The sequence below is a fragment of the Callospermophilus lateralis genome, chromosome 13 (assembly GCF_048772815.1).
Source record: "Callospermophilus lateralis isolate mCalLat2 chromosome 13, mCalLat2.hap1, whole genome shotgun sequence".
Lineage (NCBI taxonomy): Eukaryota > Metazoa > Chordata > Mammalia > Rodentia > Sciuridae > Callospermophilus > Callospermophilus lateralis.
The window spans coordinates 105,747,532-105,819,620 of record NC_135317.1 but is presented as its reverse complement, the minus strand read 5'-3'; the positions used below and the strand labels follow the sequence as shown (position 1 = coordinate 105,819,620).

The 72,089-nt window shown below is 42.4% G+C and overlaps 2 protein-coding genes and 1 non-coding gene across 3 annotated transcripts; all 3 read right to left on the bottom strand.

The window, feature by feature from the left end:
- Positions 1-23,022: 23,022 nt before the first annotated feature.
- LOC143412156 (L-selectin-like) lies at positions 23,023-50,847 on the bottom strand. The gene is made up of 9 exons (XM_076872947.1): positions 50,781-50,847; positions 49,912-49,990; positions 48,709-49,092; positions 47,691-47,798; positions 32,484-32,669; positions 31,012-31,197; positions 29,423-29,554; positions 27,048-27,066; positions 23,023-23,248 (listed from the first exon to the last, which is right to left on the bottom strand). The coding sequence occupies exons 1-9, from the start codon at positions 50,781-50,783 to the stop codon at positions 23,023-23,025; spliced, it is 1,323 nt and encodes a 440-aa protein (XP_076729062.1). The 5' UTR covers positions 50,784-50,847.
- Trnar-ccu (transfer RNA arginine (anticodon CCU)) lies at positions 26,251-26,324 on the bottom strand. The gene has a single exon. It is a non-coding gene; the product is annotated as a tRNA-Arg (tRNA).
- Positions 50,848-64,140: 13,293 nt separating the features above from the next.
- Positions 64,141-70,822, bottom strand: Sele (selectin E). The gene is made up of 10 exons (XM_076831780.1): positions 70,789-70,822; positions 69,703-70,086; positions 69,094-69,201; positions 67,841-68,026; positions 67,551-67,739; positions 66,149-66,337; positions 65,770-65,946; positions 65,139-65,249; positions 64,300-64,321; positions 64,141-64,198 (listed from the first exon to the last, which is right to left on the bottom strand). Exons 1-10 carry the CDS (start codon positions 70,820-70,822, stop codon positions 64,141-64,143), a joined length of 1,458 nt encoding a protein of 485 aa, XP_076687895.1.
- Between the last annotated feature and the right edge of the window lie 1,267 nt (positions 70,823-72,089).

Genomic DNA, 72,089 nt, shown 5'->3' with positions numbered 1-72,089 from the left:
AAAGAAAAAGAAAGAAAGATAAGTATATGTACACTTAAAATACTGTTAGTCATTTAATTTTCTTCCAAATAATAGAGTATATTTGAACTCTTGCCAAAATTGTATGGAGGGGCCAAACACCAAGAAAACCAACAAAACCCTGAAGGAGAGGAACAAAGCCAGAGGACTGGTACCACCTGACTTCTAGACTCACATAAATCTCCATTTACCAAGCTTGTGGTGCTGGTGAAAGAATAGACAGGTAAAGGAAGCAGCCCTGAGAGCTGAGAAATAGACCCACAAGCACAGTCAACCTATCTCTGGCAAAAAAGTAAAAGCAGTTCCATGGAGCTAAGATAGTCTTTTTAACAAATGGTGCTGGAACAACTGGACATCCATAATTTTTTTAAAAAATTAGACACAGAGTTGAAGTGTTTTGCAAAATTTACCTCAAATGGAACCCAGACCTAAACATCAAATGCAAAACTATAAAACTCTGAGAAGATAACAGGCTAAACCCCACCTGAGGTTTGGTGTTGACTTTTTAGGTGAAATACCAAAGGCCTAACCCATAAAAGAAAAAGTTGATAAGCAAGACTTCATTAAATTTTTTAAAATTGAAACTACTCTGTGAAAGATAATGTCAAGAGAATGAGAAGCTAAGCTACAGACTGGGAGAAAATATTTGTAGACATCTGATAAACAACTATGACCCAAAATATATAAACAATTCTTCAATCTCAACAATAAGAACATAAACAAATCCATTAAAAATTGGTCCATTCAGTCCTCAGCACCACATATAAATGAATAAATAGAATAAAAGTATTTAAAAAAAATTGGTCCAGGAACTTAATATACACCTTATCAAATAAGAAAATAGAAAATAAGCACTTGAAGAGCTGCTCCACATCCCAAGTCATTGGGGAAGTGAATTTCTTACTAACTCAGTGTTTATTGAGTACCTAGTCCTGGCCAGACACTGTTCTTGGCAAGGATATGGCAATGACCAAAAAATGACATCCCAAACTGCAGGGCCTTAGAGTGGTAAGAAAAACTGTCTTAAAATAGACAGTGTTCATGTGTTATGATGATTATGTGCTGTGTGATGGTCTTTTTACAGATGATAAATTTGAAGATTAAATAATTTGCTTTATCAAAATCACAGAGTAAATATCACAGCCAATTTTTAATACAAGGTTGATAAGTGATATTATAGCCCATTTTCTTTCCATGTCACCAGGAAAAGTGCCCAGACTCCATTTGGGTAAAAGCTCAGACAGATTTTGGCCTCTCTGGACCGAAAGCACAGTTCATTTCTTGGTGTGCCTCCACAAAGCCATGGGTGTCCCTGCAACACCACAAAACACACATCACCTGGCACAAAGCTGCCCACGTCAGAGCACTGGCAGTCCCAAGTGCTGTGTGTCGGTGATGCCAACACCGCTGGGCTCTGGAGTCCAGGATGGCAGCTGTGATGTGATCAAAGGGACACTTGTCCTTTAAAGGACTCCTCCTGTGCTGTGGCAGTTTCTTCAGGCGGCAGGATTTCTGGGAAGACTGCGGAATAAGGGAAATGACAACACCCTTCTTGGCTCCAATGCATTACTTTAAATTTTAGAGATGTGGACACAAAGGCCCTACACCACCCTACAGCTAAGTAATTTGCCACCGACTAGCCTGTCTCCTAATTTAATGAACTTCTGTAAACGGATGTGTCCTGGAGAACACATTCATGCAAACTTCAGAAATGAGGCCCAAGACCTTACCCCCACCTTAGCAAACGGAACCCTGGGGACCCACCTGGCCAGGTCCCTGCTTGAAACTCCAAATGGCTTCCTCCTATGTACTTGTGGTTGTCCAAGAGGAGTGCTTAAAATTCCTTTTCAGATTTGTGAATAACAACAAGGAATAATGAGTTAAAATCCCGCAGACAAAATTGTAAAGAAAATTAATGCTTCACATCAGAGAAATACAAAGCCATGAGCTGAGAAGAGCCTTCCCCCAAGGTTTACATATGAATTGGGACAATATTTTACACAACTACCTGTTTACAATGCACAGTGAAATAATAAAGAATATGGCGCCAGAAGCAGGTATAAGCAATTGCAATTTTAATGAAATATATGATACCGCAAAGAAAGACTGTGAACCGTAAAAAGCAGAATTGTTAATGCAGAAAAGTGAATATACAATGGAATATAAGAATTTCTATATTATAATGATTGAGAACTCACAGGCAGACAGATTTGGTTCTTAGTTACAATTCTGCCACTTACCCACTGTGTGAGCTTAAGCAAATTATTAGACTTCTACGATTCATCCATGCAAAGAGAATAATAGAAAAACTAAACAAGTTAGTGCCTCTATGGTGTTTATATAGTTCCTGGCACTTAGCAAATGCTATGAAAAATAATGCCTATTATTATTTTTATTCCAACCAGTAAGCTTGATATATATTTTTTGGATGGAGGCACGTAGAATCCTCCATGACAATGCCAATATCCCTAAAAGAGGTGGATATTGCAATAGCACTGTTGAGCACATGCTTTGCGTAAGGCAAATACCAAAAAACTAAATAAAGGGAAAGACAACCAATATTCCGAAGTGAGGAAAGGTAAGCTTCCCCAAGGTGACCTTGAATACACCAGGTCAAGGGGCACACAGAAGCCCCTGGTTTCTAACTCTTCCCACTGGCATGAACATTGCAGAAGAATGACGATGGTCCCAGCAGACCCCAGTCTTTGGCATGGGATTGTATTTATCAGCTTTTCTTCACCAACATACCTGACAAGAACTACTTAGAGGAGGAAAAGTTTGTTTTGAGCTCACAGCCTCAAACTTTCAGTCAGTTGTCAGCCAACTCCATTGCTCTGGGCCTGAGGTGAGGGGGAACATCATGGGGGGAAGGAAATGGCATGGGAAAGCTGCTCAGCTCATGGCAGCCAGGAAGGGACAGAGAGGGAGGCAGGGAGGGAGAGAAGCCAAGGACAAGATAGAGTCCCCAACGACACGCCCCCTATGACCTCTTCCTCCACCATGTCCACCTGTCCACAGTTACCATGCACTAGTCCATTCAAATTATTAGTCCCTCCACTGAATCAATCTGCTGATGAAGCTACATTCCTGATCACTGCCTAAAACATCCCCCCTCTGAACTTCACTGCATTGGGGATCACGCCTTCGAAACACGAGCTTTTCAATGGACATTGTGCATCTAAACCATAACAGGATTACACATTTCATTGCCTATAAAAATTCAATTATCACTAGGATTCCCTTTATATTACTAGGTTGGTCAACTTATAGTCTTCTCCTTTGACAATATTTAGTCTCCAAATACTTCTTAAATAAAGGCACATTGCATACAAGGGGTCTGGGAAAATGGCCTCATTCATACTGACTCTGAGATGCCAACGGGGTGAGACATGACGGGGAAACACTCTCAAACCACTGAATCGAGTCACTTGTAGGTGGCGTGTCCCTACTGATGTGGAAGAGGGCCATAATCACAGGCTGGGCTCTTAAGAAGCCCTAGGAGACAGACAGCAGGTGATGGAGCTAGAGAGAGAGTGGGAGGCACTAGAGACCATTTAAACTACGCCACAGGGGGCCTGGGCCTGGCTTTGGTCTGGCCACTGAGACAGGAGCAGCCAGGCAGCAGCTCCCTTCCTGATTCAGCGCCTAGGGGACTACACGGGAAGTCAGCTGACTGACCTGGCAGACTTGGATGATGAACTGAAGAGGCCTTTCCCAGGTTTTCCATTCTGGAAAAACCTGAGCCCCAGGGCTAACGGGAACCCAGCATCTTCCTCTCTAGAGCAGAGTCCCCTTGCAGAACTTTTAGGAAACTCCATTTGGGACTGTAGGAAATTGCAAAAAGAGAGCCTTAGCCAGGCACAGTGGCACATGCCTGTAATTCCAGCAGCTCAGGAGGCTGAGGCAGGAAGATTGAGAGTTCAAAGCCAGCCTCAGCAACAGAGGTTCTAAGCATCTCATGAGACCCTGTCTCTAAATAAAATGCGCAGTAGGATTGGGGATGTGGCTCAGTGGCTGATTGCCCCTGAGGTCAATCCCCAGTACCCTCACCTCTGCAAACAGAGAGAGAGAGAGAGAGAGAGAGAGAGAGAGACTTAATCTCAGTGCATATCTATTTTAAATTATGAGTGTTGAAAATGAATATTTGATCAAAAATTACAAAAACAATATGTTACTAAACAAAGATGATGGTGAATGGTCTACATACAACAAAGATAGATGATCCCATAAACAAAATGCTAAGAAAAGATCAGGGAAGCCCCTGGGATGGGTGGGATCTGTTTCTTAACCTGGGTGCTGGTTACAGCGATGTGTTTGGATCATAAACACTTAACAGAGCTGTATGCTTTTGATATGAGCCCTTTCTCAGGTGTACTGTAGACCTCTTCACTTATATTGCAATGTTGTTATTTTTGTGTGTGGTCCCTTTTTCTGGTGGGCGGAATCAATGATAGGAAACTCAATTCAGCTACCATGCTAATGTCACCCTTATGATCATTTGAAAGGCATGAAAAACGAGGCATAGCTATATACTCATGATCTGAGTTCAGACTCAATCCTTCTAAAATTCAAGTTCACTATTCTCATACCCAGAAATACAATGAGGAAGAAGAGGGTAATTAAATTGCCCAAGTAAAATAGTTAGTGTTTCTTTTGTACCTAGACAGTGAGCATTCACTCATTACCTAGGAGACTCAGAGCCCAGGAACTGACTTCCTCCGCCCCATCTCTGTCCCCCATCCAGGGTTGGATTGTGTCCAGCAGGTACTTTCTGAGCAGAGATAGGCACATCAGGATGCAGGCATGGAGTACAAACAGAGCCTCTTCTGGTTGATGAACAATGGGTGAATCAGTGTCTAATCAGATGAACAGGAATGTTTGGTAATAACAAGTTGCTTCTAAGGAAACTGAGTTTTTTGGCGTGATGCTTGTCAGCATTATGAGGCTGACGCTAAGCTTATCTTCCATCTGTACAAGTCCACCCTGTAGCAAAAGTGCCTGTCCATTCTCCTCTATGTGGCTGCTGCCTGGTTCATGAATTAGGACCCAGGTCACAGTGTCCCCAGGGTCTCTTCCCTGAGATTTACTTACGGGCAACATCTTCATGTGTTTGTGAACAGCCCTGGTTGGTACATGAGAGGGTCAACCTGGGGAATCGCTGGGGCTTGTGCAGGGAAGCCTGGCCTGGTCACTGCATTTTCACAGAGCAGGAAGGGGAGTGGTGGCCTGTAACCTCAGGGAAGCCTGCCAGAAGGGCCCCTCCCTTCTCTCTCTGCTCTGAGGAAGTGGCACAGCCTGGAATGGCACCACGCAGGGCAGCAAAGCTACTGCCCCTGTCCCAAGGGCAGTTATTCAGCAGTAACACCAGCCTCTGTTGAAATTTTGGAAAGACTGAAACATGGTCAGAAATGAATGCTAATGGGATAACAGTCGCTAGAGCATTGGCTGCCCCTCCACAACAGTCAGCCAATCTCATCAGCCTGCAGCAGTTCTCCCAAAGAAGAGAACATACACGGATGCTACAGCAAGAGAAATTGAAGCTAGATATAGAACAACTTTCTGAATGCCAGGCTAATTACATGTTGAAACCATGTTGGGGGAGGCATTCTGTAGGGTCCTTCCTGAAGGAAGTAGGAAGCAAAAGTGATATTGCAGTTAACTGGAACTTGGAGGGGTTTGGGTCCACCTGATCCTGTGTTCTTTCTATCTTCCCTATAATGAAGGTTGCTGGGATGAGAGAAGATGTCAGCAAGTTTTATTTTCAGGGCATGAAGGGTGCGTTAGGTTTTGAACTGGAGTTATTCTAACATTCATTAAGCACATGATGTGAGCAGTTTTCAGGAGTTCATTATCTAGCTGTGACCATTCTTGAGGAATGGTATCTGGTAGTAGAATCATATAAATGAATAAGGTCTATGTGACAAGCTGTGGTCATTACTATAATCCCACAGCCTGCTGCAGAATTTTGGTAGAGGGAGTGTTGCCCCAGTTTGGATACTTAGAAGAATTTCCCGAGTACATGTAATCCTAAACTGGGTCCCACAGGATGGCCTAAACTTAGATGGAGACTGGGGAATGTGAAGGTAACAATAGCCCAAATAACGATTCAGGGGAGGGGGGATGCACCCAGTGAATTCAAGGAAAGCCAACTGTGCTGGTGCATCTAGAACTCAGGGTCGGGGATCAGAGATTGATGGGCGATGCGCTGGCAGATGTCTGGAACCTAATGCAGTGTTGGGTGGTTTGGTCCCAGGGCAATGCTGCTTAGAGTTGGGGGTTTGGGGAAATGACTGCACAGTAGGATTTCTGATTAATCTGTTGAGAGACTCATAAGATTGGATGGCAGTAGATTGATCCACTGATGAACTCATAATTGGATGGCATTTTGGGGAGGTGGTAGAAACTGTAGGAGGTGGGACTTTGTTGGCGGAAAGTGGCTTCTGGGGGATGCCATGGAAGGGTCTGCCAGGTCCCTGGCCCCTTCCTTGTGCTCACTCTCTGTCTCTCTGTCTCTGTCTCTGTCCTTCCCAGTCTCCATGAGGTGGGAGGCTTTGCTGTGCCTCATGCTCTGCCTTCTCTCAGGCCCAAGGCAATGGAACTGGATGACCTTGGGCAGCAGCCTCTGAACCATGAGCCAAAATAACTCTTCCCCCTCTAAGTAGTTTCTCAAGTATTTTGTCAGAGCTGACCAACACAGTGTGCTAGTCAGGCTCTCCAAGAAACAGAACTACGATGAGTAGGCACTCGAGAACTGTGCAGGGAGAAATGCCTGTGAAGGGCAGAAGCCATGAAGCAGGAGCCACTCTCAGAATGGCTGCCAGCATGACACCTGCCATGGGGGGAGAGGGAGGGAGGAGGGGCTTCGGAAGCCTGCAGACTGTGGTAGAGTCTGAGACAGTTTTGACCAGGCAGATGGGAAACCCTGGAGTTAAAGTTGTCCACTGGAGGAGCTCCTCACCCACAGGGAGCAGGGGCTGCACTAGTATCACAAGTGTCCCTATCACTGGCCAGGAGCAGCCTGGGGGATGTGCAGCTTCCCCTGGAAAATGGCGGTGGACCCAGAGGCCAGCTCCTGGGGCTGTGGGTCACTCTGCTCCAGTGCAGGAGATCCGACTGGTGCGTTTTCCTGGCTGCCACGGTGGGTAGCCCACCAGTCACTCCTGAGTGTAGAGATTCGAACAGACCCTGTTAAGGGTGATGTTTGCTTCAGTGTTTGGGAGGAACCCTTTCTCGGTTAAGGAAGATCCCTCTTCTGGATCGCTAAATGTTCCTTTCCTTTTAGAAATCATGAATTTTTTTTTCAATATTGAGGTAATTCTGTTTTTTCTCTTCTAATCTGTTAATACAGTTATTTATGGTCAGAGACTTTTTCAATGGTAGTTCCACTGTTATATTTCAGAAACAAATCTAAACTGAGCTTGGGTTATTTTACATTTAAGATTTTTATACATATAAGTAAGATTACACTATAATTTTTCTTTGTTGCTAGTATCTAGTCTGAATCAAGCATATTTTTTGGCTCAGAATATTTGTAGAGTATCCTTTCTGTTCTTTCTCTAGAAAATGTTAAATTTACCTGGAAGAATCTGTTTTGGTTTGAATACTGCACAGTCATCTGAGCCTATTGTTTTCTTTGTGGGAAGAGTTTGAGCTCCAGATTCTAAATATTTAATGGTTATGAGATTCTTCAGGCTTTCTATTTCTTCAGGAGTAAATCCAATAAGTAAAGTCTTTTTGGAAGATTTATTTATTTTAGCTATTTCCAAATATATTTTTTATTAAATTGTTAGTGTTGTTTAATTAAAAATTACCTACTATGAGCTGGGATTTACTCTGGTTGAGTGCCTGCCTTGCATGTGTGAGGCCCTGTGTTCTAGCCTTAGCACCACATAAAAAAATAAATAAATAAAATAAAGACATTGTGTTCATCTATAGCTAAAAGTATACATAACAAACTACCTACTATATCGTTGGATATATATTTTGTACCATAAATTTTGTATATTTACTCTTTTTTTTTTTATTCAGTCTGGCAGAGGTTTAGCTATGTTTTCATCTTTGTTGATTCTCTCTTGTATCTTGTTTGTATTTGTTAACTTTGCTCTTTATTCTTTTTATTTCTTTATGTTTATTCTATCATTTGTCTCTCTTAGAGTACTTAATTTTTAGCCTTTTTTTGTTTTTCTAATAAAAGTTAAGACTTATAAAATTCTCTTTGTTCTTTTGCTGCACAACAAATTTTTGATACCAACTATTTTTATGATTAATCAATTATAATACTTTCAATTTTTCTTTGTGATTTTAAAAGTGATTTATTTTATTTTAGAAAAATTATATGTGTTTCTCATTTATAACATGTTGTTTGGAAACACATGCACATTGTGAAATGGTTAAATCACACTAAATAATGTATATTACTTTACATATCATTTTTGTAGTGATATCTTTGTGCTTTTAAAAATTGAGTCTTTTAAATTATTAAGTATGGTGAGAATTTTTTTTTTAAATAGAGAGAGAGTTTTAATACTTATTTATTTATTTATTTATTTTTTTTTAGTTTTTGGCAGACACAACATCTTTGTTTGTATGTGGTGCTGAGGATCGAACCCGGGCTGCACGCATGCCAGGCGAGCGCACTATCGCTTGACCCACATCCCAAACCCAGTATGGTGAGAATTTAAATAACTCTTCTTATTATTAACTTATAACAAATACAGAAAGCTTTGATCTGTATGAACAGTAATGACGCTTGCTTTACAGCCTATTATATAATCAATTTTTTCGAGTTCCATGTGTAGTAGAATTGGTTAATGGTTGAGTCAAGCAGTCACTACTAAGTAATTCAGAGAAGAGGATAGGAATTTCTTGAACACATTGTCCTAATACTGTTTTACATATTGTTATATTTAATCCTCACCAAGATTGCATGAAGCAGCTATGATCCTTCACACCTTACAGATGAGGTACCTGAAAGTAAAAAATAAGCTTAAGTCTGGTATTTGCAAAGAATGGAGCAGTAATGTCTTCAACCTTGACAGCTATACCCTCATAATGACCTGGAGGAAGGGCTCCAATTTAGGAATCCCCAGTCCAAACAGTAGCACAGGGTAAGCTGATTGCCAGGCTGCAGCCCACCCAGTTTTACTTCACCCAAGGGCCCTCTACATATATAAACACCCCAGTGTACCAGTGTAGAGGGCCAAGCTCTCTCCAGATCCTGAAATGGGTACTCAGGCCGGGAGGTGCATGCACTGGGGCACAGCCTGTCCACAGAAGACCGGAGAAGAGGCCAAGACAGACTCTGAGACAAACCTGGGACAGGTTGAACATCACGATCTACAAGGGAGAACCCAGGTTACAGAAGACAGCTTTCCATGAACCTCCCACACTGTAGGAAAGGGCCCAGCCAGAGGACCAGAGCAGGGACTTGCAAAGCATGGGCTCCTGAGCAGGGACCACTCTTGCTCAAGTCAAAGGCAGTATTAGAGCAGTTGACTGATGCTCCTAAGACCACACTGCAGCTAGGAGCCAGAACCCAGATAGAATCAATTATCACAGTGATAATTATTATGGTTACAGTGGTACCTATCATACACTAAGTGCTTACTATTTCCATTTACTCTTGTATATACTTTCTGTGTACTAATTCAATTAATCCTCATAACTTCCACGTGAGGGATGTTGTAGCATTGCCTCTGTTTTAGAGGAGGAAATTGGATGAAGAGCTTAGATAATTTGCCCAAGACACACAGTACAGTGAAGCCACCATGTCACTTAATTTGCTCTTAAATCTCAAAGAGATGAGGACACTTGAAGTCACAGTCATCAAGAATTACAGCTGGAAGGAAACAAATATAATCTAGTTCTCCTCTTCCCATGACAGTTCAGGAGACAGAGGTCCTGATTTGCTTGTGGGTGTTATTGCACATGAATCTCCAGTGCATATATCATCTGCTGAAGAGGAGAAGCCTGATGTCTTCAAAACTGAGCTCTTAAGAGTACTGCAGAGTGTAGGAATGAGCAGTGGTCTCTAATCTCTGGACCTTAAATTTTCTCACAATAAGGAATCTTTTTCTTTAAGCATAAACATTTATTATTGCTCTAAGCAAGACTAAATCTCTGGAAACAATTAGCCTATGGAAGGCAGTATGGTCAGAAGCAGCACTCAGACATGCACGCTTTGCTCTGCTCTGCTGTGGAGTCTTCCTGGCTCCCGAAGGCCACCTGCCGCAAGACTTGTGCTATACAAAGGGTAGAAGAGTGAACACAGAGGTCAAACAGCACAGCCACTCACCTACTTCCTCCCTTTTCTCAGTAACTGGGTAATGACATTTTTCAACTTTAGTAAGTATTCCTCAGGGTAGATAAGCTAGGAGACCGTCGCTGTGAGTATGAGCTGTAGAAGGAAACACCGATTTCTCTACAATGTTCCCATAATGCTTTGGAAGTAATAAGCAAAACTGTGCAGGTCGTGTACATCATCTGCCATGCACTCTGCCTGTCTCCTCTAAATCCACGTAAAACCAATTGTATCCAAAGGTTATGGATTTGCTCCCTGTGAGTACAAAGCCAAAGAGCATGAGCAGAAGGCAAAAGCATGGAGAAGGACTTTCTACCCCCAGGAGTAGGAAGACATCGGATTCTCAGCAAAGCAGCGCCCTCCCTGGAGAACAGAAGCAGGGGGTTCCATTCCGGGAGCCTGTAGAGACTCACTTTAGGGGCAGGCGTGTTCCTGAGCATGCTTGGTTTAAGGTATGCATTTCTGGGCAGGCTCATCTTGTTACTGGGAGTGAAGTTACCACTACTTGGCTCTGCAAAAATTTGGGAAACACAGGCTGTGAAGGAAAACAGCTTTATTCAAAACCAGCCTTGAGGAAGATAGAGGAGGCCATTCTTTCTCCAAGATCCATCTTGCAGCAGCTGAGGTGTACAGACAGCTTTCATCAGAGGACAGGTGGATGGTGGGACAAAGGGCCGGAAATGTACATGTGCAGATTCAGTTGGGCTGTGCTAATCAGAAACATGTCACAGTTCATTTCATTAGTACCTGGGGCTAGGCGGAGGGTTCCCGTGTCCACTCTCAGCAGGAGGAAACTCCACATGCCAAAAAGCAGTTATCAGGAAGTCCTGTTTAAAGTTGCTTTTAGTTTTAAAGGGGCTCTGTTTCAGTTTGCCCCTGTTTGGGTTATCCCTCCATCCTGCGGCCTTGTGGTGTCATGTCACCTGGTGACAGTTTATTGTTGTATTGGTGTGTAGATCCCATCATAGAACTCCACTGTGTAAGGATCCAGATACTTGTTCCTAAAGGAAACAAAGCCTGAAATATTTAAAAGCTCTGAAAGACAGAGAATAATAAGAATAAAGCAAATCCAGTCAGCATAGTAGATTTGAATTGATAATCTCTTTAATTCTAATATATTTATCTAATCAAAGAAAACCAACTTGTCTCTAGAAGCAGTCTGTCAGAGATTTGTATCAAAGACTGTCTGTTAGCTAGCAACCTGATACACACTAAGGTTAATTTCATTGTGTAGAAAACTAATCCTCACATTTTCATCTTTAGAATTTAGGTACATTACATGGAATTGTAAAAGAAAAAAAAATTTAATACAGGCTATAAGAATCGATGTTTATTTACCAATTAAGAATACATACATATATGTATGCATGGGTATGTGTGTGTATATTTAAATGTTCTTTGTAAGCCAAGTTGCAATGCAAACAGTATAACTGAGAAACCCCTTTTAAAATAGCCAGTCTTGAGCATGTTTTATACCCAAACTTTTAACCTTAAATTCTTCTTGAGATAGCAGATAAATAAAGATTGCCCCTTAACTAGAGACATGGCTCATGTTATCTAAAATGACAAGAATAATACAGAAGATTATTATTACATAGAGAGCTTAACAACCTACCAAAAAGATTTAGTTGCCTTGACAGTATGTCAAGATAGCAATCATGATTTACACCATTGTATCCAGACTATGGGGTTTTTAAAGTGTTAGATATTTGTATCAATAAAACAGATCCCAGGGATCCAAGATTGCGGGCTAGAGGGAGGAGCATTGGTCACTCCATGACCTGGGACTACTGCTTCTCTGGGAGTGATAGAGGGACCCCCACAGCTGCTCCCGAGCAGGGCTCCAGTTCTAAGCATCAGAGCAGAACTCCCAACTACTCGCCCACACAGGGCTCCCGGATGCCTGAGCGAGACCACTGGAATCAGCACCCACACAGGACTCCTGGCCATCCCAGAGGCTGATCCCACGCAGAACACTCGGCTGCTACCCACACACAGGAACTCTGGCTGCCACTCCTGTGTGGACCCCCATTTACCAATGTGGGACTCCCCAGATCACCTCCACCTTGGGACTCTGCGGCCACTGCCATAGTCCCCTACGTAGGGCAGCCTGCCTGCACTGGAGACATTGCACAGGAACTGAAGACAGCCGACAGCCACAACCCTGCACGCCACAGAGCTCATCTCTGAACACGTCACCCAATGCCATTGCCTAGCCCCCACAACCCAACCCAACTCCCATTGCTGAAAGCAGCCGTCTCCATCTTGGGTCACCTTTGTTGTCATCTTTAGTTGGGGCAACTCCCAGTTTGGAACACCGGCTGGGCAGGTACCTATGATCCCCAATTCCCCCCTCTTCCCAGAAGCTGTTAACCCAGCATAGTGACTTCCCAGTACAAAATAGCTCTACATGACAGGTGCGCAGCCCCCAGAGCACAACCCACAAGATCTCTGGAAACAAAGGTCCCTGTTAGGAAGTAGAAAGGGAGAGGGTGAGTGAGATACAGTTTAGAGACCAGGAACTGTGAGGTCTACAGGCGATATAAGGAGATAAGACACAAGACCTTTATTTTATTTTTTATGTGGTGCTGAGGATTAAACCCAGCACCAAGTGCTGTGCCACTAAGCTACAACCTCAGCCCCGAACCCAGGGACTCTTTACCACTGAACTGCAATCCCAGACCTTTTTATTTTTTGAGACAGGGTCTCACTAACATGCTAATGTTGACCTTGAATTTGCAATCCTCCTGCCTCAAACCTCCTGAATCACTGAGATTATAGGTGTGCACCACCTCATCTGGCTAATACTCATTATTTTTCAAGACTCCTGTCTATGAGAGAGACATACATCAATCCTTAAAAATCTTTTAATGTAGATTTTAACAATAAACTCCCAAACTTAAGAGATTCAAGATGTTAGATTAGAGGAAGTTTGACTTTCCAGTCTCTCTGTGGCTCAGAATCCAAGCAGCAGGTGTACTAGTTCTCAGTGAGGTGGGTGAAAAAGGGAATGCATTGAAATTCCATATTGGACAGAGACTCTTAGAGACCCAGAAATTCAGATGCATTGAATAAAGGACAGGAAAGAGTACACTGGAGCCGGCAGCCCTGCCAGTCACACCAGGGGGAGGGATACCATAAACAGAAAACAACAACAAAAACAATGGGCACAGAAAAACCTGTAGAACAGAAAAGCAGCCTGAACTTAGCTGGTCTGGAGGCTGCACTCCTATTTGAAAAGTGTTCTGTTTCTCAATTGGCAGGTGGAGAGGTGAGGTAGGAGCCATCTTGAGGCCACACTGCAGCTTGCTGCCGGGGAACCAGGAAATCCTAGCAAACACTGCCATGCTGTGCTGGCAGGTGCCAGCCGTGTGGCCAGGGAGTACCTTGCAGAAAGTGAGTGAAGCAGGCCCAGAGCCTGGACCCAGGGGATTGAAGTCTGAGACTCGGAGGAGAGTATAACTCACTTTCCCTTTGAGTCCAGCTGCTGAAGAGGGTCTGAACTCATGGGTGTATGTAAACATGGGGACTGAGCCTGGGAAGGCCACACTTGTGGGTGTTGAAACATGGGAGGCCTGTTGAGGGTTGACTCCCCTGCCCTACAAGTGCAGATCTCGGGAGGGAGGCCACTGAGATCCAGATGCCCAGCAGAGACTGGCATCTGCCTGCCTAGGGCTGTGCTGATCTAATCTCTTCAGAGCAGAAAAGATAACACCAAAGTCGCAAAGGCCTGAATAACGCTAAATTCCAGCCACAGGACCTTTCAATTAGAACTCTGCAGCAACCCCACCCTGGGAGTGCTCCCATCTGGTCTGTCCAGACAACACTCCAAGTGATAGTACTTCCCATTATGTCCTACCTTATACCAGCCTCAGCTCCAGGCCTGTCCAGCTGGCAGCTTAGTGAGTAACTCAAAAAGAGGAAGGGGTTAACAACCCCCATCCCTGGTTCTTAGGGGTACATAGCTCAAAAAAAAAAAAAACAGAATAGATAATTCTGGCATCCATCCTTGCCACAGTTCTGACCACCTAAGTGGAGAAACCAATTCATGTTTGATCAAGATTGTGAGTGTGTGTTGTTGTTGTTGTTGCTGTGTTGACTTGCTTATGGAGTTATATAGCTATATAAGTTTTCTTTTTAATCATTTTTATTTGGTTTGCTGTTGTTGTTGTTTGTTTCATTGTTTTGTATTTTAGGGTTAGAGGTATTATTTATTTTTTCAGTTAATTGCTTTTCTTTCTCTTCTTTCTTATCCCTCTACTGGCCAAATGCTCTTTTTCTCTCTTTTTCTCTCTTTCTACTTACTTTGTTCCTCCTATTTATTTTTTCTCCTCTGTCTTTATAGCCATCACTTGCTACATCTCCTCTGCTTTCTCTCAGTTCACAATTTGAACATTCTGACCTTTTGTCCTGCCCTGCCATTCATGTTGTTGAGGATGGTATAGTAGACCCCCAGTGTTCACTCTAGTGCCAGATCTAATTCAAAACTATTATTGTTTCTGCTGTCAATTTCTGGTCCCACCATTCCTGGTTCTGTTATAATTAGTGTTTAGCTATTATAGGAAGCGCTAGGAATTTATATTAATATTGTAAGTTATTTGCTGCTATTATTTGTCCCTTCCCCTTCTATGAGGTGCTGGGAATCTCCTGGGACACTACAAGTTTCAAGGGTGGAGACTTTGCTGCTGAACTTCACCCAAAACCCAGCCAAGAGATAGCACCTTATTCCCCACACAAATTAACCATACTCAAATTTCAAGGACACTTGAATACAAAGAATAGGTTAGACAAAACCCCCAAACCAATGACCAGGCCCCAAGTAAGAGTGGCTCGGTGGGGCACTCAGGTCCTACTCATGGACGTTATTCGTACAGCAAAAACAGAATTAGTGTAGCCTATGGAAACCGCACCTATGAACAGTCTCAATTCAGGCTGTTACCATTCCTTTGTAGAATGTACAGAGTTGTTAACTGAAGAAGAGCAATCATGACACGTGTGCCTTGCATAGCCTGCGGTACACAACACAATTGCCAGATCAAAAAGAAAGATCCCACTCCTGTGAGACCAGCCAGGACAGTGGTATCCTCAAGCTCTGACGCAATACACACTGTATCAAAATACACTAATCATTACCAAAAAAAAAAAAAACAAGCAAAGAAACTATACTATAAAATCCACTTGGAAATACATTGAAAATTTCACAACACACACACACACACACACACACACACACACACACACAATATACCTTAACACTTTGCCAAAAGAAGGCTGCATCCCCAAAAGGTCTATACCTAAGCATAGAAGAGAAACATATTCTGACAGATGCACAAAACCCATCACAGGAATATAAGAAATATGAAAATACAAAGTAACATGACACCTCCTAAAGTTCTTCATTCACCAGCAGCTGACTCCAAGATGTTTAAGTGGAGGAAATACCTGATAAAGAATTCAAAATAATTATTATTTTAAAAAATTATCGATGAATTCCAACAGAACACATAAAAATAACTGATTCAATTAAAGATGCTAGTACAGGTTAAGAATGAGAAGTGCAATGAGATAGAAATGTTGAAAAAGCAAACAAATCTTTGAAATGAAAGGTACAATAAGTCAAATAAAATGTTCAGTTGAAAGTCTCTCTAATACAGCAGACCACACAGAAGACAAAGTAACTGACTTGGAACATTCAGACAGTATTAAAGAAAAGAAAATAAACAAACATGGCCATAATATATAAGAACACTGGGACAATATTAAGAGACTGAATTTAAGAATCACTATAACCAAGAGGGTTGAAAATGTAGGCAAATAGAATGGGTTAATTCAGGGAAACAGTAACAGAAAGTTTCCCAAACCTTGGGAATGAAATCAACATCCAAACACAGGAGGCATGCAAAACCCTAAATAGACAAGATCAAAAAGCACTCCAGCTGGGCATAATGGTGCATGCCTGTTATCCCATGGCTCTGGAGGCAGAGGCAGGAGGATCACAAGTTCAAAGCCAACCTCAGCAACTTAGCAAGGCCTTAAGTAATTCAGTGAGACCCTATCTCAAAATAAAATATAAAAAAGGGATAGGAATGTGGCTCAGTGGTTAAACTCTCCTGGAATCACTCCCCAGTAACAAAAAAATAAGGACTCATGACACAATATAATTTAAATTCCTAGCATACACAACAAAAACAGAACTTTAAGTCTCCGGAGAAAAATGTCAGGTCACATTTAGAATCTATCCAATCAAAATTACTGCTAATTTCTCAGTACAAGCTCTAAAGGATGACTCAGAATGATGTACTCCAACCTCTGAAACAAAATAACTGTGTCAAGTTTGTTATATCCAGCACACCTATCCTTTAGAATTAAAAAGGAAATAAAAAAAACCTTCCAATATAAGCAAAAGTTTAAAGAATCCAGGAATACTACTAAGTCACTACTACAGAAAATACTTAAATAAATATTATACAATGAGAAAATCAAAAACAAACTCCAGATCTTGCAAAGGGACAAATATCATTTGAAGAGCAGTAAGCAAATGAAAACTAAAACCAAATTAAACATTAGAAATAAATCAAAATGGCAGGAATTAATAAACATCTCTACATAATAACCTGACTCTAAATGATCTAAATGCTCAAATTAAAAAGACACAGGCTGGTGGAATGAATCAGGAAACAAGAACCAACCAACTTAAGTTGTTTGTAAGAGACTCACCTTAGGCAAAGGTTGAAAATGAAGGGATGGAAATTGATATATTGTGCAAACACAATTTAAAAAAAAAAACAAGCAGTAGTGGCAACTCATAGATAGCTTGATCTCAAAGATGACTTCAAGCCAAAATTAATCAGAAGAGGCATAGAAGGTCACTTTATAATGGTAAAGGGAACAATCCAACAAGAAGATATAACAATAGTACATTCTTCAAATGTTGGTGTGCCTAATTACATAAAACAGACACTACTTAAGTAGTGTCTGTTAAAGTAGGTTAACCTAAGGACTCAGATAGATCCAAGTACAATAATATTAGGTGAATTCAACATACGTTTCACCAATAGATAGTCATCCAGACATAAACCCAGTTAAGATTCTTTTCACCTAAAAAGTATTACAAATCAAATGGACTTATCAGACATCTACAGAATATTTCATCAATAACAGCTGGATTAACTTTCTTCTCAGCTACTCCTGGAATAATCTCCAAAACAGATCATATTTTTAGCCATAAAGCAACTCTTGCTAAATAAAAAAAAATAATCCCTTGCATTTTATCAAATCATAATGGAATAAAATTAAAAATCAACAACAACAAAGCTACAGAAAGTATATGAACATGTGAATTTGAACAATTCATTTTTTAAATTATGGATAGAGGAAATCAGGGGAGAAATTTTAAAACTCTTAGAATCAAACAAGAATAGTGACACAACATAATAGATGTGCTAGGATACTATGAAGGTGGTTCTAAGAATAAATTTACAACTATGAGTATTTACATTAAAAAATCAGGAAGATCCCAAATTAAAAAAAAAAAACAACTACTGATGCATCACAAGGCCCTAGAAAAACAAGAAAAAAAAATCCAAAACCACTACAAAGGAAGGTAATACTTACAATTAGAGCTAAAATCAATAAGAGAAAGAATTTAAAAACAATACAAAGAATCTATGAAATTAAAAAAGGGTATTTTTTGAAAAGAAAAAAAAACAAGACTGATAAAGCTTTAGCCAAACTAACCAAAAGAAAAAGAGAAAGACCCAAATTAATAAAATTAAAGATAAAAAAAAGGAAATATTATCACAGAAATTTTAGAGCATCATTAGGGACCATTTTGAGAAATTATACCCCAACGAATAGAAGAAATGGATAAAATTCTAGACTCATATGATCTACCAAAATTGAATCAAGAGGACATAGAAAAATTAAACACGTTGATAACTAGCAATGAGATAAACACAGTAATAAAAAAAAATTCCAAAAATAAGAACCCGGGACCAGATGGATTCTCAGCTGAATTCTACCAGACCTATAAAGAAGCATTAAGGCCAATGCTCCTCAAATTATTCCACAAAATGGAAAGGAATGGAACACTTCCAATTCATTCCATGAAGCTAGTATCATACTCATACCCAAGCTAGATAATAACATATCAAGGAAAGAAAACTACAAACCAATATCCCTGATTAATTTAGATGCAAAAATCCTTAATAAAATATTAGTAAATAGTATTCAACAACATATTAAGATTTTACTTCATGTAAAAGTTGGTTTTACCCCAGAGATGTAAGGATGTTTTAATCTATGGAAATCAATAAATGTAATTTATCTCATAAATAGAATTAAGGACCAAAAAAATCTTAGTCATCTCAATATATGCAAAGAAAGCCTTTGGCAAATTTCAGCATCCATTCACAGTAAAAAATACTGAAGAAAAACTAGGAATAGATGAACCTAGCTCTGCATCATAAAAGCTATATATGAAAAACCCAAAACCAACATCATAGTAACTGGGAAAAAAACGAAAGCATTCCCTTTAAAATCTGGACCAAGACAAGGATGCCCACTGTCACCATTCCAATTTATATATTACTAGAAATTCTAGCCAGAGCAGTTAGGCAAGAGAAAGAAATAAAAAGGATAAAAATAGGAAAAGAAAATGTCAAACATCACTATGTGTAGATGATATGGTCCTATACTTAGAAGGGTCCAAAAAGCTCCACCAAAAGACTGCAAAATAAATAAATTCATCAAAGTAGGTTACAAAATCAACATACAAAAGTAAATAGCTTTCCTATATACCTATGTGATATCTTCTGAGAAAGAAACCAGGAAAACAATCCCATTCACAATAGCCTCAAAACAATAAAATAAAATATCTACAAATAAGTCTAACCAAGGGGCTGAAAGACTTCTACAATGAAAACCATGAAACATTGAGGAAAGAAATTGAAGAAGACACAAGAAGATGGAAAGACTTCCCATGTTTATGGATATGCAGGATCAACATTGCTAAATGGACATATTACCAAAAGCAATATACAGATTCAATGCAATCCCCATCAACCTAGCAATAACAGTCTTCACAGAACTAGCAAACACCACTCTCAAATTCATTCGGAAGAATAAAAGACCCAGAATAGCTAAAGCAGTTCTAAGCACACACACACACACACACACACACACACACACACACACAGGAGCTTTATTCAGTCATTAAGAAAAATGAAATTATATCATTTGCAGGAGAATGGGTAGAACTTAAGAACATTATGTTAAGCAAAATAATTCAACTCAGAAAGTCAAGGTTTGTAGGGTTTCTCTCACATGTGGAACTAGAGAGGAAAAAGGGAAAGAAAACTGAAAGGAGTCCAGTAAAGTGGAAGAGAGGCCCCAGGGGAGAGAGGAGGAAAAGCAACAGGGCAGACCTGGGGATTCTACTGAACGATTTATATCGGTATATTGTGCACATTTACAAATATGTAACAAAGAGTCCCACTGTTATGTATAATTATAATGCACAAAAAATAAAAACATTAAAAGACATTACTATCCTATGTCTTTAGGTAGAAAATAAAAGACATTTAAAAGTAATACAAATCCTGAAGAAGTAAACAGATATGAAATCAAATTAGAAACATAGATCTATATTCACTGCCAAAAGAAATAGTCCTTTTTCTAGTGAAAAAGATTCTACAACATTTAACTGCAGCAAACTAGGCTCTGGATATCATCAGAGCACAAGAGACATTTAATCACTCTGAGGGGCATTTTATAAAAGAAAGAAGTGAAACACTTCGCTGATTAGAAAAGTAAAACACAGGTAGTTTGTACAGAAACCATAAATGGAAAGTTTCTGAGTTGTTCTACAAGCAATACCACATAAACTCATTTTCTACTCTACATTAAAAAAGGGACTGATCTTTTTTTACAGAGAATTTTTTAGAAGGAACATTAAAATCAAATGAAAACAGGCATGCAATTAGTTTTCACTGGAAGCTAATTAAAATTCATTTCATTTTTTAAGCAATGACAAACAGAGTTTTTACATTAACATGAATCTTTTTTAATAAGGGCGTTTTTGAAAATAAAACAAAATAAGCAATTTAAGTACATAGAATCAAAAAGTGTATTAAGCAAAGTAGACAAAATAGGAGCTCATACTAAAGTTATCCTGGGTATCCCAGGGAGAGAGATTTCGAGGACGCCGGGCTGTTTGCTCTGGTATGTTTTAATTAAGTTTTACTTTTTTTTTTTTTTTGAGGCTTTTCTGATGACTGAAAAAAGAGTCATGCTCATGAAATGCCAAAAGTGTTGGTCAGTTAAATATGCTGCTTTTAGGAAGTCCTTCCTAATGTTTCACTATGAGCTGGAGATTCCTTCTTTGCATCTAAGAAAGCCCAATACACCAAGGGGTATGTGTGCCAGCTCAAGGTATCCGGGAGACCAGGCCATAACTACTTGCTCCTCCTGGACAAGTAGCCGGAATGGGGAGTGGCGTATGTTCCTCTGAAGATTTATGCACATAAGTCTGTCGCTGCAGCCATCACATTTTGGCCTTTTTCAAGTCAGTTGTCAAGTAACAAACAAAACAGCTGCCTGAATCAGAGTGTGCTTTTAGATGTACAGACATGCAGTGTTACAGTGGATACTAACTCCTTTTTAATCATGGAGAAAAACAAGAAATGAAACCTAAATCAAACCACATGGTTCTCCTCAAAAAGACAAAACAGCTGGGAATTTGGCTGTCAGCATTTTATAGCACACTCCCAGGTGTAGCCCCCAAATGGCTACCCAGTGGAGGGTGAAGGGCTTATTTCAGGCACTAATAGTGCAGATCAGATTCTCAGGGGCACCCTACAGTGCTCTCCAGGCTGTTTTCTGAAACCTTCCTCTTTCACCAACAAAACTGTACAGGCGTTTGATGCTGCAGCGGTAAAGAAGGGCGTAACTGGGATGGAAGATGTCCAGGCAGCTCCTGGGATTCCCAGGAAATTCCCACTGCACTTTCCTCTAGCCGTGAGCAGTCCACCCCCTTCTTCCTAAGTGTCATTACTCTCCTCTATGGAGACTGCTGGGCCCCGGGGTGGGGGACTCTTTCTCCCTGATGCTTAACAAAAACTATTACTGGGAACAAAGTTTCCACCACTGGACTCCACTAAAATTCATCAGACAAATTTTGGTGAAGAAAAATAGGCCTAATCAAAGTCAGCCTTGAGATAGGGAGGGTCTGTCTCCAACCTCAGTCTCTGGGGGGCTCAGGTGTGTGAGCATCTTGTATAAGAGAAGGGGAGTACAGGGAGACAGGAGGCAGGAAAGGGCCATACATAGATGTAGTGGGTCTGCCAATGAGAAACTTGACACAATGTGTTTCCTGGGCACCTGGGGGGTTCCCTGGTGGCTTCTCAGTTTCCATTCTCAGCAGGAGGAAACTCCAGATGCAGAAAAGCAATTATCAGGAAGCTCCCTTTAATTTTAAAGTTACTTTGAATCATAAAGGGCTCTGTTTCAAGCTCAAGGTCATAAAGCACATAGTAAAAGGTTAAAATGACAGACACATTAAGGTAGTGGATGCCAGTGTTTCTGGGCATGCTCTATTCAACATGATCCAAGTTTACCCAGGAGCCCAAATGGGAAGAGTTAGAGTGATCTCATGGTCGTGAGGATCATGGCTAGATCTTCAAATTTTTCCACAAAAGTTTAGGTGAAACAAAGGAAAAGACACTGTGAAGGTGCATTAATGCATGAGCTTGCCCTGAAGATGCCCTGGCTTAGTAGCCAGCACTGGGCTCCTCAGCACTGACCCAGGGCTGCCAATCGGCATGAGGGTGTTTTTAAATATTTTTTTAAAAAATTAGTTGTTGATGGATCTTTATTTTATTCATTTATTTATATACAGTGCTGAGAATCAAACCGAGTGCCTTACATGTGTGAGGCAAGCACTCCACCACTGAGCCACGACCCCAGCCCCGCATTAGGGTTTGATCAAAGTGGCACTGACGAAACTAAACTGAGTTTGCTTTCTTTTGAGAGGTCAGGATTGATTCAAACCCACATTTGTAAAAGCATTTAGACCAGGAGGTTTTCCTATTCCAGTCTCTAACTTACCCGTGTGAGTTCATGGGCATTTTGATCATATCCCGGACTCACACTTTTCTTAAGAATAAAAGAGGGGCAGGAGTTGTAGCTCAGTGGTACAGCGCTTGCCTAGCATGTGGGAGGCATATAAATAAATAAAAATAAGGGTTCATGCACAACTAAAAAAAATTAACAATAAAAGAGATAAGTTGACACTGAAGAAAAACAGCAAAGGAGGGGCTTTCCTAAAACATTTTCATAACCCATATTTAACCAGAGTCTGTTTTGTTTTTCATTTCTGAATGTCTGAGTCAACCCTTCAGTGCTTTTTACCTATCTACATTTCTTTCTTTCCCTCTTCTTTCCTTCTCATGACCTCACAGAAGCGAAGTTTTCTTACACAGACACCTCACGTCCACACTTGTACCCCTTAGTTCCTCCCACACTGTGGGCTCTCACCTCCCCCTTGAAGGCTTCTCAGGAAGAGGCAGCTTTCTCCTGAAGCCTTCGGAGGCCGACTACGATCAGTTTCAGAGAATCATATTTTTAAATGACCCCACTGCTATCATCACCATGGTGACGACTACTGCTAATCCATCAGCACTGGACACACCACTAGCAGAACTGCACTAGGACCAGCTTCGTGCCCAGATGCAGAGGAAGCCCAGTCCAGCCACACTCTGTTCAGGGCCCCCCAGGGAGGCTGCGTGCGTCAGGAGATGTTGGGAGCCCACGAGGTCAGCAGGACCACGGGACAAAGGGGGTGGAGTTTCACGACCACTCCTTTTCCCTGTCCCTCCATGGGTTGTGGGCTGCTTGGTGATGGCAGATTTTCTTCCTGTCTGTTCCATGGCACTTGTGGACAATGGCCAAGTCAAGAGGGAGAAGACAGGCAGCCAAGAGGCACGTCAGCTGACAGAGAGCAGGAACTGGCAGAAACATGGACGCCTGAGGATGACTTTCTAAACCACACACATCTTGCTCCCCAAAGCAGTCTCCACTGGGGTCCTTGACCCTGATGTCCCTGTGAACAGCACTCAGAGTGAGGGCTGCCAATGCAGGCTGTGAGTCTGTGCAGGTCGTGCACTGCACAACTTCAGGGTGCCCTGGGAGCCACATGAATGTGGATGACACATCCTTGCAGCTGTGCAAGATGGAGAGCCTCTGGCACTAGCCTTTGCTGTAATGCAGAACCTGAAACGACTCTGGAAGGGAAAGTGCAATCCTTACCCAAAGCTTCTTCTCTTAAGAGGCTCAAAGTCGTAGGAAGGCTGGTCTGGCCATGGGGCAAGGAGGTATTTCTGACTAGGTTCTGATGGGGCCTGTTCTCTCCTGAGAATCCAGCCCTGATCAGGTGAAGTCTCATCGCATGCCATGGAGAGAGGTTTGCTGCAACTTGCCCTAAGGGCGCACTTTCTGATGCTCTCTGATTCATTTGGACACATCTACCGAGGGTCAAGCAACCAACTGGACTTTCTGGAGATCTTGCACAATCTCTGCCTTTAAGGAGCATCCAATTTTATTGGAAAGAAATCAGAACATATTACAATTTAAAAAACAGACTGGGTTAGAAGTTTAGATTATACTTAAGTCCAAAATTGCCCGGTACAGACTGACCTTGTAGAGGGACGCCAGGGAGGGGAGACTGCCACTGGCTGGCCAAGGTGAGAGCTAGTGAAGAAGGAGGGCGAGGGCGGGTGCTGCCAGGAGTCTAAGGGCTGAAGCAGGAGGTGGTAGGAGACCTGGGGCAGGGGAAGGGGCATTCAGCAGGAGTCAGGGAGTCCCTCTCCTGATAGCTGAGGAGATGCCACCTGCAGCCAGCATTTCAGTGAAGCTTCTTGTGTGTTAACAATGGTGCTCAGAAAGAAGCAGGGGCTCAGACGTGTGGATGGGTCTCATAGGAAGAGACAGAGGCACCCACAATTTCCAAACAGCTCTGGCCATCACCGTGTCCCCTCCTTTGTTTGGTGCTGAGATGGTGGAAGTTGGCCAGCTGAGAAGGGAGATGGCCGAGGATGCGGGCAGGCTGCAGGTGGCTGGATTGGGTGGGCTCCCTTACACAGGTGAGCTACAGTGCAGTGGGACCCTTCAGTGTGAGCAGAGCCCTTTGATTTACTGCAATTGGAAAGCAATGATACCATCAATTTTACGAATTTTCTATGTGAGTGTCGCCCCTCTGATACGTGGAGGACAGAGATGAGGTTTGATCTTCATTAAAACTGAGACTGTAGTTACACATGTGTCAACTTTTACTGTATTTAAGTGCGTGTGGACATGCAAGACACTGAATTGAAACTGGAAACAAAGAATTAGGATTGAGCAAGTCAGGTATCATTCCAGAGCCGTCCTTTACTCTATGGACTTCAGAGTCCCCACAGAGAAGGTAGCAAAAGACTGAGCTGCGGGGCACAGTGACACATGGCTGTAATCCCAGTGACTGAGGAGGCTGAGGCAGAAGGACAGCAAATTCAAGGTCAGCCTCAGAACCTTAGTGAGATGCTGGGATGTAGCCAGGGTAAAACACCAGCACCAAAATCAACCAGCACCGATCCAAAAGAAAAAAGCGCGCGCACACACACACACACACACACACACACACACAAAAGAACAGTGGGCTGGGGATAGGGTGATGAGTATGGGGCAAAATGGGAGCAGAAAAAGTTTTTAATCACAAAGAAATTCTTCCAGGTGCACCGGAGGGAAAACTGCATCTTTCACTTAGGAGACACCACAATGCCAAAAATAGAAGGGAACCCCTGATCTATGTCCCCATTCACTTACCCCACAACCCTCCTTCAGAGCCCGACTTTAAATACATAAACACATGTTCCACCTCCCCTCCTCATCCCAATGACTCCTCAGCCCTTTGGTCTCTGACTTCATCTTGGTGTCTGCATTGGGAACGCTCTCCCAGGGATGCCATGTTATAGCCCCTAGAACCTTGCTGTTCTTCCAGCCACATCGAGACTATTTCCACTTCCTTCTTCCCTAGATTTGTGGCTCCCGAGTCTCCCTCTCCTTGCTTGGGCCATCTCCTTCTCCTCCTTCCTTAGCTGACTTAGATACTGATGCTCCTCTGGCGGCCACCCTCTCCCAGGTCCTCTTCCTTTCCCACGCTCACACTGTCCCTGGGTTACTGTGCACCCTCCTGTGATGGCCGTCACCTCCTGAAATGAGAGAACCCCCAAATCCATATCTCCTGCCCTTTGTGCTGGAGAGACCCAGACACCTGAAGCTCAGCATGTACAAACCTGAGCTTGAGATCTTCATGTCCCAAATTGCTCCTTCTCTTATGTTCATGTCTCAGCGGTAAACACCACCCCCAATAGTTCCCAGGTAGGACTCAGGCAGCCTCTTTGACTCTTCTGGCTCTCTCTCTCTCTCTATGTGTCTCTCTGCCAATTACGCACCACGTTCAGTTGATCCTACCTCTTATTGCCTCATGAGTCCAGCCCCACTGTGGTTTCTCTAAACGGGCACCCTGAGCTTTAACCTCATAACTCCAAATATCTCCAGACTGGTGTTTTTGCCTCAGACTCACCCACCTCTGGGTCTGCACTCCGGGCAGGGTGATCCCCACAAGATGTGAGATGCACACACTGCATCAGTGTCCCCGGTGACATTCCACAGAGCTCAGCATGAGACCCCGCTCCTAGTGTGCCTTATATACAGCTTCCTGATCTGGCCTTGGTGCCCCGTCTCCCTGAGCTTCTCTGCTGCACTCTGAGCTACAGCCCCCTGAAGGCTAAGATTTTCTCAGTGATGATTGGTGGCTGGTAGGGTGGTTGAGCAAGCCCCAGCTTCTTCAGGAATCATCTGGCTTCATTTGCAGCATTTTTGTTTGTTTGTTTGTTTGTTTGGGGTTCTGGGGATTGAACCCAGGGCCTTGTGCATAGGAGGCAAGCACTCTACCAACTGAGCTACATCCCCAGCCCTCACACGCAGCATTTTAAAAGCAACTGCATTGTCCAGCTGGGCACTTAGCCCCTCACCAAGTCTCATCTCCACAGTTGTTTTTTCCTACACTCGCCTCTCTAAAATTCCAAAGCAAGCCACTAAACTCATAAACCTGAAATCTCCGGCCGTCATCAGTGCTGCCAGATGGACCATGCATTTCCATGTGTCCTCAACTCTTCTCAACATTCTGCAATATTTCTCCAATTAAAGCACTAGAGTTTCAATACCAAAGTGAGAAAAAAAAAAAGATTTAATATATTAAATTCGGGGTCTGGGGTTGTACTTTCTTCCCAAGGCGTGATGTATACTAGTTGCTTAATAAATGCTTGTGGGATGGAGTGTTTCTCAGTGACCATGTGAAGTCTCCAGAAAAAAACAACACAATGCTTCTAACACTTAAATAAACATCAGGGACAATCAGGAAAAGCTCCCTTTACACAATAATTCTTCCTAATAGAGAGTTATTTACACATTCATATATTTTGCTTTATAAGCACCAAAAAAAAAAAAAGACACCCAAATTTTAAGAAGCTAGCAATTTATTACTTTACCTAAAAACTTCATTTAGATGAGACTCCCATGGTGTTAACCATGGAATTAATGTGACTAGCCATAACAATAAAAAATATTTTAAGAAGCATTTTCTACTTAGAGAAAGGATCAACAAATATGGAAATTATTCACTGATAAAACTTACCGTATCTGAGATTTCGTGCCTAAAAATAGAAAAGAGAAATGGCATCAACAAAAAGTAGACAATTTCAATTTTTAAAGTAAGGGGAAAGGAAGATTCCCACCCCCAAAACTATGTTTTGAAATATATTATGCAATTGTTAGGTGGACCCCCATGTGTCTAGAGGCACCCAAGTCCCCTTTAGCATGGTATGCAGTTTCAATCTACCCTGGTAGGTTCCCAGGCACAGCAGGCTATGGATGCAGAGCCTCATGGCTCAATCCCTCACTGTGCTGCTCACAAACACAGATGTCTGGGCTGAACTGCCTGCTGGGGACACCCACTATGCCCAGCCACCTGTCAGCCCACATCTCAGGGCAGCTGCTCATCATCTGCTGCCTTTCCCCGGATTTTTGAACCTAACAATCTAAAAGATTCTCAGAAGCATCCTGTATATGAATACAATTATTATTTTTCACTTCTAATTCTAAACACATCAGCTGAGGCTCTGTGAATTTAAACTGAAAACCAAGCCATCATGTCTAGCATTGCCCCTGTAGCAATATATTCTCCATACATTAAAGAACCAACTTACAATTAAAACTTTGGAAGAGAAAGCCACTTATATGAAAGTCGAGATCCTGGTTGAAGATTCACAAATGGAGACATCTACATGTTGCATTAACTCTGACTTCCCACAGAGTCAGGGATCTCTGGGGCTCTGGCTCTTGGTGGCATAACTGTAACTAGCCTAAGTGCCCGTTATCTGTTTCCTGTTTGCCCCATACTGATTCCCACAGCAGGGCATGCAGTTTTCAAGTTATCAGATTGAGATCTTGTACAGAAATGACTCCCAGGTAAAAAACTTAAAAAACAATCCTACTGCCTTTCTCACCTACTCATACAAGAGTCTTAGCCAGCTCACCCCTCGTGAAAAACACATGACCTTGATTCTATTCTTTGAATTTCGGGATAAAAGCTAAGAATTTGGAGACAAGCATCCTCCTTACAAAGGTGACTTTCATCCCCAAAGTCCCTAAAGATCCACATCCAGGGCAGGGCACATCCCAGGGCAGGGCACAGGTGTGACTAACACTCTATTCTCCAGCCCCTGGCTCTGCCCTCATCACCCAAGGCAGGAAGAAAGAAAGGACAGTTGAGGTCAGGCTTGGACTTCTCCATGGAAGGAATGGTCACTGGTGACAGGCAGCTGTCACTCTTCTTTCCCCAAGTACTGAGGGAATGTGATGGTGGAATCCAGTCCCCTGGAATTCTCAGCAGCAGGGAGGACACTGTGACTGCTCAGTGCTCTCAGGTTTTAGTTACTGAGGTTCTTCCTCCCAGGTTGTGCCCCCTCCATGTCTTTCAAGTTGGTGAGAAAATGAATCTGGCATCTCCTTAACTGTGGATGAAAGATTGGATCAGAGTGCAGGACCAGGGACTGGAGGAGAAGAGTCCTGGAATTGCCACTGTGCTTGGCATCCCACATCCAGTGACAGAACACATGCTGCCTACTGGAAGGAAGGGAAACTTACATGTCAACCCATTGATGCCACAGAGAGTTAGCACAGAGGAGATGGTCTGCACTTGCTTTGAGGCTGTCCATGGCCCCTGAACTTGAAACAGGTGTATCTTAAAAGCTGCCTAGTGCCTGTGAGTTGTAGCTGTGAATGTTCTGCCAAGGGAGTCGGCCACATGTGGCAGTGCACACCAAGGCCTGCTGCAGACTGTTGCCCACCTTCAGGGGTGGGCCCTGCAGGGACAACGGGGAGTGACACTGTGTGCCTCTCTGCTGGTGTTCCACTCTGAGTCCAGGAAGCAGACAGTAGCTGCTCAGGGCAGTCCTGCTCTGCCTTCTCCTCTCCAGCCCAGGCTGGAGGGCGGTGCGCATGGAGTACTTGGTTACAGCTGTGGCCTTCCTTGGTGATAGACAGCAGGGAGAGGATGGGGGGTTTCCCCGGGGACAGTCCAGAAACAGACAGGACTGGGACTCTTCAAGAAGTCAGGTTTTTGAGAGCAGCACCTGAAAACCTTAGTGGATGTTGGGTTCACTTCCCAGTGAAACTGTAAAACTGAAACCAGAGGCATATAGGTGCTTAGAGGACAGAGATTATGCCTCCTTTTCTCACAATTAAATAAGAGTAAATGTCTCAGTTAGTTGTCATCCCCCTAGCAAGATGTCTTCAAGATAACAGGCATTTTCAAAATTTGCCTAATGCAAAGCAAGTCAGCCAGCCTGCTTTAATGGAGGTGTGTCCTGGGTTGATTGTCTATAGAACTTTAAGCTTGGCATTCTGCTTCAAGTGAATCTAATACATTCAATTTCCTGTGAGGCTCTTTCTTTCTTTCTTTTTAACTTTATACTTCTTTTATTTTCATATGAAGTTAAATTCACATACCTTTTCTTAATCCCCTAGTGACACAAATGATGAATGCCAACCCAGAGAATGCAGTGACTATGGCTGCCACTGAAATGAGGAGTGAGTTATGGAGAACAAGAATTTTCTTGATCTTTGAGAAACTGTCTGATTCTGAAACAGAAGGCAGGAAGGCACATATGAGACCACAGCATCATTTCCTTGGTGCAGCTCCTGATTCTTGACATTTTCCCTCCTGGCTTCCCATAACAGCCCCTTGATGGCCTTGACAGATGGGATGCATGGAAAGGCCCCCCACCCCAGGAGTCTACCGCAGAAACAGACTGGTCCAGCCTTTAGCCTAGTGCCTAGAAATTCTCTGTCACCTGATGGGTGTTTGGTAGAATTCCTGGGAATGTCTACAAAATCTTGGCAAGAAAAGGTTATCATTGTATTGAGCTTTGTTCAATGGTTGGACCTCAGACACGGAGAAGTTATACAAAGTCATATACAGCTTCAGGAAAAAGAGAAGCCAATGATTGACCTGGGAAACTTGTCAAAGGAAACTACTAGTGTTTTTACTTTAAAGCACACGTGCAAACGTCAGCACTAGAGTTTATGTTCCAAGACCTGCACTGATCTATCAAGTGATGTAGACCTACCACCTCCCTCCACTTCCTTCCCCAACAAGGAAAAGGACTCAGTTACACATCCTTTGTGAATATAACTTGGTTCATTTGTAGTTTCATTTTATTGAAAAAGTCCCAATGTGAGAAACCTGCCTTGGATACCTCCTGATGAAGGAAGCTACCTTCCCATGTTGGCACAGGGTCCAACTGGGGCCCTCGCTCCTCTAGCTGCTTTGCTGAGCACTCACACAATGCCTCCACCAGACTCTCAAATACAGGATGCTGAGAGGCTGAAGTTCCCAGAGGTACCAAACAGGCACCTGTTGGCTTGAGGAAGATGAGGGAATGGATGCTAGCCAGGCTGCAAAGCAAACGTACCCGACAACCTGACGCTCAGAGGCCTTCTTGCCCCTCCTGCTGCCTGCCCCACTGCACTCTAGACACACAGAGGTTAGCTTCTCTAGTGACTTCTACAGACCCCAACCCAGGAGGCCCTCTGTAGCCTGGGCAGATGGCATGTGGGGCAGACCTTGTGGCCATCCTCTCATATGCTAATTTAAGGTGCCTTTGATCCAGCAAGTGTTGCTGGCACCTGTCAGGTGGAGGAGAGAGGAAGGTGAAGAAGACAGTCCTTCTCTTGCTCAGACTTGGGAGACATCAGCTGAGGGGGAATTAGGTGGCCATGGATGACCTCTGAGGAGGCATTTCAAGGGACTAACAGAGAAGAGAAGTCAGATAGCAGGGGAAAAGAACAATGGAGAAGAGCTAAGTCACCAGAGACAGCGGGTTAGATTTTAAAAGTTCAGACAGGAAGTGTTGAGAATGAAAAACAGAAATAGCTGTCACTAGAGGAGGAGACAAGGACAGCCAAGCATTTTATAGTAGTTAATGCATACAAACTTGTACTGTACAAAAGGAAGCGTCAAGTTCAGTAGATGTGTCCCACCATCTGTGTGTCCATCAGCCCCATCTTCAAGTCTTCTGTGTCTTGGGCGAACTTACGTTGACATATTGGATGAGGGCTGGACCAGATTCCAGAGGATCCACAAACAGTTCTCTTCTCCCCAATTAGCTCGGTTCCCTCTGAGCAGCTGAAGGTGCACGTGGAGGTAAAACTGAAGTTGGCCAGGGGGTGAGTGCAGTCCATGGACCCCAAGTCAGGTGCTGTCAGAGGTTCACACTGAATCACTTCAATGGAAAAGACAGAACAAGAGAACTCAAGATAGTACTTCGGAGCAGAGAACTCTCCCTTGACCAAAGATTTTTAGCCAAAACTGTCTGACCTAAGATGGGACCATCCACATGCATATAGCAGTCCTCGTTTCTAGACGTTACTTCTGGTGATGCTTCCAGACTTTATCTTCTTGGAATGATGGTGAGTGGTAGGTTGGAGGTGAAGCCCCGGCAGCCCTGATGAAGCAGCAGGGCACACACCTTGCCTAACAGCACCCTGGAGTATTCTCACAAATGTGCAGAATCTCCACCTTCTCTCCTGTTGTAGAGCTCACCCAGGAAGCTTTGAAAAACATCCCAACTCTACAATCCCAATTCTGTAAAATTTGGTAGATGGATTTTGATAAAGGATGTTGATATTTCTTTTAAGAACTGAACTACTTAATCCAGTGTTTCAGGAGGATGAATGTAGAAAATGTCATCAGAACTTCCCATGTGCAGACAACCACCAATATTCTTCCATGTGGGGATAATCTTGGAATTAAAAAGGGAAAAAAATCTACTGTATTTCAAATGTGAAGAGATGAAGACATTGCTTTGTGTGTTCATTTGTACTGGGGATTAAACTCAGGTCACTTAGCCTCTGAGCCACATTCCAAGGCCTATTTTTTAGAGACAGAGTCTGAGTGGGTTGCTTAGTGCCTCACTTTTGCTGAGGCTGGCTTTGAACTTGCCATCCTCCTGCCTTAGCCTCCCGAGCCACTGGGATCACAGGCCTGTGCCACTGTGCCCAGCTTGCTTTGTGTGTTTTTATAGCAGTGTTATTTCCCTGGTAGTTCATGTGAGAGGAAAAGCAAAAAAATATGTTAAGACACACCAAATAAAACAATCTAGAAAGACTTCTGACCCTGTGAAGAAAATTGGTTGGTATTGAGTAGGACACCATATAAAAAACAAGTGTTAATAAGAGGTGAGGAACAAAATTAAACTCTTCAGCAAGACTGATTGCTTACACCATGGCAATTAGAAAAATAAAATGAAAACGTAACCATATTATATTGCTGTAACCCAATTGCGCACTGATGGTTGGATTTAGAGACAAACAACCTTTTGCGGGGGGGGGGGGGGTTCTTTTTTAAATTTAGTTAGAATGATGCCTTAGAAAAGCATTACATTACAATCTATGCCATATTAAAATATGATCCAAAAGTAAATAAAGACTTCTTCATGACTCTGTTCCATTTTCTAAAACCATAAGCACATGATGACCAATGCAAGGCCTCTAGTCTAAAGTTACTCACCTACACAGGTGGGTTCTGGAGATGACCAGTTTCCAAGTGGGCCACATCTTGTTTTGCCATCTCCAAGTAGCTTTGTTCCCTCGGAGCAGTTGAAGGCACACTGCGATCCGAAGCTGAAGGCTCCCAGAGGGTGAGTGCAGTCCATGCTGCCCAGCTCTGGGGCCTCCAAAGCCTCACACTGGACCACTTCAGGAAGGAAGAGACAGTGTGGGGAAGGGTTAAGAGGACCTGCTGCCTGGGTTTGAATCCCAGCTCAGCCAGTTGACAACCACATGCCTTCGAGCAAGGTCACTTAAAGTCTGAAACTTCAATTTCTTCATCTATATAAGGTCAACAATGATAACTATATTAATCTCGTGAAGTTGGTGTGGGAAGTACATGCCATTCAATTACTATAAATCAAGGACTCAGAATACAGCATGGCTTCATAGAAGATCTAATTAAATATTAGGTAGTTTGACATCACTGGAAGTAATTGGATTTTTAAAACCAAAATTGCATTAAAGGTGATTTACCAGCTTAGTTGGGAAATAATTCTAACCTTAGCCAGAGTATTTTTGACTGTTGGGAGCAGGAGGGTCAGAGAAAGAGCTGGTCTCCAAACTGAGTCTTCGTGGCAGGAAAAAGTTGAAAGTTCAGGAATCATCTTGGCCTCCATTCTGTCTTTATTCTATTTATCTCAGTTATAGAAGCTTAGCTCTTTGGATTTTGACCAACTTCTCAAAAAAGAGCATCAATTTTCCTGCTCTGATTGATAGTACAGAAGATGAAGTGAAAAGTTGGAAATCAGTGGGCTCATTTCAGGCCTTACCATGACATTTGGACAACTATTACATTCCAACTCTCATTTCTCACTCCTTTTCAATCAAAAATGAACCATAATTCTTACAAAACCTTACTCTTGAGAATTTAATGAAGATTGGTCTTAAGAAATTAGGGGAATTTTTCTATTTTCCACACTTAGTACAAGACCAAATGAAGGGAAATTGAACTTTCCAATTCAACTCAGGTGAAAAAAAGTGCCTGATATATTCCAGTTATAGTCTGAGTCCCACATAGACAACCATGAAGAAAACACTATTGATCTTGGAAAGTCAAGATGGTAGACTAGAGGAAGGCTGCATTCCCATTGCTCCATGGCTCAGGCTGCAAGTACAGGAGTACTGCCTCTCAGCAAAGTAGGGATTTAACTCCAGTTCAAAAACTGGACAGACATAGTTCATAGAGACTCAGACATTTGGATTAATTAAACAAAGAACATGAAGGAGCACAAGCCAAGCCAGCTGCAGCAGTGGGCTGGTTCATGCAGAGGAGAGGGATAACAGAGAGGAACACAGGCACAGATTTGCATGGAAAAAGCCTGTAGATGAGAAAAGCACCTGAACTTGGCTACTCCAGAGGCTATGCTGCAAACTGATGTTAGGAAAGTGCTCTGTGTTTCTCAACCAGCAGGCAAAGAGCTGAAGCGAGAGCCACCTTGAGGTGGCCATGCTGCAGTCGCTGCTGCAGGAGCTGGGAGGTCATAGCACGCATTGCCATACTGTCCCCCAAGTGCCTACCTCATGACCTAGGTTGTGCCTAGCAGAACATGAGTGAAACAGGCCCAGAGAAGATTGTACCCAGGGGGCGTCAGGCCAGAAAAACAAAGCAGAGCCCAATTCACTTTTCCTTTGTGTCTGGCAACTCAGTGTGTTTTTTGAAGCAGGTCAGAATTCTGAAAAGGAGGGTGTGAATACACTCAGGGGCTAAGCCTGGGAAGGCTGTGTTTGTGGGCATATGAGAACAAAATTCTCTCTTTCTCTCTCCCTTTACTTTGGTTTTCTTATTTTTTCCTCCTCATTCTGTTATGCATCACCTGCTGTATCTCTTCTGCATTCTCTCTGTTACTTTTTGAATATGTAAACTCTCTTCTACCATCCTATCACATTTCCTTTTTGCTAAATGAACTGCACTTTCCACATCTTTTATAACTACTGCTTATATAACTCCTGCCCCCACCATTCATGTGGTTCAATTATCATTGCTGTGGATAACACACCTGACACGTTCTGCTTTCTTTAATGCTAGATCTAGTTTGGGTTCTTAATTATTTTTGCTGTTGGTAATTGCTGACACTATCATTCCTGTTTTTTGTGGTCATTAATGTATATGTCATAGGAGAAACTGAGCATTTACTTTAATGCTATATATTGATTGCATGAGTTGTTGCTACTGTTTGTTTCCCCTATTCTATGAGGTGCTGGGAGACCACAAGTTCACAGAGTGGAGACTCTGTTGCTGAACTAAAACTCAGCCAAAAGACAGCACACCTCTGTGCACAATTTAATGACATCCAAACTTTAGCTACACTTTAGTACAAAGAATAGAAAACACAAAAACACAAACCAACAACCAGACCCCAAGTCGGAATGGCTAGGAGTGGACCCTCAGGTCCTACCCACAGACACCCATCCCTACAGTAAAACAGAAAGAGTGAATGCGAAGTCTGTGGATACCACACCTATAATCCTATCCCAATCTACATCACTCTACAAACACTTTGGCAAGTGAAGGACATGCCTAAAAAATCCCAAAATTATGGGGCTTGGGATATAGCTCAGTTGATAGAATTCTTGCTTCACATGCACAAGGCCGTGTGTTCGATCCCCAACACCACACACACACCCCAAAGTAAGGGTAGAAGAGGAATTCATCCCAACAGATGCATAAAACCCAACAAGACATACAAGAAATATGTGAAAACAAGGTCACATAACACCTTATAAAGGTCATAGTCGCCAGAAACTGACCCCAAATATAATGAAATGAATGAAATATCAATTAAAGAATGATTATAAAAATGATCAATGAATTCCAAGAGAACACAGGAAAAAACTGAATGAATTAAGGAAATTAGTACAGCATATGAATGAGAAGTCCAATGAAGAGACAGAGGTATAGAAAAGGAACCAAGCAGAAACCATGGAAATGAAAGACATAATAAATCAAATAAGATGTTCAACTGAAAGTCTCTCTGATAGAGTTGACCATTGTGAAGACAGGATCTCAGACTGGGAGACAAAGTGGCCAGAAATGAACATTCAGACATACTAAAGAAAGCAAAATAAGTAACCATGATCAGAATGAAAAGAACTCTGGGACAATATCGAGACCAAACTTATGAATCACTGGAATTGAGGAGGGTTTTGAGATTCAGGCTAATAGAATGGATAACCTCTTCAGGGAAATAACAACCGAAAATTTTCCAAACCTTGAGAGTGAGATGGATATTCAGATACAGGACACATTCAGAGCCCCAAATAGACAAGATCAAAAAATAACTTCTCCACAACACATTATAATTAAAATGCCTAATGTACAGAACAAGGGTAGAATTTTTAAAGCCTCAAGAGAGAACCTAAGGTTACATTTAGAAGCAAGCCAAACAAAATTACTTCTGATTTCTCAGCACAAACTTTAAAAGTCAGGAAGTATTGAAATGTGTTCCAAGTCCTGAAAGAAAATAAAGATCAAACAAGATTGCTATATCCATACTTCAAAATCAAGATGAAATAAGAACACTACAAGATAAGCAGAATCTAAAATGATTTATGACTACTAAGCTGGCACTACAGAACCGACTTAAAGAAATACTACAAACAGAAGAAATGAAAAACAAACCCCAGAGCTCACAGATCAACAGATATCATTTGAAGAGTAGCTAAGCAAATGAGAAACAGGACCAAATTAAACATTAGAAATAAATCAAAATGGCAGAAATTAATAAACATCTCTCTGCAATAACATTGAATGTAAAAGGTCTCAACTCTTCAATTGAAAGACATAGGCAGACTGAACAGATAAAAACAAGATCCTCTAGGCTGTTTTCAAGAGATTCACCTTACATGCAAAGACAGCCACAGGCTGAAAGTGAAAAAAATGGAAATTTATATACCATGTAAATGGAGCCTGAAAACTAACAGGAATAGCTACTCTCGTATGGTAATAAAGCAGAATTCAAGTCAAAATTAATCAGAAGAGACAAATAAAGTCACTTCATACTGGTAAAGGGAACAATCCAACAAGAAAATATAACCATAATAAATATTTATGCCCCAAACATGGGTGCAACTAATTACATAAGAGAGACACTACACAAATTGAAGCCTCAGATGGACACAATACTATAATACTGGTGATTTTAGCACACCTCCCTCAACATTAGATAGGTCAAAACTCAGTTAAGATTCTTTGTACCTGAAAAATACAATAAATCAAGTGAACGTAACAGACATCTATAGAATATTTCATCCAACAAGAGCAAATAAAATTTCTTCTCAGTGGTTCATGGAACCATCTCCAAACTAGACCATATTTTAGGCCACAAAGCAACTTTTAGTAAATAAAACTAAAATTGATATAATTTTTTACAGCTGGTCAGATCATAACGGAAAGAAATTTGAAATCAACACCAAAAATCCCTACAGAAATTATATAAACACATGGAGATTGAACAATACACTCTTGAATGATGAATGAGTGATAGAAGAAATCAGGGGATATTTAAAAATTCTAAGATTCAAATGAGAATATGATACAACATACCAGAACTTTTGGAATACTCTGAAGCCAGTTCTAAGAGGAAGGTTTATAGCTATGATTGCCTATTAAGAAAACTAGAAAGATCTAAAATAAATAACCTGATAATGTAACTCAAGGCCCTTTACAAATGAAGAACAAACCAATCATGAAATGAGTAGAAGAAAGAAAATAATTAAGAGTTCAAATCAATGAAATTGAGAATTTAAAAAAAAAACACAAAGGATCAACAAAACAAAAAGTTGGCTCTTTGAGAAGATAAAAAAGTTTGATAAACCCTTAACAAACTAACCAAAAGAAAAAGAAAAAATACCTAAATTAATAAAATCAGAGATGAAAAAGAATAAATCACCAAAGACATCATAGAAATCCAGTGGATTATTAGAGACTACTTTGGAAACTTATACTCCAACAAATTGTAAAGCCTAGAATAAAGGATACATTTCTAGACACATACAATCTGTCAAAATTGAATCAAAAGGACATAGAAAATTTAAACAGACCAGTAACTAGTATAATATTTTTTTAAACTTCCATAAAAGAAAAATCCATAATCAGATGGATTCTTCTACCAGATCTTTAAAGAAGAATTAAGGCCAATGCTCCTCAAATTATTCCATGAAATGGAAAGGAATGGGACACTTCCAAATTCATTCTATGAAACCAGTATAACATTCATACCCAAACTAGATAAGAACACTAGATAAGGAAAGAGAATTACAAACCAATATCCTTGATTAACTTAGATGCAAAAGTCCTTAATAAAATATTAGCAAATAGTATTGAACAAGATATTCAGAAGATTTTACATCATGATCAAGTTGGTTTTACCCCAGAGATGTAAGGACGGTTTAACATATGCAAATCAATAAATGCAATTCATCACATAAATAGAATTCAGGACCAAAAAATCTTAACCATCTCAACATATACAGAGAAAGCCTTTGACAAATTTTAGCACAGATTCATGATTTAAAAAAAAAAAAAAAAACACTGTTAGAAATAGAAGGAACCTCGCTCAACATCATAAAAGATATATATGAAAAACCCAAAACCAACATCATGGTAACTGGGAAAAAATGAAAGCATTACCTTTAAAATCTGGACCAAGAGACAAGGATGCCCACTATCACCATTCCAATTTATATATACTAGAAATTCTAGCCAGAGCAGTTAGGCAAGAGAAGGAAATAAGAGGGATAAAAATAGGAAAGGAAAATGTCAAACATAGCTGTTTGCAGATGATACGATCCTATACTTAGAAGATCCAAAAAGCTCCACCAAAAGACTCCTTAATAAACAAATTCTGCAAAATCAACCTACAAAAATCAATAGCTTTCCTATATACCAACAATGAATCTGCTGAGAAAGAAATCGGGAAAACAATTCCATTCACAATAAATAGACTCAAAACAATAAAATACCAAGGAATAAATCTAACCAAGGAGGCAAAAGACCTCTACAGTGAAAACTTTAGAAACCTGAAGGAAAAAATTGAAGACACAGAAGATGGAAAGTCCTCCTATGTTTATGGATAGGCAGGATTAGCATTGCTAAATGGCCATATTACCAAAAGCGATATACAGATTCAATGCAATCCCCATAAAAATAATGATGACAGGCTTCACAGGACTTGAAAAAATTCATTTGGAAGAATAAAAGACCCAAAATAGCCAAAGCAATTCTAAACCAAAAAAAGCAAAACTGTATGGTACTGTCATAAAAATAGACACATAGTAAAGGACTATTCACCTCATGATTTTGCCTTTCAACAAAAAATTATAAAGCATGTCAAAGGCAAGAGAAAATGAGTCTGAAATTTAAAAGTGATTATCAGAACCAAATTCAGTTATGGTTCACATGTTTGAAGTAAAGGACTTGGAATTGAAAATAATTATAATTATTAATAAGCTATTTGACTCCAAAGGACAAGGTAGACAACATGCAACACAGGATGAATAATGCTGACAGTGATATGCCAACTATAAGAGAAAATTCACAGGAAATATTGGAAATTAAAAACACATTTAGTGAGCATAGTACACCTGACAGAAGAAACAGAAAACTTGATGATATTACAATAGAAATCACCCAAACTGAAACAAATGGTGCCGGGAAACTGGTTATCCATATAAACAAAAATTAAACTACAATTTTTTTCTCTCACCTTGCAAAAATATCAACTCAAAATGAATCAAAGACCTATAGGAATTAGACTAGAAACTTTACGACTCCTAGAAGAAAATGTAGAGGCAGCACTCAGGCATATAGGAACAGGCAACGGCTTTCTCAGTAAGACACCCTAAAGCTCAGAAAATAATGCCAAGTCTTAATAAATGGGAGTGCATCAAATTAAAACTTCTGCACAGCAAATGAAACAATTAAGAATGTGAAGAGAGAACCTACAGAATGGGGAAAATCTTTGCTAGGTACTCTTTTGATTGAGTATTAATATCCAGAATAAAGAACTCATAAAACTTAACACCAGAAAAACAAATAACCCAATTATTAAATGGGTAATTAAACTAAACAGACAATTCTCAAAAGAGGAAATACAAATGATTGAGAAATTTATGACAAAATGTTCAACATCATTAGCAGTTAGGGAAATACAAATCAAAACTACACTGACATTTCATCTTATGACATCATCATCAAGAATCTTAAAACAAAAAAAAGGAATCTTAAATCACAGTCATCAAGAATACAAACACAGCTGGGATGGTGGCACACACCTGTAATCCTAGTGGCTCAGGAGGCTGAGGCATGAGAATCACAAGTTTGAAGCCAACCTCAGCAACTTAGGCCCTAAGCCATTTACTGAGACCCTGTCTCAAAACAAAAAATTAAGGGATATGGCTTATTGGTTAAGTTCCCTTGGGTTCAATCCCCAGTAAATAATAATAATGATAATGATGTGGGGGAAAAGGAACACTTTTACACTGTTGCTGGGATTCTAAAATAGTACAACCATTATGGAAATCAGTAGGAAGCTTCTTCAAAAGACTAGACATGGAAACCATATGACCCAGCTATTCCACTGCTCAGTACTTGTCCTAATAATGTCTGCATACGATAGTGTGATAAAAGCATACCCACGTTTGCAGCAGCATAATTCACAAAAACAAACTGTAGACCCAACCTAGGTTTCCACTTATGGATGAGTGGATAAAGAAAATATGGTATATATATAATGATATTTCATAAAACATAAAGAAAAATGAAATAATGCCATTTGCTGGAAAATGGATAGAACTTCAGAACATTATGAAAATGAAATAAGCCAAACTCAGAAAGTCAAGTGTCACATGGTTTCTCTCATATGTGGAAGCTAGAGAGGAAAAGGGAAAAGAAAATGGTGGGGGATCTCTTGAAAATCAAAGGGAGATCAGTAAAAGAAGGGGACGAGGAGGAAGGGAAAGTAAAACAACGACAACACCCACTGCTAATCTCAAGAAGTCCTCAGAACCAGGGTGGATGGATCACCAAACTCAAAACCTAGGCAATAAATGAGAAGGAGACACGTGCAGCAACTGGAACATGGAATCACAAGATTGTTCTGCATTTTCCCAGACTGTACCCCAGAAATACAATGCCAAAGCCACTAATCAGAAGTCACTGACCTTGACAGGTAGGTTCTGGAGATGACCAGTTTCCAAGTGGGCCACATCTTGTTTTACCATCTCCAAGTAGCTTTGTTCCCACAGAGCATTTGAAGGTACACTGTGAGCTGAAGCTGAAGGTTCCCAGAGGGTGAGTGCAGTCCATGCTGCCCAGATCTGGGACCTCCAAAGCCACACACTGGACCACTTCAGTAAGGAAAGAGACAGTGTTGGAAAGGGTTAAGAGGACCTGCTGCAGGATCTGAATTCCAACTCAACCCCATACTTTCAAGCAAGGTCACTTAAGCCCTGCAACGTCAGTTTAATCATTTATAAAAGGTCAAAGATGATAAGTGCATTAACCTCACAGAGCTAGTCCGGAAGCTACATATCATTCAATTTCTGTAAGAGTAATGCCCTTAAGAAGTCCTAAGTGTTGGGTTTCTTCTTCATATTGTTATGTGGCATTATCTGGACAGATGATTCCAAGTCAGATTGGTAAGTGGGCACAAAGAGCTTGGAAGGGGAATAACTATGATGTGAGCTCAGTATTCCAGAGAGTTGGCAGTGAGAGGTTCAGACCAAGTGTGGCCAGGGTAATAGATGTTTTAGGAGAGAAGAAAAAGGCATTAGAATAATCCTGGTGTCCATTCCGTTCTTACTATCCTTAATTCAGATGCAGAGGAGAGCTCTTTGGATTTTGACAACACTTTCCAGAAACTGTATCAATTCTCAGGCTTTCAGTGTTAGTCCCAGATCAAATTCAGACTTGGAAACCAGTGGCTACATGTTTCATGCCCTTTCATGCCATTTGGGCAAGGATTGTACTTCTAATGTCCTTCCTTTTTGATCAAAGGTTTGTCATCCATCTGACCTTCCCCTTAAGATTCAATGAAGATGAGACTCAAATTACTAGAGTTCCTTATTTTCCAATAAAGTTCAAAACCAAATGAAGGAAAACTATCATCCAATTTAATTCAGGTGTGCAGAGTGTCTGATATACTCCAGGAACAGTGAGAGCCCCACAGGCATGAATAAGACACAGCTGATCTTAAGAAGACTTCAGTGCCAGGGCAGATGGATAACTGAACTCAACAAGTACAGGTTAATAAATCATGTGCTGCAACAGGAACACGGGACAGCAAGGCTCTTCAGGGCTTTTTCAGGCTGTAACCCAGGACTACCATGGCAAACCCTCCAGTCAGAAGTCACTCACCTTGACAGGTTGGTTCTGGAGATGACCACTTTCCAAGTGGGCCACATCTTGTTTTACCATCTCCAAGTAGCTTTGTTCCCACAGAGCATTTGAAGGTACACTGTGAGCTGAAGCTGAAGGTTCCCAGAGGGTGAGTGCAGTCCATGCTGCCCAGCTCTGGGGCCTCCAAAGCCTCACACTGAACCACTTCAGGAAGGAAAGAGACAGTGTTGGGAAGGGTTAAGAGGACCTGCTGCCTGGGTTTGAATCCCAGCTCAGCCAGTTGACAACCCTGTGCCTTCAAGCAAGGTCACTTAAAGCCTGCAACCTCGGTTTCTTCATGTTTAAATGGTTAATGATGATAAGTGTATTAACTTCATGGAGTTGGTAGGAGCTACATGTTATTTGATAACTATAAGTCAAAACCCTAGAACAGATCCTGGCTCTTCAGAAGTCCTACCTAAATATTCACTAATCTTCACATTGTATCATTGGCATTATCTGGGGAGAGAATTTTAAACCCAGACCAGTTCAAGTGGGAGTGAAGGCCTTGGCTGGGGAACAACTATCACAAACAGAGCCTGAATACACTGGAGTATTGGAGTCAGAAATTCAGAGCAAACAGGGATCTGCATAAGCAGACTTCTTGGAAGGGGCTTGGTAAAGCTCCAGGAATCCTCCTGCCCTCTATTCTGCTGTTATTCCCTTTAGGTTCATTGCAGACATTTAGCTCACTGACGTTTCACTACCTTCTTCACTATAGATTTTCCTGCTCTGATTGGTGGTTCAGAAGATCAAACTCAGACTTGGAAACCACAGCCTGAACATTTCATGCCATTTCATGCCCTTTCATTCCTTCTGACCTCGTCCTGAGACTTAAGTGAAGATTGGTCTCAAGCTATAAGGAGAATTTTTTATATTCCACATTCAGTACAAGTCCAAACTAAGGAAAAGTAAATCATTCAATCTGATCAGGTGCACAAGAAAGTGCCAGGGGAAATAGATAACTGTAGATGACCTCAAGAAATGTGGGGGCAATGAGAATGAAATACATGGAGCAACACGGAGTAGCATGGACACAGGTAGTCACTCACCTTGACAGGTTGGTTCTGGAGATGACCAGTTTCCAAGTGGGCCACATCTTGTTTTACCATCTCCAAGTAGCTTTGTTCCCTCAGAGCATTTGAAGGTACACTGTGAGCCGAAGCCAAAGACTCTCAAAGGGTGAGTGCAAACCATGCTGCCCAGCTCTGGGGCCTCCAAAGCCTCACACTGGACCACTTTAGTAAGGAAAGAGACAGTGTTGGGAAGAGTTAAGAGGGCCTGGTGGCTGAGATTTGAATCCCAGCTCCGCCAGGTAATAACCATGTGCCTCAGGCAAGGTCGCTTAAGCCCTGCAACTTCAGTGTTTTCATCTACAAAAGGACAAAGATGATGACTGTATTAATCCCTGGTGGGAGAGCTGCATGCCACTGAATTACTGCATGAAACGCCTAGAACACACATGGCTTGCCCTAACTAGATGCTAGCTGTTCTTCACATTGGTGCTATTGGCATTATCTGGAGTGAGAACCTAAATCTGATGGTATAAGTGGGAAGACCAGCGTGGCTGAGAGTAACTATTAGATAGCTGCCCCTGAGTACTTTAGTGTGTTGGGATTTGGAGTTTCTGAGAAAGAGCACACCTCCATATTCTGTTCTCTTGGAAGGGGAGAACATAAAAGTTTAGAAATCATTCTGGCCTCGAGCCTGCATTATTCTCCTAAGCTAAGAGGAAATTCAGTTCTTTGAATTTTTTTACAATCCTCCTCAGAAAATGTGTCTATATCTCTGCTCTGATTGTTAGCACAGAAGACCAAAAGAAGACTTGGAAATCAAAAGCTACATATTTGGAACGTTCTATGACATTCCGGCAAGAATTACAACGTATTGTCTTATTCCTTATGAAACAAATACAAGCTTTCATTTGGATATTGCTCTTCAAATTTCAATGGAGAATAGATTCAAGGAATTAGGAGAATTTTTCTATGTTCTACAAAGAGTACAAGTCCAAATGAAGGAAAATGGTTACCTGATTCAGTTCAGGTGCACAAGAAAAGTGCCTGATTGCAGGCAGAGCCTGAGTGCAGCAGATGCAGTCACAGATATGGCACCAGTAGACCCCATGAGGCTCCCAGTGCTGGGCCAGATGGGTAACTAGAGAAAGGGACTCAAGAGTTTGTGAACAGGGAAAAGGAACACGAGGAGCAATGGAAACAGAACAGCAAGGCTCTTTGGGCTTTTTCAGACTGTAAACCCAGAACTACAATGGCAAAGCCACTAATCAGAAGTCACTGACCTTGACAGGTAGGTTCTGGAGATGACCAGTTTCCAAGTGGGCCACATCTTGTTTTACCATCTCCAAGGAGCTTTGTTCCCACAGAACATTTGAAGGTACACTGTGAGCTGAAGCCGAAGGTTCCCAGAGGGTGAGTGCAGTCCATGCTGCCCAGATCTGGGACCTCCAAAGCCGCACACTGAATCACTTCAGTAAGGAAAGAAAGAGTGTTGGAAAGGGTTAAGAGGACCTGCTGCCTGGGTTTGAATCCCAGCTCAGCCAGTTGACAACCCTGTGCCTTCAAGCAAGGTCACTTAAAGCCTGCAACCTCGGTTTCTTCATGTTTAAATGGTTAATGATGATAAGTGTATTAACTTCATGGAGTTGGTAGGAGCTACATGTTATTTGATAACTATAAGTCAAAACCCTAGAACAGATCCTGCCTCTTCAGAAGTCCTATCTAAATATTCACTAATCTTCACATTGTATCATTGGCATTATCTGGGGAGAGAATTTCAAACCCAGACCAGTTCAAGTGGGAGTGAAGGCCTTGGCTGGGGAACAACTATCACACCAGAGCCTGAATACACTGGAGTATTGGAGTCAGAAATTCAGAGCAAACAGGGATCTGCATAAGCAGACTTCTTGGAAGGGGCTTGGTAAAACTCCAGGAATCCTCCTGCCCTCTGTTCTGTTGTTATAGGTTCACTGCAAACGTTTAGCTCACTGACTTTTGACTACCTTCTACAGAAACAGAAGATCAGACTCAGACTTGGAAACCACAACCTGTACATTTCATGCCCTTTCATGGCCCGTGAAAAATGTGGTGTGTCTCATGTCTTATTCCTTATGATCAACATAGAGCTCTCCTTCTGACCTCATCCTGAGATTTCAGTAAAAATTGGTTTCAAGCAATGAGGAGAATTTTTCTATTTTCCACATTCAGTACAAGTTTGAATCAAAGGAAATTAAATGGTCCAATTCAATTCAGGTGCACAGCCTGACTCCCAGAGAGGCAGCCAGGAATAAGGCAGTTGTTGATCTTAAAGAAGCGTTCAGTGTGACTCTCAACAAGCATGGGAACAATGAGAACAAATACATGGAGAAGATGGAGCACAGATGAGCAAGACTCTTCTGCATTTTCTCAGACTGTAAACCCAGGGCTATCGTGATATAGTATTTAGTTGGAAGTTACTCACCTTGACAGGTTGGTTCTGTAGAGGACCAGTTTCCAGATGGCCCACAACTTATTTTTTCCAGACCAAGTAAGCTTGTTCCCTCAAAACATGCAAAGTCACACTGTGAGCTGAAGCTGAAGTCTCCCAAAGGGTGATTACAGATCATGGTACCCATCACTGGCGCCTCCAAGGCTTCACACTGGACCACTTCAATAAGGAAAGATACAGTGTCGGGAAGGGTCAAGAGCCTAGTGTCTGGACATGAATCCAAGGTCTCCACTTGATAACCATGGGCCTAGTTTGCTATCCAAGAAAATATTTCTGGAAGGAATGATTCCTGGACTATGTTTTGAAGATGAACAATAGTGTCAGCCACATGTTAAACATGATAACGAACCCTTGAGAAAATTCAATGATAAGAAACACACTTGGCAAATGGAAAAACACAAGTATTTTGATGGTACTTGAAGGAAAGAGGTGACAGAGAATGATGTCTGATGTGATTAGGAAGAAATATAGGAACTCAGATTAAATACTCTTCACTTTTTTTGTTAATATAATGAGGACCAAGATCAAGTTTATGTTAGGTCTTGAGGGGCTTTGATTTCATCTGTAGGACAAGTGTTAAGCACAAATATTAGGGTTGATGGTCACATATGTAGGCTATATTTAATTATTTTTTAATTGTTAGTAGGCATGAGCAATATATTTGAGGGAAGCAAATTTAAAGGTATGGATCACATCTAGAAGAATATGTCAATCATTTAGAAGAAAGACAACGTGGGCAGTGACAGAGTTGACAACAGGACACAAATTGGAGAAAATCATAATTTCTGAATACTGATAACGGATTACCTTGCATACATGTTGGGGGAGGTGAGACTGTCACAGCCGTGCCCGTGAGCACGGTAGCTCTACAGGGGATAAAGAGTGCCTAAAGGAAAGCTGGCTAGGATAATTGACTTGATATTCTTTTGGATATCCCCCAAAGAAATCCTTCACATATTTGGAGTTGAGGGCTCAAGACAGATTTTTCAGTCCAAAGAGAAATCTGTGGGTCCACAAAAGTAAGAAAGTTTGACAGGACATAAAAAGCCATAGGAAAAGATGGAAGTTGAAGTTAATAGTGTTAAAGAGCTGGGATTCCTGCCTATGTAGGAACCCAGACGAGTGATGTTATGTTGAAACAGAAACAGAAAAGAAAGGCATGAGGGAAAGAAAGACCAAAAAAAAAAAAAAAAAAAAAAAAAAAAACCTAAATGTTTGAAAGGAGATGAATTGAAATACACTTATATAAGGTTTAAAAAATAAAGTTCCAGAACAGGAGTAAAATTTTAGGTAGCAGTCCTGGCTCAGAGATTAAGAAAAATTCCAGTCAGTTGACATCTGAATCCACTTTGGCTTTAAGTCATATTCTTTACAAATATTGCTTTTGTCAATAATTTTCTATTCTATACATCAGATACTTAAAACTTATTCTGAAACTACCAACATCAGTCAAAGTATGGCGTGTCTCCTTCAGTAGTAGGTGACAGGGTCAAGGCCTGGCTTTAACCTGTGTGTTCCCTCCTTTCCATTTCCACCTCCTTGCCTCTGAGTGACTGACAAAGACCAGGAAGAGCCTCTCCATCACCCACCATGTGCTTCCGGGTTAACTGCCCACTTACCAGGGAAGATGCTAAGGAGCCTCTCATTGCAGATAAGGCTGGGCTCCTTCACCAGCAGCTCCAGGCCCTGGGCTCACTGCAGCTTGTCTCCCTCACACTCAATTGTGAACAGATAAGATTTCCCTTAACTAACCAGAAATCCTTTAAGGGAAGGTTTTATGACAGATCTTTTATTGTGTTCTCCTGAAATACTTAGCCCAAGTGAACATGGAGAATTTGCTGTTACACATCTCTGACATGCGCTATGTATCATCATGAACTTTTCTCCTGGCTTTCCCTGTCATCACTTTATAAAAAAGTGAGATTACCTTCTGTGTAACTCTCTCTCCTAAGAGTAAACTGTACAGTTTCTTTCAGACTAAAGAACTCTAATTAAGTCATTAAGCTCATCAGTTTGTGAGCTCCCTGAGACCAGGAATCGATCTCCCCTGACTCCTTACAGTAGAGTTCAATACACACCTGTTTCCTGTAGAAATCAGAAACACCTGTGAAGTGAATTGAACCTTACACTGACATGTGGAATCTTTGCAGAAAGATAACACCTTGCAAAACTATAACTTCTGATCACAACTTCCCATTTCTCAGAATGGCTAGTATCATTTCATCCCAATCAGCTTCCATCATAAGCTACAGTGAGTCTTGTTACTTGCAAAGGAGTGAAGGGGCTTACCAAACTGACACTGGGGCCCATAGTGTCCAGCATCACAGTTACAGGTGTAATTGTTGATGGTTTCCACACATTCTCCGTGGCCACTGCATGACCCGGGTGTGCAAGAAGCTTTAAGAGGGTCAGAGAAACAGTGTCTCAATTGATTGCCTTTTAGGATTAATAGATATTTCTTTAGTCATAGGTAACTGTTTATCCGCACTATTTTAATAAGCAGGAAAGGTTTATTTATATGTTCAAAGCACTTTTGCATAAAAATCACATGCTAAAATTTCAGTTTATAAAATATGCTAGGCATACAGCCCAGGACACATGTGTGCTTTTAAAGTCAACTTGCTGAGAGTAACATGCTGACAGCTGGGGAGAAGTTGCTTAGGCTGCTTACACTGAAACTCTTGAAATGGCTGGCTTTCAGTCAATGATGGGTAAATGAAGGCTGGGCCTCACCCACCTCTGCACTGTGCTTGGAGTCCTTCCTTATGGGAAGCACTAAGATAAAAAGTCCAAATTTCTAAAGGAGCAGAGAGTCCAGTTTACGAGGAACCAAATGAACCATGTTTCACTGTTAAAATCCGGCTTGGAAAAATCCTGGCTGGGCTGGAACTGTTGTGACAGCCACCCAACAAGCCTGTGCAGTGTTGTGCCAGGAGGTCACGGAGGCAGCTTTCAGCCCAGGCTCCTGCTTTACAAGGAGGACACAGGCCAGGTGAGCCCAGCTCTCAGCCAGCCCTGCTCTTGGTGTCCCTTCCTGCCCTCCATCAGGGGCCCTGGCTAACTCCTCCTCCTCCCTGCCTCCCATGTAATGTACTTAGCACCTGGATGGGACGTGAATTAGGGGTATGGGTGTGGGGTGTAGGAACCGGCTTCACACACCAGAAATGCTCAGCAGTGACCTGATCCATGCCTACTTGGGGGACAGGAAGCAGATGAGAGTGAGCTAGCTCCTGCTCCCCACCCAGCACTCCCATGGGGTAGGTCTGATTATTCTGGCTCAGGTCTTCCTCGTGGCCTGGTCTCCCACCTGTGTAGCAGAGGGCTGCCTTTGGTTTGTGGCAGGCTTCATCGTTCCACTTGCCCCCATATCTCATCCTCTTAATGTAGATCTCCACGCAGTCTTCCTTGGGCCTATTGTTGGGCTCCCCAGGTCCCCAGTTCTCTGCTTCTTTTGTGAGTGGCTTGTTGGTTCCCACCCATGTCCATATGTTTCCTATCTTCCGGATTCCTATCCAGTAGTAAAAACGGTTGAAGGGCACTGTCTTCTCCAGGTACTCGATTTCTCTCTTATTTTGTATGGCAACTAAATCCGTGTACCTTTCTTGGCAGAACTTTCTAGCACTTTCCCAGTTCATGGGTTGATCAGAATAGTGGTAGGTCCAACAGTCAGTTCCATGATGTGCCAGGAATTCTGAAAGACAGAGCAGGAAGCATGCCTACTCAAGTGTTTCAGCTGAGAAGAGCCCAGCTCTGTCTCCAGGCTGAGCTGCCACTCAGAGAGGAGGAGCTGAGGGCCCAGGAGGGTAAGTGACTGCTCAGTATCAAGCCCTAGTTGTTAGCAGATGGGAAGCAGAACCCAGACCTCTGCTTGAACATGGGATATCTTCCTCGTGGCATTGTTTTTTATGGTTACAATGGCTTTCTAGGTCTATTTTGTAAAATGTTTTTTTTTTTCTCAAAATTCCTTTATGAGAAATTTAACTAACATATTTTAGAAATTCAAATTTCATTTTCTTATTGATTGTCAATCATTTAAAACGAATTGAAGTATAATATCATAAAACTCCAATACTTATAGACTCCTATTTTATCCTGGGATAATTTCCTAAAGGCCGACATGGGGAAAGGTCCCAGCTGTGGCTGGAGTATCTTGAGACTCACAGAAAACTTCCAGCATCACCCAGAGGAGGACCAAAAAAGTGATCAAGTCCCCTGCCCTGAAGGAGTTCAACTGGAACTGCAGAAATTGCTTTATTTGCTAACCTTATTCATTCTCAATTGAAGGCTTTTGTGGGATTGTCGGGATTTGGAGTCTGCAGCACAGGCTGTGGCAGACAAGATTGGGGGTTGGGGGTTCTTGGGGAAGTACCAAGGGCTTGAGGAAGAAGAGAGAGGTCACAGAGGGATGGAATTGGTAGTAATTTTCCCTGCATCTATGCACCCTCAGTGGATGTTTGAGAAAATGAACATAAATTAAAAGGCTTAGCAATGTGTGGCTGTCACAACATACCCCAGCAGAGCACTGTCCAGATCCACAACTGGGTGATCCCCAAGCCCCTCTGTGCACTCTGACATTTCCTTGGAAATATCTGCAATAAAACACAGGACAATTTAGATTGGAGACAGGTTTAAAGCACCTGGCAGGGGTGGAGGTACCTGCAACTTTCTGAAAGTTCCAGATGAAACACACAAATGCACAAACCCTGTCCCCCATCAGAGGTTTCCCAGACAAGGGAGGAAAAGTCACATCACATCAACCCAAACCTCCTGCAGTTTTGTTCCATTTTGATTTCATGTTTCAGCCTCAAATTGCTGATCATCATTGCTCTGATGCTTTTCTATATCCCAGTAATTTTTGTGCCTGCTTGTCTGTGGAGCTTTCAGGTCAAATTACTGAATATTTGTATATTTGTTAAGTCTTCCTTGGCGCTTAATGACCTTTGGTGTTTAGATCGACTGCTGTCTTCTCACACTTGATCATGATCAGCCAATGCTTCAAATACCTAAGAGAATTACATAACCAGACTCCAGAGAAGCACAGCAGTTCATTTTCTTTTTTAAATAAGAAATAAAATTTTGAGAACTGAATGACAGCATCCCAGGTTCTCTGCAGCCTGAGGGCCATGTTTTCTGCAGAGGACACCTCTCTGGCAGCACCGTGTTTCACTGCCCAAGCACCACTTCCCTCTCACCAGAGACTCGCAGGGGAGGACGTCGGCCACCTGACACCCTAGGATCACATTCTGAGACTGAGAGCATTTTTGGTTTCTACATGTTAAAAACCAAAAATGAAATGGCTTGTTTCTTGTCCCATGCCACCTGCCCCTCCAGCCCCAGGAGAGTTTCTGCGTGTCTGGAATCTCTGGGCCAAAGGCTCACCATGGCTTTGCTGGCTCCTTCTCTGGCTCCACAGCCTTCAGCCTCTGCATGCAGCACCTGGGCTCTCTGGGTCCTTGTGGAGGGGGCCCGCTTGCTCCAGGGGAGGGCTCTGAGTGTCACCAGCAGGGCTCTCTCCACCCAGGCTCACATCCTCCTCCCTCCTCCCTCCCCTTCCTCCTCTTCTTCTCTCACCTCTTCCCCCACCCCTTTCCTTAGCTGGCCTCTGCCCCTCTCCCTGGGAACAGTGAGGTGTTGTGGTTGGATTCTCCTTCCTCTCCCACTTCCACCTTCCTCCTCTTTCCCTGTCCTGTGCTTCCTTCCTTCCCTTCTGCTGCCCCCCTTTATTGTTCTCATGCTGTTGTCTTCTTCCTCCTCCTTCTCCACCTCCTCTTCCTCCTCCTCCTCCTCTTCTCTCCTCTTCTTCCTCCTCCTCCTCCTCCTCTTCTCTCCTCTCCCTCCTCCTCCTCCTTCCTCTCTCTCCTTATTAAAGCTAGACTAACTCCTGGCTACCTGTTGTAGGTGACCCTGGTAATATCACAGTTCAAACTTCTATTTCAGACCATTTTTTTAATTTACATATGACAGCAGAGTGCATTACAATTCATATTACACATATAGAGCACAGTTGTTCACATCTCTGGTTGTACATAAAGTATATTCACACCAATTCATGTCTTCATACATGTGCTTTGGATACTGATGTCCATCTCATTCCACCATAATTTCTAACCCCATTCCCTCTTCATTCCTCTCCCACCCCTCTGCCCTATCTAGAGTTTGTCTATTCCTCTCTTGTTCAGACTCCCTACCCCACTATGAATCAGCCCCTTTATATCACAGAGAACATTTGGCAATGGTTTTTAGGGATTGGCTAACTTCACTTTATTTCAAACTTATTATTTAAATTTCATAATTTATATAATAAATAAATTAATGTATTAATCTATTTGTTTGTTTGTTTGTTTCAAACAAATATAAGGTGTCTGTCACACTTCAATAAGAGCTACCTGGCTCACTTGACAAAACCCAGTTCCTTCTCCTCCTTTCCTTGCTCGCCACCTAGTGGAGGAGCTTGTGAATGGCACCCCCTGAAGTGAATCCCTGAAGGTCAGGGGTTTAGGCTTTCTGCCCTGGGAAGGTTTGGGATCCACACGTTTCTAAACTATAAAGTGCATTTTATTTGTTTGATTTTATGAAGTATAAAGCTTATTTCACTTCTGAACTAGAAAGTGTATCTTGTTTGATTTTATTATTTGTTTGTTATTCTATTTGGTAGACATTTCTATTTTCTTAAAGCCATACACAAATGCAGATTTCTCTGAAGAAAGCCAATTTGTGTCTTCTGGCACCCAGACAAGTTGGTTCAGGCCTCAGAAATGCATGAATTCCCAGAGATTTCCTTCAGTTCAGGCTTTGTCAGGCAGAACGACCTAGATCCCTACCAAATTTTTCAGGGGAAAGATGTCTTGGAGAGGGAGGTGATTATTTAGTCAACACCGTCAAACACATGCAGCTGATTTACTTTTCTGTACATTTTAAATTCTCTCTGTATATCGACTTAGATTCCTAGCTACTTGGACCACATCAACCTAGCCCCTCACTGAGTCCATCCAGAGCTGTGGCTTTTGAATCTCAGCAAAGTTATTTTTTATGTGTTCATTTGAATCATGTGGATTGATCTTGTGTTTGTCAAACACATTTTTCCTGAGAACACAGTGAGAGACGTGGGGTAGAGTTAGAGCGTGTACGTGACACCATGGGATGTTATTCTGCCTCTCAAGGAACGCAGTCCTGGCACTGGTGTAACAGGAACCAGAGCTGAAACCATGCTAAGTGAGAGAAGCCAGGCCGGGAGGCCGCACGCTGGACGAGTCCATTCTGTGGGACATCCAGACCAGGAGGAGCCACAGAGCAGGAGCTGGCCTGCAGGCCCACGTGCTGAGGGAGCAGGTGACAGGGCTTTTCATGGAAGTGCTTTGGAACTAGGACAGGGGCTGGTGGCACAGGGCTGTGGAGGTGCTGGACTGTCCCCCTCATCACAGCTGCGTTTCATCACACAAACTTCAGCTCAACGTGGAAAACAAGCCAAGTGTGCCCTGAGCTTGGAGAGAGGAGCTGGGGCAGCAGAGCCACAGGCACCTGTCAGCAGCCACTTGAAGGCGGCAGGAGAAGGGGCTTACTGGGCTGTGCCACCAGGTGGGGCTAGTGGCATGACAACCCACCACTCCCTGAGGGAGGAGCCACTGCTGGAAGGCCAGTGACCCCCTGAGGGTGGAGGGAAGAGCCTCTGGGGGCCACTGAGAGCAGCATCCTAGGACCACAGAAGAGCCATCGCCCTGGCTTTCCCAGCCTGCCCCCCAGAGGCCTCTGCTCGCTCGCTCCCCGCCCAGCAAGGAGCTCCCACTGCAGTCCCCTCAGGTTGCCCTCCAGGCCACCGTGGGACCCCTCCACAGATGCCTCCCCTCCACAGCCCTATCCAAACACCTCCACACGGCTCAGAGCTGCTCTCCCTGCACCTGGGGCCAAGCCACCTCCCGGACGGTTCACCACACCCCTGTCTCCACACAGCCTCGAGGTCCTTCCCAGGTGCTCCCCTGCTGCCCCTGGAACTCCTGCTTCACAGTGGGCAAGCTCACCCCTATGCTGCAGTTCTCCCAAACCTCCTCTACCTTCCTCCATAGCAACCGCTGCCTCCTGGGTCCTGTCTCCCCTGCAGATCTCTCAGGACAGTGACATTTTCTCCACACTCTGCAGGATGGGCCTCCTGCTTTCTGATGGGGCCCTTTTACACATCTTTGTTCCCCACCACACTGGAAAGAAAAGGAAGCAGCAATCGAATAACCCAGGATCTCTGAAGCGCACGGCACCAGGATGCGCCTTTTGTCACTGTCCTCATGGTGGTGACCCCAACTCCTCATGCACTGGTGGCTTTGGCACCTGGCTCCTGGTCCTCCTGTCCCTGGAAGCACCTCCCACAGCCATTTGTACTGCACCATGCACTGAACACCTGTCCCACAGCAGGATCCTCACTCTCTAAGTCAAGGTCAGCCGCTCCTCCCTGAGCTCAGCCTCCACCTGGACACCTCAGGAGACTTCAGCATCTCTAAAGTCACATGATCAAGACGTCCTCCCATCACCTCTGTCCCTGTTCCTGCTGGCTTGTTGCTCAGTATCTCACTGTGATGCCTTTATTCCTACCTCTTTGACCCCCAGCTGTTAACTCACCCCCGACTCCTTTTTACTTCACAGTGGGACTCATTCTTAGTTTTTATATTTTAATCACAAATATTAATTGTACACATTAATGTGGTTCAGTGTGATATTTCTGTACCTGCCATATAGTGTTCATTGATCAAATTCAACCTCCCTTTGTCCACATCCTTCACACCCTTCTCAATCTCTGATAATCATTTTCTTCTTTCAGGTCAAATTTTTTAGCCTTCAAAGGAGAGGAAAACACATATCTGGCTTATTTCACTTTGCACAATATCCTCCAGTTCCATGCATTTTGCTGCAAATGACAAGAACCTATTCATCTTTATGACCAAACAACACTTCATTGTGATTAGACACCACATTTTTCCCTACTCATGGGCTGAAGGTCACCACAGCATACTCAGGTATGCATGGGTCTCTTTGCTGTGCTCATTTCATTTCCTCTGACCAAGGTAAATGACCTTTTGCTGTATCAAGGAATTTAATTTGATTCTTTCCTTGAGAAGTCTACATCTATGTTCATCAGGAAGATTGGTCTATAGTTTTCTATTTCGGCTATGTCTTCACTGGTTTGGGTGACAGGGTAAAACAAGACTTATAGGATGTTTGAAGGGGTTTCTTCCCTTTCAATTTTATGGAACTTTATGAGAAGAATTGACCTAAGCTCTTTTGTAAACTTTGGTAACATTCAGTCATCTGGTTTGGGTTCTTGTTTGTTGAGAGATTCAATCTAATTACTTGTTACTGGTTTGTTAATTTTTTTAATAACCTCATGATCCAATTTTGGCAGGTCATAAGTGTCCATAAATGTGTCCATTTCTTCTAGGTTTCCCAACGTATTAGTATATAATTTTTCAAAATAATTCCTAATGATCCATTCTTGGTATAAGTTGTCGTATCTCCCTTTTATTTAATTAGTTATTCTAATTCATTATGCATAACAACACAATGCAATTCATTTCATATTACACACATAGAGCATTTTTCAAGTCATTGATTGTATGCAAAGTATTTTCACACCATTCATGTCTTATACATGTACTTAGGGTAGTGATGTCTCACTCGTTCCACCATCATTCCTACCCCCTTGCCCTCTTCTTTCCCCTCCCTCCCCTTTGCCCTATCTAAAGTTCCTCCACTACTCCCAAGTTCCCGGCCCCATCCCCATCACCATTATGAGTCAGCATCTTCATATCAAAGAAAACATTCAGCGTTTGTTTTTTTTTGGAATTGACTAATTTCACTTAGCAGTATATTCTCCAACTTCATCCATTTACCTGCAAATGCCATGATTTTATTCTCTTTTAATGCTGAGTAATGTTCCCCTATGTATATATACCAAGGTTTCCCTATGCATTCATCTACTGAAGGGCCTCTGTGTTGGCTCCACAGTTTAGCTATTGTGAATTGTGCTGCTATAAACATTGATGTGGCTGTGTCCCTGTAGTATGCTGATTTTTAACTCCTTTGGGTATAAACTGAAGAATGGGATAGCTGGGTCAAATGGTGGTTCCATTCCCAGTTTTCCAAGGAATCTCCACACTGTTTTCCAGATTGGCTGCACCAATTTGCAGTCCTACCAGCAGTGTATGAGTGTGCCTTTTTCCCCCACATCCTCACCAACACTTAACTGTTGTTTGTATTCTTGACTGGAGTGAGATGAAATCTTAGAGTAATTTAGATTGGCATTTCTCTAATTGCTAGAGATGTTGAACGTTTTTTCATATATTTGTTGATGGATTGTATATCTTCTTCTGAGAAGTGTCTGTTCAGTTCCTTGGCTCATTTATTGATTGGTTTATTTGTTTGTTTTTGTTGTTGTTGTTTGTTTGTTTTTTGGTGTTAAGGTTTTTGAGTGCTTTATATATCCTAGAGATTAGTGCTCTATCTGATGTGCTTGTGGTAAAGATTTGCTCCCATTCTGTAGGCTCTCTATTCACCTCACTGATTGTTTGTTTTGCTGAGAAGAAGTTTTTTAGTTTGAATCCAACTCATTTATTGATTCTTGGTTTTAATGCTTGTATTACAGGAGTTTTATTAAGAAAGTTGGGGTCTAATTCGACATGATGGAGATTTGGGCCTACTTTTTCTTCCATTAGGAGCAAGGTCTCTGGTTTAATTCCTAGGTCCTTGATCCACTTTGAATTGAATATTGTTCATGATGAGAGAAAGAAGTTTAATTTCATTTTGTTGTCATGTCTCCCTTTTAAAAATCTAATTTCATTTATTTGTGTCTTTTTTCTTTTTCTTGGATAGTCTAGCTAAAGGTTTGTTGAGTATTTTTTATTTTTAAAAAACCTACCATTTAATGCCAAATGTTTTCTCTGATCTAAGGTGACTCATAATGGGGTAGGGAGGAGTAGAAGAACTCTCCTTAGGGAAGAGGGAGGAAGGGAAGGGAGGGGGCAGGGGTAGCAATGATGGTGGAATGTGATGATCATCATTATCCAAAGTACATGTATGAAGGCACAAATTGGTGTGAACATACATTTATACAACCAGAGGTATGAAAAATTGTGCTCTATATGTGTAATATGAATTGTAATGCATTCTGCTGTCCTTTATTTAAAAAAGAAAAGAAAAAGAAAAATCCTACCATTTGGTTCACGGATGTTTTGTATTCTTTTTGGTCTCTATTTTGTTTATTTCTGTGCTGATATGTGAATTTCGAGTTTGGTCTGTCCTTGCTTTTCTAAGCCTGTGAGATGCTTCCTGGGGTACATGGCCTCCTTTCTGCCTTGCGCATGTGCTCTTTCCTGTGCACGCTCCTTTCCTTAGTTCTTGTGCATGCCCTGCACTCCTTGCTGTGAAAGCCGCTCCCACTTTTGCTGCATTGAACATGTCTTGGTGTTTTGTGTTTCCATATCATTTATTTTGATAAATGTTTTAACTTCCTTCCAACTTCCTTGAAAACTCACTGTTCAAAAGTACTCTCCATTTCAACATTATTGTGTAGATCAGAAGCTAGTTCCATTTTATTGCTCTTGCTGACAAGCATTACATTGTATAATACACCACAATTTCCATATCCATTCACCTATTGATTGGCATTTGGCATATTTCCAGATTTCTGTTATTACAAATAAAGTTGCTTTGAATATCTGAAAAAAAAGTACTCTCCAGTCTCTATGCATTCATATAATTTCTAAAATTTAGTTTCTTATTGACTTGTAGATTTGTTCCATTGTGATCAAAAAAAAATATAGGATGTGATGTCAATTTAGGGGGTTCAAGACTTATGTGTCCCGCTACATGGCCTTTGCTAAAGAAAGTTAAATGTACTTATGAAAAGAATGATAAAGAATGTTTGTTTTAAAAGCTCAGTGAGATCCAACAGGATTAAGCATCTTCTGGAGGCTTTCAATGAAAGCCATTGGGTCCATTTGGTCTAGAGTGCAGCTTAACGCTGAGTTTCTTTGCTGATTCTTTGTCTGGATGATCTGTCCACTGGCTCAATGAAGAACCTCAGCATTGCTCTACTGGAGGACATCTATCCCCACGTCTGTTACTGTTGTTATAAAACTGGGAGTTCTGATATGAGGTGCATGTAAGATGGACAACCATGACATCTTGTTGAACTGATCCCATGGTCATTGCACAATGACTTACTTTACCTCTTACAGTTTTTGCCTTCAGGTAACTAGTTTTCTATGTGCTTGGAATATCACTTCCTTCATTTCACTTATAGTCTGTGTGTCTTTATGGGTAAAGTGGGTTCTTGTAGGCCACGTGTTGTTTGGTTTTAATTTTCAATCAATTCAGCCATTCCCTATCTTCTAACTGGAGAACTTGGTCTGCTTACATTCAAGGCTGTCACTGATGCGTAAGGATTTGTGTCCTTTAAACATCTTTTTTTCCTCCTCCCTCTTGTGATTTGATGGTACACTCTATTAATAATGCTATTTTCTATTTCTCCTTTTTGTCTCCTCTTCTCGTGGGACTTACACGGTCACATGCTTTCACAATGGTGGCTATCTTTCTTTCACTTCTTCCGTACAGCTGGTCTGGGTTCCTGCATTCCCTCCCTTTTTTCTTGTTGCAGGACTTATTTCCCTCACTTTCTGAAGCATAGCCTTCTGGACATTCAACCTTGATTGGCAGTTATTTTCTTTCAGGATTTCACACATGCCATTCCATTTCCCACTCACTTGTAGGGTTTATACTGAGAAATCTGCTTTAATCTCATTGGTGATACTCTTTTTGGCACTTTTCTCTTGCTTATTTTATAAAACTTTTGTTGTCTTCTATTTTTAAGAGCTTTGGGATGCTGTGGTCAAGATGTATTCTGGCCACGTCTGTTTGGGGTCCTGTAAGCCTCCAGTACTTGGACATCCATGTCTTCACCAAGATCAAAGGATTTTCTGCTAGTATTTCATTGAACAGGTTTTACACAAGCCTCACTTTTTTCTCCTTGCTTTGGGTATTCCAGAAATGCAGATGCCTGTTCATTGAATGGTGTCCCAAAGAGTTTGAATGATCTCACCATTATTTTTTTAAATCTGGGATATTAGGACAAATTGTTCTTCAAGTTCAGATATTATTTTTTCTGCTAAAACTAGTCTGTTTTCAGGCTTTTAACTGTATTTTATATTTGATTTATTAAGCTCTTCATTTCTAGGATTTCTGCTTAGTTCTTTTCAAAATCTCTGCTGAATTTCTTATGTGTGTCCTGCATTGTCTTCCTAATTTCATTTAAACTGTTTATCTGTATTCTCTTGGCTCTCAATGAACTTTTTTACACTCGTTCTTTTACATTCTTTTTGTTGTTGTTGTTTTAGGTAGTTATACATGACAGTAGAATGCATTTTGATGCATCATAACTTCTCATTCTCCTGGTTGTACATGATGTAGAATTACACCAGTTGTGTAGATATATATGCACCTAGGGTAATGATGTCCAATTCATTCTACCATCCTTCCTACCCTCATGCCCCATTTCCTCCCTTCACTCCCCTCTGTCTAATTCAAAGTACCTCTATTCTTCACTAGCCCCCTCCCTTTATTGTGAATTAGCATCCACATAGGGGAGAAAACATTCCGCCTTTGATTGTTTGGGGTTGGTTTATTTTGCTCAGCCTAATATTCTCCAGCTCCATCCATTTACTGGCAAATACCATAATTTCATTCTTCTTTAAGTCTGAGTAATATTCCATTATGTACATATATATATAACACATTTTCTTTATCCATTCATCTGTTGAAGGGCACCTAGGTTGGTTCCATAGCTTAGCTATTGTGAATCAAGCTGCTATAAACATTGATGTGACTGCGTCACATTTAGGTAGAAACTGAGGAGTGGGAGAACTGGGTCAAATGGTGGTTTCATTCCAAGTTTCTAAGGAATCTCCATACTGCTTTCCAAATTGGTTGCACCCATTTGCAGTTCCACCAGCCATGTATAAGTGTACCTTTTCCCCCACATCCTCACCAACATTTATTTTTACTTGTATTCTTGATAATTGCCATTCTGACTGGAGTGAGAAAAAATTTCAGTGTGGTTTTAATTTGCATTTCTCTAATTGTTACAGATGTTGAACATTTGTTTATATTTTGTTGACCAATTGTATTTCTTCTTCTGTAAAATATCTGTTCAGTTCCTTAGCTCACTTATTGATTGGGTTATTTGGGTGTTGGGGTGTTAAGTTTTTTGAGTTCTTTAGATATCCTGGAGATTAATGCCCTATCTGAGGGGCAGGTGGTAAAGATTTTCCCCCACTCTACAGGTTCTCTCTTCATGTTCATGATTGTTTCCTTTGTTGTGAAGAAGCTTTTTAGTTTGATTCCATATCATTTATTGCTTCTTGATTTTACTTCTTGCATTTTAGGAGTCTTGTTAAGGAAGTCAGTTCCTAAGCCAACATGGTTTAGATTTGAGCCTACTTTTTCTTCTGTTAGGTGCGGGGTCTCTGTTCTAGTGCCTAAGTCCTTGATCTACTTTGAGTTGAGTTTCATGCAAGGTGAGAGATAGGGGTTTAATTTCATTATGCAGCATATGGATTTCCAGTTTTCTCAGCACCCTAATTAGTAGAACTTATTTTTATTTTTCTTTTTCTCTTAAATAATACTTCTAAGCTAACATGAAATATAAAATTCAAGGGAAAACAGTTCTTTCCTATGATACTCTTATAGTCAGCCATAAGTGTTTTAGCCAGAGGGACCAGGTCAAGAATTAAACCCTATATTCTTGGAGATTTCAGATATTCTGATTCTTTGATAACAGTGAGATCTTCAGGTGTTTTTCAACTCAGTATACAGCAGGCCTGTGGAGTAACACTGCTCCAGATGAGAGAACATATATATTTGGGGTGGAATAAAGAAAATACTCTTGGTCTAATCTTAAAAGATAATGAAGTCTGAAGTCTAAATGAGCATGAACTGATTAGCATAAGCAATGTAGAATTGAGACTGGCAGCAGGCAAAGACTTCAGAAAAGGGGCTTTATTTCTCTGGCCATAATGAATTTTTTAGGATATGATTCTTTTTTCATATACCATAAAGTTCTGAAGCAAGGGCCTCTGTGTAAACCACCTCACACACTAGGATGCTGACAATCAAAGAGATAGACAATAGCAAGTGCTATTCAGAGTGTGGAGAAATTGTAACTCTTGTACATCACTGGAGGGACTGTAAAATGATGCAGGCCCTTTGGGAAAGGGTTTGGTGTTTCCTCGAAAATGAAACATAGTTACCATATGACCCAATTCCATTTCTAGGAATATGCCAAAAAAATGGATAATACGAAGCCTACCTAAACACATGCTCCTGCACATTCACAACTATATTAGTCACAGAGCCAGAAAGAGAAGACCACCCAAGGCACATGGGTTGACAAGTGGGGAAGCAAAGTGTGCCGTGTGCTTGCAATGGAACGTGATTCCACCAGGACACAGAGGAGGTGCCGATGCGTGCTGCAGCAGGGGGGCCTGGGGACATCACCAAGTGGAAGAAGCCAGACAGACGGTCACCTGTGAGTCTGCTAATGTGAAGTTCCCAGAATAGGCAAATCCATAGGTGCATAAAACAGGTTAGTAGTTGTCAGGGACAGGAGGAAGAGAAGAATGGGGAGAAACTGCTAATGGGGACAGGTTTCTTTGGGGGGTGATAGAATATTCTGGAGTTAGATTGTGCTGCTTGTTGCTTGATCTTACAAAATTTAAAAAGGCATATTTCATTTGTACATTTTATTTCGATGCATTTTTTTTTCTTTTTTGATACCAGAGATTGACCCCGGGGGCACTCAGTCACTGAGCCACACACCCAGCCCTTTTATGTCTTTATTTGTATTTTGAGATAGGATCTTGCTACATGGCTGAGGCTGGCTTTGAACTTGTGATCCTCTTCCTCCTCCTCCTGCCTTGGCTTCTTGAGCCTCTAGGATTATAGGCATGCACCTCTGCACCCAGCTGCAATTAAAGTTTTAAGAAAGAGCCTATACAGAGATAAATAGGCACATATTTATTGTCAGACTTTAACTGCTATGTCAAATATAATAAACCTGGCAAAACCTTAAATAAATACACACATTAAAATTGTAAAATACTCTAAGTCATAATTTAAAATACTATTTGAAGCCCAAACACACACCACATTTATATTTCATGCAGTTATTTCTAATGCAGAATATGTAAATATTTACAACATTTGAGCAATTTCAGAAAAAAATAATAACTCTTTCCATATGTAATCTGATCACGATAGTCCCCCTTCCCTGAGTCCTTCTGCCCCTCAAGAACCACTGCTTTCTCATCTTTATCACACCTCCCTGTTTACTGCTGGCTCCACCACAGCCAACATTCAGGCAGCACTTACTTGAAATGTTCCTTTTCAACATGCTAAGTTAAAAGAAATGTGGGAAAGCTTTGATGTGGGCAGCTTTGGCACTTACTGACCAGGAATGTCTCATTGTCAGTGATACCTGGAAGTACCTTAGGAATTTTAAACCCTCCTTAGAAACATAACACTCTCTTCCAGGAATACTAATATACAGAATAAAACAAATAAAAATAATCATTAGACTTTTCACTCTGAAAATCCACTTGGTGCTTTACATGGTGAATTCCTATGAATTTAAAATCTTACATAATACAAAAGAATTGTATTTACATCAGACATTTGGCAAACCCCTTTGTAGGAGGGCAAAGCACATCAATATGTCTACATTTATTTTTACAAAGAAAGTCACAAAATTGTACCTTCATTTGTTTGTGTTGATGCTTTTTTTTTTATTAGCTACACATGACTTTACAATGATCTTGACAATTCATACATTTATGATGCTTTTATCAAATCAGATAATTTGGCCTCATGGAAGTTTCATCATGGAAAGCAATAATTTGTGTAAAACTATGGTAACAAGAATCAAACCCTGTGTTCAGCTTTCACTCTCCTGAGAGCATCATGTCCCGCACAATTGCAATAAAACCTCAGAACATCATACTGTTTTGCATGTTTGTTTTACATAAATCTACAGCAAATGCAAATTTAAATTTGTTAATAAACAAGGAGGTGGCAACCTAGATCAGGAATATTTACCCTATCATAGTCAACAACACCTACCAATGTCAAAAGTCCCTTGTAAACCTTGTTCTAAATTAAGAATTGAGGAGGAGCATACTATATTCAAGGCAAATAGGAAGAATACTACCTCTAAGAACACTTTAAAAGCCCTGAGTCCCACAGGGACATGATCAGGACCATGCTTGGTAATCCTGGCATTGAGTACTAAGTAGGATTTGCACCTCGCACCACCAACAGCTTCCTGTGCAGTTGTCTCTGGGCATTAAAAATCTTGTCATGTATCCCCCACCCCCAAGTTGGAAGCCAAATATCACTGGACAATTGGTTTCCTGTAAACTGTTGATAATTATAATGTATTCATTTAAATGCAATTCTGTAACTAGCAGTTGCAACACAGTGAGGGACAAGAGAAACAGAGCCAGGAAACATTGTTTCTCCACTGAGATTCAGAGCTTCCAACGGAGAGTTAGGAAAGGAATTCTGAGTCCAGACTCTTGATTTCTTCAGCTTGCTTTGAAAAAGACCCTCTCCTCTAGTAGCCTAGCCAGCAATTTCTTTGTCCTGAGAATAGGAACAAGAAGATTGAGTCTTTTTGGTGGAAGACTGCACTTGGCTCTGAACTTAATCCACTGAAGTCATGGTCCCAGCTGTCAAGGCATAGGACAATGGGCCAGGAAGGCCAGAGGGCAGGACACCTCTGCTGTCTTCAGTGGTTCAGTCTAGTTCCCAGGATGCAGTGTTCCTGCAAGCGCAAGCAAACATGCACGTCACCAGAAAACTTCAGCATAATGCATACTGTAAGTAACAACAAAATGCACATTCCAGCACAGGCTACTGTGCATTCTGCCTGGGGCCCCCAAATAGCAACATCAAGTGCTGTTCAGTTAGAACAGGGAAACTATTCTTTACGGCACAGTAATGGTGGCTACAGGTGATTACGTATCTGGTAAACCCTGCAGAAAGCACAACACAGTGAACACTAAAGTAACCTGGGGTCTTTAACTAATAATAATGCATCTCTACTGATCCATCAATTGCATCAAATGAATCATGCTAGTTCAAGATGCTGGTAACTCTAAGATTTTTTCAATTTTTCCATAAAACTAAAGTTGCACAAAAATAATATAATATTTTTTAAGTATTTCAAGGGACTTTACTTGACCCTTCCAAATCCTCATGAAACAGAGCAGATGTTTAAGAACACAGATTCTAGAACCAGACTGCCTGTGCTTGAATCCTGCTACACCACTTAGGAGCTTTGAGACTTCAGGCAAGTCACTTAGCTTCTCTCTGCCTCCTCTGCTCCATCTAAGTAGGAGAAATAGAATAATCATCCTATCTCATGGAGTTCCTAGCTTAGAACAGTTCCTAGGGCACAGTAAGTGCCACATAAAGGTCAGTTGTCACCATCATTATTATCTTTCATAAAGGAAATGGCTCAAGAAAGCCAGATCTCTGTTTCTTCCCTCTCCTGCAAAGAAACAAAACACCTTTCCAGTAAGTGCCATGGAGATGGAGAGGTCCTGAGGACAATGCAGGCTGGAAGGGGCCCAAGGATGAGCCGAATGCCTAGGGAGGTGCTCCCTCATGACATGCCACTTGCAAGTCTTACCAGATTCCTTTGAGCTTAGATGGAGTCCAGAGGCACCTGGCGGTTTCCATGGGATTCAAGGCTTTGGCAGCTGCTGTGGGACAGGTGAGAACAGTAATAAGCCACTGTTTCCACATGAAGAGAGGAAAATGTTCAGAAGATTCACAGAAGGCTTTGTACAAGAATGCAACTTACCTCTCAGGGACAAATTTCCTTGCTGCAAGAGAAAGAAAACCATTCCTTTAGACCAAATGGCCTTTAAGGACATTGCCAATCCAGACACAATATAACCTGGTGACTAAGGCAAATGCAGAGTGCACAACAATAAAAGGACAAGCCCAAGTCAGGAATTGTTTTTTACATAGACTTTCTTATTTCTTAAATGTCTGAAGTAGTTTTAACATTTTTCTGTGAGTGAGACGGTACATGGCTGCGGTTGCAGCAACTCAGGAGGCTGAGGCAGGAGGATTGCAAGTTCAAAGCCAGCCTCAGCAATTTAGCAAGGCCCTGTCTTAGAATAAAACATATAAAGGGCTGGGGATGTGATTAAGATCATATGGTTAAAATCCCCTGGGTTCAATAACTGGGATTTAAAAAATAAATAAATAACGTGTTTTTCGATACTCTTTAAGCCAAACAAACCATGAGTGTGAATAGATGTGTTCACATATTCCTTAGGCAATATTCCAGAATAAGACTGCATTTCAAATAGTTTTTTAAGGAAGCATTTATCCAACTTCCCAGGAGCACAAATCGTGTCAGGCCCATTGCACAACTCCAGAGACAACACAGAATTCAAAGCAAGTAGCACCTCCTGGAGTTGAGCAATGTCAACACAGCTAACATTTATATTTCCTAAAATATTCAAATTTCATGTTGCTTTATGAACTCTTCCTAAGACTTTTGGTTAATTATAAAGCAGTATATTAGTGTTTGTGCAATTACTAGATTCTAGTAACTGTCTAAATTTATAAGAGAAACCACAACTCATCAATGAGAAGACATATTTGGAGCACATTCATAAGCTCCCTCACCTTTCTTCCGAAAGTATTTCAGAAGCCAGAGGAGAACTGACGTCAGTGCCATGATAGAGGTTCCTGCAGCAGAAAGTCCAGCTGCTAAGGGAGTGCTGGACTCGGGGGGAGCTGCGGCAACAGAGGGGAGGATGGGCATAAGGAGCTGGCTTGAAAGTCTGTCTGTCCGTCCACTTCTCCTTTTCTATTACCTCGTTCCCAGGAGCAGAAGCCCCATCTGGTTCAAGTCATGAGGCAGAGGTGGCTAACCGGCCGTTTAGACCTGTCAGCTCCCCTTGGCTGCCCCAGCTCTGCCAGGCAGAACTCCCCTGCCAGCTCTTTCACACCCCTCACCCTGCCCTGCTGGACACTGTGCTGTACTTGCTCAGCCACCCCCCACCCCCGCCCCATACACACACTTTCTGTTTCACCCTCTTCCTTTCCCCTCCAGGTCTTCTTTGCCACTGTTAGAATTCTGCCCATTCCGTCCACATGCCACATCTACCATTTTCTTCCTATCCCCATAAGCTTAAATATGTGCAGATGCTTAACCACTCTGATATGGGCCCAGTGCATCTTTAATTGCTCTAGTAAGACAGCTCCCTCGCTTCTCTCTGGTCACCCAGACAACCAGCATCAACCAATGCATTACCTTCACAGGTAGGCAGCGTCCCAGACCAGTGTCCTGTGGCACCACATGTCAGAGCTGCAGAGCCATTGAGCATCCAGTCTTCAGGACATGCAAACTCACACACAGTGCCAGACACAGGCTCCCCACTGCAGCTCATGTTGACCTTTCCTGGAGCTGCCAGGCTTGAACACTGTACCACTGCAAATGACAGGCACATGGGGGGGGTTAGGAAACATCTGCTGCAAACTTGTAAAGTGGCCCAAGTCACCAACAAGCCTAACTTATAAACACTACATACAACTCATCATGTGGGAAATTAGAATCAAGCCCCCTGAGACCACTGAGGCTCACAATCTTATGAGGTATGTGACCTGCACCCTCAAGTCTGAACTCACCCTACCTTGGCAGGAGGGGACCTCATGTGTCCACTGCCCCTGAGATGTGCACTCCAGTTGAGCTGATCCATGTAAGTCAAAGCCATCGTCACAGTGAAAGGTGCAAGAGGACCTGTAGGTGAACTCTCCAGTAGGGGAAGGAGAGCACTTCACAGAGCCATTCAGGGGCACAGGGAGAGCATCGCACTGCACAGCTGGAAGGCAAGAGTGAGCCCTGTGGAGCCCCGTGTGCCAGGTGGCTGCAGGGGTTTCCAGGCAGCCCCCCACCCCGGGCTCCCCAATAGCTTCTGTCTTAAAGCCAAGTAGAAACAAAGACAGTATCTTTGCATGTGGGCTCTCACTGTCCCAGTCCCCTGTGAGGCCACACTGGAGCCTTTTGGATTCCTCTGCAAAGAAAATCCTGGCTCCCAGGAGAACCTACAGCTGGATCTATTTTGGAGTCTCCAGAAGCACTAGGAAGACAAACCACCTGGCCTCACTCTGGGCTGGATAAAGCTCCACCCTGGAGAGCTGAGGCTCAAAAGGGTGGTCAGAAAATACCACTGAGAACCTGCAGGCCATTTGGTATTTGACAACCCAGTTCATTTAGGACTAAGCAACACCCAAAAAGTAGAAACTCCCCATTATTCCCTGACCAACTGGGAAGACGGCTGTTTCCTTTCAGTTCCAGTTCCTCACCTATAATGGCATCTACTAAACAGCAGCTGTTAACCGGGAATTGAGCACTGTTTTTCTGACATGCAAAAGAAGTTAAGTCAAAGGAAAGATTTTATGCATCCAGAGGGCAATTACAGATCCTGGATGTGTGCAGATGGCCAAAAAGAAAGGAAGAGAAGAAGGCACCAGGAATATGTGCCAGCTTGTAGCTGGCTTTGGGGTTGCAGCTCTTTGCCCCTGGAAACTATTCCATGCTGTATTTGCTATGAGGAAGCTGGTGCCTGATAAGAAACCTGCAGGTCTACAATATCCTGGAGTTAAGTTTCAGTGCTCATGTGTGTGCAAAGCCATCTCCCACCTGACCCACACAGGGGGCTTCCCCATCACTGCTAGATACTAGCAGCTGCAGAAGAAAGGAGGAATGAGAAGAGTTTCAGCTTCAGGTCATGTTCTCATTCTGCTTTCTAAATTTTCTAATGTGATTTTCTTTAGACTAAGAATTCTGCCTATTCCATGCCTCTGTCTACAAAGTATATTAACATAGCATTTTTAAAAACCAGCAAAGCATTTGCTCATGCTACTATATACAGACTTTCCCTGGTTCTTTCACATGAGTCTCAGGTATGAATGCCACTCATCAAATCTGACATCTGTGGTTAAAATGGACATGTGCTTTCATTTTCCCTGCACAAGCTTGAAGATCACTGCTCTTTTAGAAAGGAAAGTATAAGGAGAGAATCCCTGGCTCACCTGTACACACTGGTGTTTGCTGTGTCCACTGCCCTTGTGCTGTGCATTCAACCTGGGCTGGTCCCAGCAGCCTGAAGCCCACTTTGCAGCTGAATTTGCAGGAGGACTTGAAGGTGAGCTCTCCTGCAGTGGAGTAGCTACAGTGCACAGAGCCATGCTGAGGCCGGTGGATGGCTTCGCATGTCACAGCTGAAACACACGTTCCCATTTATATCAGCAAGGCTGGCTTGCCCACTTCAAGTGTAGGTTGAGAAAGAGAATGCTTACTTCGTCCAACGTGGACACTCTACCTTTACACAGCGGTTTCTCGTCATCCCAGTTCCCAGAGGAGGTACACGTGAGGTTCTGAGCTCCCACTCGTTCGAATCCTTCCTTACAGCCAAATGTACATGTGGTGTTCCAGGGGGAGCGTCCAGGGCCCAGGCCACAATCCATGGTTCCATTGGCTGGATTTGTCAAAGCAGCACACTCCACCACTGGGGAGTTGAAAGAGCTCCATGAATTTCACAGAAGCCTATTTTTACTTCCTATTAACTTGGAATTCATAACAGTGAGGAAGCCACATTCGAAGGGCAGATCCCAAAGTCAAGGCTTGGGAACATAATCACCCACAATGAAGCTGTTGTCTGTTTTTATCAATATTTCCATCTTTTCCTATCTATTTTTACTTTGTGCAAAATGGTCTCCATTTATAAAAAGGCAAAAATGAATAAAAAATGGATTACTGGTCAGGATTTTTGACTAGTTGTGATAATAACAATGCTGACATACAAATTGAGTGGGATCAGAAGGACGGAATTTTTTTGTCTCTTCTCCAGAAAAATAAGATTGAGACAGAAAAAGGAGATGCTGAGTCTGCTGGTGGTCCTTGTCTTAAGCTAGTCCCAGGGCAGGGCGAGGCAGACAGGGAAGGGAGAAGAGAAGGGAGGTCATTAGGATTCTGCAGGGCGGTTCTGCATTTCCGCGATAGTCTCCTTTGTAAGTCACCAGAACCTCAGAACTTCCCACTTCAAACACAGAATATAAACCTCCCTCAAACCAAGTAAATAAGATTTACTAAAGATGGCGGCGAGTTGGGGGGGGGACGACTCCCTGGGGTTTGCAAGGAGTAGGAAGGGAACCTGGGTTAGAGAAGGGTGAGCTGGGGACGCCCTGTGCATTCTGAGGGAGATTTACCTCTGCAGGTGGGAAGAGGAGCACTCCATTCCCCAGAGGACGTACACCGGGTGGTCTCCACGCTGCTTGGCAGGTAGCCACTGTCACAGCTGACGGAGCAGGAGGAACTGTAGCTGAAGGTCCCAAAGGGTGAGGTGCAAACCAGGCTCCCGTGCTCAGGGTTTTTCTGTGCTTTACAGGTCACAGCTGGAAAAGGACCCAAGTCAGTTCTGCCAGCTTTCACCTCAGACAGACGGGGGTTGGGGGGATGGGGAAGACAGGCTGACTGTGGTCCAGGGAAGGGAGGACGTGCAGGCCCGACTCCAGACCAGCTGGGGCAGGGGATGGTGCCTTGTCTCAGGTGAAGAGAAGGTGACGACACACTTACCGTGCTCACACTCGAGTCCACTGAAGCCGGGGTGGCACCTGCAGGTGTAGTTGTTGATGGTCTCTATACACTCCCCGTGGCCGCTGCAGGAGGCTTGGGTGCAGGCAGCTGCAGGAAACACAGCCGTGAGGACAGGTCTGTGGTGCTTGTGGGAAATTCCTCACAACTTAGGATCAGCCGCAAGTAATGACGTCACCTAAGTTATGGGGTGCCCGAGATTTTAATGTGCCTCACAAAATGCCATTCCTGAGCTCCAGGTTCGTCTCGCATACTTGATGTTCATGTTGGAGGTTCGGGAGCAGGTGCAACAACACCATGCACAGAGACTCCCTCAGCACACGCCACCAGACACTTCCCCTGCCACAAGCAAACCAGCACCTGAGCTGCCACGGTGCAACTATGTGGCATTCTGTAGGGGTGTGGCCTCCCCGCGTGCGCTCACACTACACATGTGCACACGTTCTTGCCTACATCTGTGCAACGGAGTAAAGGGGGGCCTTGGCAGGAACACCCGGTTTTCAAATCCATCTTTCAGAGCAAAGTGGCCACGGTGGAGACCAGTGGCTGCCATTGTGAGTCGTCAGGATGTGGCTGCCTGTGGCTCCCTACCTGTGTAGCACAGGGCGAGCTTCTTTTTACTGCAACTCTCATCGTTCCACTTGCCGGAATCTTCTGGTCTCTTGATGTAGATCTCCACGCAGTCCTCGTTTTTCTGCTTATTATTGGGTTCTCCTGGAGCCCAGTTCTTGGCTTCTTTGGTCAGAGGCTTCTGGGTCCCCACCCAGATCCACACACCATTGACTTTTCTGATGCCGATCCAGTAATAACTTGGAGAATAGCTCAACGTGGCGTTCAGGTACTCGATCTCCTCTTTGTTTTGAATTGCGACCAGGTGTGTGTACCTTTGCTGACAGTAAGCACTGGCCTCATCATAAGTCATGTTTATCCTGGACACATTGTAAGTCCAGGCCGCGCTGTCTTTAATGAGGAGCACTAGGGGTGGAACAAGAGAGAAAGGCAGCGTTTTGTCCTCCTGGGCTTAACTCTAGCTCTCTGGGTCTTTACTGTCTTATTTATGCCAGTCTCTGGATTTGGGGTGACAAAAATTTTTCACCTTTTCAAAAGTAAGAAGAGGAAATATTAAAGAAACCAGAGTTTCCTGTGCATCATTTCTGTGGCCAACCACCCCCAGGGCTTTGTGGTCCCCACCTTCGTAACAAATTTGTTATTCGGCTGGTGACTCTGCAGTATTGAGCCCTTAGTATGAGCCACCAGGCGCGGTGAGAGGCACTTTTCAACCGAAAATAACATATTTTGGAGTTTTATATTTGGAATATAAAATCACCACAGTGCAGTCAGATTGTTGCCTACTTCAAGTTTGTCAAGATGTCCCCACATGTACCTAAACTACTGTACCATTGAATTGTCACAGTGCCTACGTAGGCCATTTTTGATCAACGTTTTACACATATGGAAATGTGACACTAAGAAGTAAATTTCCCTAGTGCCAGGCGGGAAGAGGCCAGGATGCTGCTAAACACCCTCTGCACAGGACAGCCCCACACGAGGAAGAATATCCTGGTCTAGGATGTCAGTCGGGAGGCGATGAGAAACCCTGGTCCAGTGTTACCACAAGTGAGAGTGGAGAGAATCTGACTTACCACAAGTGAGAGTGGAGAGAATCTGACTTACCACAAGTGAGAGTGGAGAGAATCTGTGAAGCAATCATGGCCTCAGGACTTCTTCTCACGGATGGATTAGACTTGAAGTTCTTTCCTGGGGAGAAAAATTAATTACAGAAGGAAACGTTAGGCAGCCAATTACTCAAGTCATTCGAGCCTGGTGTTTAGGCACCAGCATAGGATTTGAGATAAAGGATTCCAGTGCCACAGCTTATTTGAGAGATGCTACTGGAATGAATGAATAAATTTTAAGATCTTCCTCATTTAGGTGAAAGAGAAAAGACAGGCTTTAACCACACTACAATTAAAGCGTGCACAGATCTCTTACCAGAGGCTGTTTACACATCAGTTCATTCTGATGAATCTGTTTCATGGCCCAAGGCTGCTCTTGCAAAGGAGTCTGCACTTACAGTTCTGCGCGGTGCTCCTTGGCTCACACTGCTCAGGTGTGTTGGGATGCTTCTGTCTCCTGATCCTCTGGCACTTGCGATGTGAAATCAGCCAAGCCAAGCCCTGTTGGGCTTCGCCTCTGCTGGGCACTTTATAGCAGGGCTCACATCCTGTGAGCAATAGGAGACTGTCCAAATTCAGTCAGGAGGAAATCACCAAGGCATCCAGAAGTTTCCTGGTAATATTTACAATGCTAAATATTACAGTGATGTCAGAAGTGCTACCCCTCAAAGTTCATTCTCCCTTGTATTGCATTTCTATTGAAAGACGCACAACTTTTAATTCCAAAGCATAAAGTCTAGGTCTTTAAAATGTTTTAAGACTTTGTTTATTGTAATGTTGTTCGCATAATTGTGGCACGGATCAGTTTCATAAACAGATAGGGAGAAAGTGTACCAAGGGTGCAGGCCAAGCAGGCCTGGCTCTGCCTGCAGGGAGCCCTGCACCTTCAGCTGCACCTCTCTTGGGAACCTGACTCAAAAGCAAGTTCCCTCCAAGGCCAAAGGGCAATATGATTGTTGGAAATTTGTACTGAGAAAGCTTCCAGGGGAAATTCAGTACCAGAGGAAGGACAGGAGAAAGGGGTGAAGAGATTGGCGAGGAAGGTAATTAGTACACAGATGTTTCAACCAGGGGTAAATCCACTCACCGTAACCATCATCCTGCATTCTGCCAGGGTGTTTCCTAGTCCCTGTCCCTGGGTGGGTGCTGGGAGCTGCAGGGCTTTCCTCAGGCTCCCCAGGGTCACTGAACAGGCCACAGACTGACCTCCCCTGGAGAGGCCCCAGGACTGCAGGGGCCAGGGGAGGGAAACAGAGGGACTCTGAGCTGCCCTGTTGGTGCTGTCAGGATCTCCGCAGGGCT

Excerpts from the sequence above, each read along its gene's own strand:
- LOC143412156 (XM_076872947.1), bottom strand. Across the intron at positions 49,093-49,911 it reads CTGGACAGTGCTCTGCTGGG|AATTCCTGGCACATCATGGA; the intron begins GTATGTTGTGAC and ends TCTGTCTTTCAG. Across the intron at positions 31,198-32,483 it reads TCCAGAACCCACCTGTGTAG|TGATTCAGTGTGAACCTCTG; the intron begins GTGAGTAACTTT and ends TTTCCATTGAAG.
- Sele (XM_076831780.1), bottom strand. The coding sequence starts at position 70,822 with ATGATTGCTTCACAGATTCTCTCCACTCTCACTT. Across the intron at positions 70,087-70,788 it reads GATTCTCTCCACTCTCACTT|TGCTCCTCATTAAAGACAGC; the intron begins GTGGTAAGTCAG and ends TTCCACCCCTAG. Across the intron at positions 65,947-66,148 it reads TGAGGTCCCCTCCTGCCAAG|TGGTACAGTGTTCAAGCCTG; the intron begins GTAGGGTGAGTT and ends TGTCATTTGCAG.